The sequence below is a fragment of the Physeter macrocephalus genome, chromosome 14 (genome assembly GCF_002837175.3).
Source record: "Physeter macrocephalus isolate SW-GA chromosome 14, ASM283717v5, whole genome shotgun sequence".
In the NCBI taxonomy this organism is placed as follows: Eukaryota; Metazoa; Chordata; class Mammalia; order Artiodactyla; family Physeteridae; genus Physeter; species Physeter macrocephalus.
In genome coordinates, this window is record NC_041227.1 from 17,927,137 (window position 1) to 17,998,464 (window position 71,328).

The 71,328-nt window shown below is 50.0% G+C and overlaps 1 protein-coding gene and 1 long non-coding RNA gene across 2 annotated transcripts; one reads left to right on the plus strand and one right to left on the minus strand.

Moving 5' to 3' along the window:
• Positions 1-33,742: 33,742 nt before the first annotated feature.
• LOC114487675 (uncharacterized) lies at positions 33,743-39,813 on the minus strand. The gene is made up of 3 exons (XR_003682935.2): positions 38,860-39,813; positions 37,122-37,419; positions 33,743-34,130 (listed from the first exon to the last, which is right to left on the minus strand). It is a non-coding gene; the product is annotated as an uncharacterized lncRNA (long non-coding RNA).
• Positions 39,814-40,948: 1,135 nt separating this feature from the next.
• Positions 40,949-43,867, plus strand: MAFB (MAF bZIP transcription factor B). The gene has a single exon (XM_028499732.2). The coding sequence runs from the start codon at positions 40,953-40,955 to the stop codon at positions 41,922-41,924; it is 972 nt and encodes a 323-aa protein (XP_028355533.1). The 5' UTR covers positions 40,949-40,952; the 3' UTR covers positions 41,925-43,867.
• Positions 43,868-71,328: the final 27,461 nt, after the last annotated feature.

A 71,328-nucleotide genomic window follows, 5' to 3' on the forward strand; every position in this document is an offset into this window, starting at 1 on the left:
AAACATACAATTTTATTGAATAAGATGTTCTTGGATCCACCTCTAGAGTGATCTTGTGAAACTGAAAATGTGTTACCATTTGCTTAACATTGCCAGTGGTTTTCCATTGCCTTCAAGATAGAGGCCTAAGTCTGTAACATGCCCACTTTGGCCCTTGCTGATCCTTGCAGAAGTTTGTTCCTGCTCACTCCCTGGGCTCCAAGAGGACCCAGGATATTTGAATGCAGGGTCACATGCCATCCACCTCTGCTCTTCTTCAGCCTGTACACCCTCAGAACTTTCATCTTATACAGCATAGTTTTCAGCCCCTTGGCCACGCACATCACTTTTCTTTGTATACATTCCATTAGCTAAACAGAGTCTCTCTTTAAAGTGTGGATCTAGAACTGAATGGAATAACCTGAGTGTGGTCTGATCAGAGTAAAATATTGTCCCCTCCCTTGTCTTAATATTTCACTCATCTATTCATTAATATTTCTAGAATGGATATGGAAATGTATTTAATTCCTGGCTCTACCATTTATTAGCAAGACACATAACCTCTTTGAGCCTCACTGTCCCCTTCAACAAGATGGGGATAACAGTGTCTCCTCCCAGTGCTGTGATGTTAGTACATAGCACTTATTGTTTTTCCCTTCCTATTTTCCCGTTAGTCATGTCCCAGTCTCCTCCATCCTTTCCCCTTCATCATTGTCATTCTGTCCATACCAACATGATGACTTTGCTAGGCTTTTGTTGAAGCTGACTGGTTGGACCCGCTGCCTCTATTTGCACCCCCTTAAGTCCTCTTTGCAGAGCAATCTTCGTAAAACACAGGTTGTATATGACTCTTCTTCCAGTATCTTTGATGTCTCTCCACTGCCTCCCCAAAGTTAAAATGTTTTATCTGTAACTGGGCTGTGTCTACCTTTCTAGCTTCATCGCTCACTCCCTCCCTCTGGGCACCCCACACACCAGTCTGGCTCAGAAAGTCCTTGGCTTGCCAAGTCGTGGCCTGAGAGAGGAGATATTTCACACGGGCCTTCCTGCTTCAAATTCCCTCCTCTAGAAAGATTCTCAACCCAGAGAGAAAAGATTATAACAGAATAATGTGGCGCGAAAGACAAAACTGCTTCTTACCAGAGTAAGAACCAAGGTCGGGGTGGGGGTCTGGCTGGGAGCCATGAAGTTTCCAGGAGGATTCCTCTCCCGGAGCCAGAGAACAAGCCCTGGGGCTCCGGAGGCCCCGTTTCTGAGCACAACATCTTCCCCAGCCCAACACCTCATTGGTCACGGACACTCTTCCATTTCATGGTCAATTGGCCATAATTTCAATTGTGTAGGAAGCTTTTATTTTACATGCAAATTCCAAAACAACTTAGAAATCTGTGGAGAAGCCTAGGTATAAAGGAGCAGGAGTTTAAGCCTGAGAGGTGAGAATACCCCCATATTCTACATAACTACCCCTACTAGCCCTAGCACACTCAAGAGGGTGTTGTGAACAATGATTATTGAGAGAATTTGGGACGATGGGAGGTAAAGTGTCTGGAACATAGCAGATACTAAATATAATTTAGTCTAATGGTCTTTTTCTTTTTCTTTAGCAAAGTCTGTTTGCTAAATGTATGTCTAAGACGTCATGTTTCTATCTTACAACACCTTGTATATCCATACAGTTACACACAAAAAAGTTTCTATTGTTAGGTTAAGATACATAAGGTTTTCTTTTTTTTTGGATTTGTAAAAAAATTTTTTGTTGGAGTAGACTTGATTTAAAATGTTGTGTTCGTTTCTGCTGTAGAGCAAAGTGGATCAGTTATACATACACGTATATCCACTCTTTTCTTTTAAGATTCTTTTCCCATATAGGCTGTTACTGAGTACTGAGTAGAGTTCCCTGTGCTAAACAGTAGGTTCTTATTAGTTATCTATTTTATATATAGTAGTGTGTATATGTCAATCCCAATCTCCCAGCTTATCCCTTGGTAACCATAAGTTTGTTTTCTACATCTGTGACTCCACTTCTGTTTTGTAAATAAGTTCATCTGTACCCTTTTTTTTAGATTCCATATATAAGCAATATCATATAATATTTGTCTTTCTGTGTCTGACTTATTTCACTTGAGTTTTGATTTGGAAATCCAGATCCCAATTCAAGAGAGAGGGTTTTAGCCCCGGATGGGATGACCTTCCTCCTCCTGCCCTCTGTCTTGACTTGAGCTGACAAAGCAGACACCAGACGGACTAGTGGCAACACCCATGAGGCATTTAATGAATGGCAGGGAAACCCTATGGACGAGAGATTCTCAACCTTGTTTGCCCATTAGGATCACCTGGGCAGCTTTTAAAAGCCCTGATTCCCAGGCCACCACCCAGGCCAAGTGAATCAAAGCCTCTCAGGGGTGGGGTCCAGGTTTCAGGGACTCCAATGTTTAGCTGAGGTTGAGAACCGTCATCCTTCTCTCCCCTGAGGATTCTACTATCACAGCTCTGATGCTATCTGCAAGGATCAAGAAGGGACCTTACATAAGCTGAGTGCTTGCTATGCATCAGACCTGTGCTGGGAATTTTCCTTATATGTCATCTTCATAACAATGCCGAGAGGTACATATGATCACCTTCGCTTCCAGGAGAGAGATCTGCAGCTCGTTATCTATTTTATATATAGTAGTGTGTATATGTCAATCCCAATCTCCCAGCTTATCCCTTGGTAACCATAAGTTTGTTTTCTACATCTGTGACTCCACTTCTGTTTTGTAAATAAGTTCATCTGTACCCTTTTTTTTAGATTCCATATATAAGCAATATCATATAATATTTGTCTTTCTGTGTCTGACTTATTTCACTTGAGTTTTGATTTGGAAATCCAGATCCCAATTCAAGAGAGAGGGTTTTAGCCCCGGATGGGATGACCTTCCTCCTCCTGCCCTCTGTCTTGACTTGAGCTGACAAAGCAGACACCAGACGGACTAGTGGCAACACCCATGAGGCATTTAATGAATGGCAGGGAAACCCTATGGACGAGAGATTCTCAACCTTGTTTGCCCATTAGGATCACCTGGGCAGCTTTTAAAAGCCCTGATTCCCAGGCCACCACCCAGGCCAAGTGAATCAAAGCCTCTCAGGGGTGGGGTCCAGGTTTCAGGGACTCCAATGTTTAGCTGAGGTTGAGAACCGTCATCCTTCTCTCCCCTGAGGATTCTACTATCACAGCTCTGATGCTATCTGCAAGGATCAAGAAGGGACCTTACATAAGCTGAGTGCTTGCTATGCATCAGACCTGTGCTGGGAATTTTCCTTATATGTCATCTTCATAACAATGCCGAGAGGTACATATGATCACCTTCGCTTCCAGGAGAGAGATCTGCAGCTCAGAGGGGCAAAGTGACTTGCTCAGGGTCACTTAAACCCAAGTAAGTGATGGGGTTGGGAGGTGAAGCAGGTTTTTCTGGTTCCAAATCCTATGATCTTTCAGTTTCATCAAGGTGCATGCACTAGGAGAATGCACCCAAACTTGCCGTGCCCAGGGTGGGTTTTAGCTATCACCTCCTTGTCCTAAACTGATTTGAACAGTGTTTATGCTCTCCCTTGTCCCCAGAGGGAGAAGCATGAGACAAAACAAGGACTGAGATGCAGGAAATGACCCTTATTCCTGATCTTACTGCATCTCCTGCAATAACTTCAGGACCTCTGCCTTGTATGTAATTCAAGCCATCTGCATTATATGCCATCCAGCTTGTACATTCACATACACAAACACTTTCATTCACACACAAACACAGACATATACACATCTGAACCCATACATTAAACAAATACAATGGGGAACCTACTATATGTCAGGCACTGAGCGTGTGTATATTACACCTGATTATATCCGAAGGTGGTTCATTGAAGGGAAGGTTAAATGCATAAGCTCTGCAGATAGATAACCTGAATTTTGAGCCCAGTTTTCCAGCTGTATAAACTTAGCCAAGTTAGTTGAGTTGAATTTTTTTCTTTTTCTGCCATTATTGTTCTATGCAAGAATTATACACACATCTTCCTGGGTGTGGAGCTAAAATAAAAGAGGGAGCTGGGGGGACAGCTCACAGGCCAGTGTCCTCAGAGTCTCTCCCTGAAGTCGGCTGAGGCTCCCGTGGCGGCAGCTGTGTCTGTCCTGATCCCTCTCAAGCTGAGGTGTCAGCTTCCAGGGGGATCAGGTATCAAGCCAGGACCAGCCAAGGCCAGCCAGAGGAGACCTGGAGGCTGGGGGTGTTTGTGCTGAGCATAGGACGGTGCGACTATAAGATTGAGCTGCCCCAACCTTGACTCTTCCCGATGCTTTGAGCAGTGAGGGTAGGTGTGGGCATACTTTCTCCCTCCTGGAATTTGCCTGGCTGCTCCGAGGGCTCAGAGAGACAGACAGATGGACATCCCTTGGGAGACAGCCCTGTGCTGTGGTTAAGAGCATAGGTTCTGGCCTTGGACCCATCTGGGTGACTCTCAGCCTCCCTCTATGCTTAGCTCATGGCCTGGTGCACAATTATAGATCTCTGCTGTTGTGTGATAAGCTTGAACCTACTCCCCTTGTTTTAATTCTTAGGCTTAGTCAATTTTCCTGGCTTTAGTCCTTAAAAGAAAGAAAAAGCCCCTGATTTAGAGAACGTTTGGGCCTAACAGAAAGTCAGTTCTTCCTTGCTGCAACTTAGCAGAGTCCTGCAGAGCCACAGTGAAGACAAAGTTTGCCAAGTTGGACAGATGGACACAGGCCCTTTGCCCAGAATCCTTGGAGACCCTTTGGAAACCATTTTGGCAAAACAGCTGCACAACAAGGGCAGGGGAGTCAGTGGACCTGGATGTGAATCTGCATTCTGTTACTGTGCAGCCCTGGGTAAGTTACTTAACCAATCTGAGTCTTAGCACCCTCTTCTCTGCATTGAGTAACGGCCTCAGATAAAGTGTGTTGTAATCCATTGATTTTAACTTGACTACTTCTCTCTGACGCCTGAAGCAAGGTCAAAGTCCCCTGTTAGACATGTTCACAACATAATGACCCCTCCTCGCAGAGGCCTCATCCCTGCGTCATTGGATATTTACCTGGGGGATGATTTGATTGCTAACTACGCCAGTCAAATATGAGCTCTGTGAAACAGGCACCTTGTCTAACTTGCTCATTGCTGTACCTCCAGGCTAGCCCAGAGCCTGGCACATAGTAGAAGCTCAGCAAATATTTGTTGAATGGTGAACTCAGGAGTGGCCAAGCTCATGCAGTCAGATTCACTGATTTACAAAGCGGCCCGTGCCAAGAGTTCCTGGGAGCTTGATGTCAATGATGTCCCAGTAGATTGACCCATTTCACAGATTAGGTAACAGGCCTCCTGCCTCTGACTGAGCTGCCTCAAACAAAGGAAGAGAGTGCTGAGGGAATCAGGCTTCCTTCCACCCTGAATGCCCATTCACATGGGGCTTGGAAGGGAGGTTGGAGAATCAGGGCTTGGTGAGGCTGTGTGTGGTCTCCTGTCTCCCCAGCAAGGACATTAGGCAGATAGGGAGCTGCCCAAACAGCAGTGTATCCAGGGACAGAGCCTGAGCCTGGGAGTCAGGAAGCAGGGGCCTGCAGATGTAGCTGTAAGACCCAAAGTGAAAATATGGGCATCTCTGATAATATCACCCAATTGTCACGAGGATCAAAAGAGATCATGCAATTCAAGCATCGAATAATGATGGCAATGGATTATAACACATTGAATAAAAGAAGAATCTCTGGGTCCATATAGTCAGAAATCAAAAAATGAATTCATAAATAGATGGAAGGAGGGAGAGCTCTTTTTACATTATTCTTACAGTAGAATGCCAAGTGGGAAATGGAAAAAAGATGTTGGATTTAGAAAAATCCATCATTTTGCAACCATCACAGTAATCATTGATTCAGGCAAGAATCATCAATAGAGACTAAAATGAATGAGTACAAGGAAATTTACATATGTCAAAGCATTGCCCCACAAATTACCTATGGATAACAAAGGGAAAATAATATCTTTAGCGTGGAGAAATCTGGGATCACCACATTACCCAAGTGATTGAGGTCAAGATCACCAAGAATGGGACAGCTACGATGCACTGAGAAGGACACATCACTCCTGTGTTGTTTCAGCCCCGAATTCATAACCTGAATCTAATCAAGAAGCAGCAGGGCTTCCCTGGTGGCGCAGTGGTTGAGAATCCGCCTGCCGATGCAGGGGACACGGGTTCGTGCCCCGGTCCGGGAAGATCCCACATGCCGCGGAGCGGCTGGGCCCGTGAGCCACGGCCGCTGAGCCTGCGCGTCCGGAGCCTGTGCTCCGCAACGGGAGAGGCCGCAACAGTGAGAGGCCCGTGTACCACAAAAAAAAAGAAAAAAAAAAAAAAGCAGCAGCAAACTGAGGGACCTTCTACAACATAACTGTTCGAAACTCTTCAAAAAATTTCAAGGTCATGAAAGACAAAGAGAAGGGAACTGTCCGAAATGGAAGGAATCTGAAGAGACACGACCAGTAAATGTAACACGTGCTCCTGAACCAGACCCTGAGACAGGAAAATAAACGGCTATAAAGAGCATTAATGGGAGGGTTGGCAACATTTGAATATGGACCATGAACTAAATAATAGTATGGTATCTCTGTAAATTTCCTCATCTTGACTATTATATTGTGATTATGTAAGAGAATGTCCTTGTTCTTAGGAAATACACCCTGAAGTCTTTAGGATTTAAGAGGGGAAGTGAGACAATGCATTGGAGGCCTTGGCTAGATACAGAGACTGTATACAAGGCTACTTTCTTGGGTGTTGCCAGGAAATATGCTCCTAGCTGGAGGAACTCAGCCATTTGGTTGGTGCTGCCATGTCCTGCACACAGATACAGGCTACCTAAAATGCACCCTCAGAGCTAGGTTTCCACCCCGTCATGGCTGGGGAGTGTGGCTTCTGGTCCTTTACAATCTCTAGATCTTCCCTCCCCCATGCCATCAGCTCCCTGTTACTCAGAAAAAGAGCCAAAGACATAATGTTCTTCTGTTTATGTACTATCTATGCTCCCAGTCAAAACCCACTAGAAAATACATCGAAACAAAATTAACTTGACAGGGAAATGGATATTTGAATGAAGCTTCTGCTTAAAACAATTTATCATGTTCCATCATACGTCTCTACAAAACCAGGATCACAGGTGATTTAGCTGAAATGAGGGAATTCATTACTCCCCGAAACATCTCGGGGAGTCATTTCACAGGGGTTGGGGATTGTGGGGAATGAGGGAGGGAACAGACATTGACCAAGCTCCCCAAACCTGTAGGATACTGTTAAGCTCTTTTTATTCACAGCCCCACTAAACCCTCACAGTTAGCCTGGAGATAATGATCAGGGCCAATTTCAACAGTGAGGACACTGGGACTGTTTAGAGTCTGACGGCCAAGCCCGAGGTCACCCAGCTAGGAAGTGATGGGCCCGTTTTTCAAGGTGGGGAGAATCACCGTTACTCTTGTCAAGGCTGGAATGGGCTGTCTCATCCCCTGCATAGCTTCATGACCTCTTAGGAGAGCCAGGCTTGTTTCTGTGGGTGTGGGAAGCCACAAACCCTGTCTTGAAGTTAAGAGCCTTCAGCCTCGTCCCAGGACACATACTCCTGCTGGGCGCTCCTACAGATGTCTGGCAGATGCTGGGTAACCTAGACAAAGTGTAGTGGCGTGAGGAGTCCCAGTTAGAGGACTCACATCATTTACTCCGTCAGTTACGCACTCATTCATTCATTCTGCCAACAGAAATTACGTCCCTACTATGTACTGGACCCTGGGGATCCAGAGAGATTAACATGGAGCTTAGAGTCTAGTGTCTCAAAATCTGGTCCCTGAATCAGCACTATTACCTGGGAACTTGTTAGAAATGCAAACTCTCAGGCTCCACCCCATACCTACTGAGTCAGAAGCTCAGGGAGGGGGTCCAGCAGCCTGTGTCTTAGCAAAGTCCCCCCCCACCCCGGTGATTCTGATGTGTACTACGGTGTGAGAACTATACTCAAGGACATGTAAAATAATGACAGGCTGTGATAATAACAGCTAGGAACAGAAGTACTTGAGAACTTTGGGGCTCTGATCATTATAAACAGAGCCCAGGACTGCATGGAGATGTCCTTTCCACTTCCATCCTGTCTGGAAGTCTGATCTCTCCTCGCCCCAGACTGAGCAGCTTTATGGAATATATCCAGCAGGTGACCCATGGCCTAGCCCAGCCTGGGCACACTGGTCCTTCTGGGAGCCCAGGGATGCCCTGAGGGACCTAGGATGGGAGTCAGCTGGGCCTGAAGCCAGAGAGCACTTTTTAGGTTGTGTCTCTCCTGCACAAAATGGGTCGTATCAGTGAGTCAACCAAAATTTGCAGGAAACAATGATTCAATCTGATGTCATCAAAAACTGAGCAGGGAGTTCGGGAAGTATTTGGGGCAACAGTTCACAAATCGTAGCAGGCAAAAGAAATCATACAGGGAGTTTATCAAACGTTCAGACTGCCAGGCCATACCTCCAGATGATTCTACCGCAGGTTTGGGGGAGGCCCAGAATTGGCAACTCTTACAAGCCCCAGCAAAAGAGTTTGAGGGACACCCTTTGAGAAACACTGTCTTGTGAGATGCGTTCACTGGGGCAGGCTCACAGCTCCAGCCACACGCCCAGGCTTATAACCTGACCACCCCTGGCTCCTGGGCGCCCGGAGACAGGTCTGTGGTTTGGGGCAGGTTTCTCGGAAAAGAATGAATAACTACTCTCATCTGATGGGTGATAACAGGGATGAGAAGGGCCTTTACCTTGGCTGGGGAGTGGTTAATGGCTCTATAAGCAACAGAGAAATAATGAAGCCTTTCTCATTTTATAAAAGTTGCTTTGAAATCTAATTGAAATATGAAAGTTGAGATCTCAGGCTATTTTTAAACAAAGTATGAGTTCAGCAGGAATAATCAATATGAGAGCTGTGAGCCGCCCGTCAGCCTTCACTGGGACGAGTCATACGCTTCCTTTAGGAAGAGTCCTCGAGGATGGGACAAGTGGATGGAGGAGAAAGGGACCAGACTTAGAAACAGACCGGGCTCTAGGATGTGGACAACAGTTAGGGGAAGAGATGGGGGAGGTCATGAAATCTCCAGACCCTCTCAAACATCCCATCGGGCACCTCAAGGGAAAGAGTGGGTGGCTGCCATGTGGATGGTGTGTGACCTCCTCTGTTAGAGTAGAGGAAGCAAATACACTATATTTCGGCTTCCCGGAGAGAGAGCTATGGAGGTGGTTTAGTGAAAAGGAGCATGAATCTTTGGAGCCAGAACCTAAATTGAAGCTCAGCCCTGCTCATTTACTCACTGTGTGACTTGACACATCTTGCAGCCTTTCTAAGCCTCAATTTCCCCACCTGTAAAATGGTGACAGTAATACTGACCTTGAGAGTGATGAAATGAAATTATAACAGCAATCACAGCTAACCTGTGTGCACTTAATGTGCATACGTTATTTCAGTTGGTCTTTACAACAACAGTATGAAGTTCAGGGAAGTGGAGGGCTTTGCCTTGCTAAATGCAAATAAAGCGTTCAGGATAGTGTCTGGTACAGAGTAGGTGCTCGATTAATATTTGTTTCCTTCTTGGGGCAGGGGGTGGGGGCTGTAGGGAGGCTCATTTCTGAGAACTGAGGCCTCCCATCAGCTGCACTTCCCCAGTGGGAAGTGATGACTTAAGTCTCCTGAGCCAGAGCAAGGCTTCCAGAACCAGTGGTGGGGTATTTCTGATCTTGCTGACACTGGCCGAGCAGGCAGATTTGGTAGCGCCTGCGTGAGCCAGGGTGCACAGAACCCGGAGACACTCACGTGACCCCAGTGGGGCCGCTTCACAGGAACGTCCCACCCAGATTTGCCTTCCTTAAAGAAAAGGAAAGCAAAAGGCCATTTTTCACTTTTAAATAGCTTTCATTCTATGTCTTAATAAATGCACGTTTGTTGATTTGTGTAAGCATGATGTGGGAAGTCTGCAAATGGATGTAATCTGCACCGAGGGCACATGTAAGCACCAGTGAGCACTTTTGAATAATGAATCCCTCCCGTAAAAGACGGACGCTATTCATAATAATTCCTTGCTTTTCTCATTTTGCTGCGTACAGTAGCGATTAATCAATTTGCAATGTTATGTCACCCGCAACAAATTGCTAGCACCAAGACAAATTTATTGCTTTATGATAAAAGAACTTGTTTAGGTAGAAATAAATTAAATTTGGGGGGCTGTCCTTTGGGTTTGATGTTCACATAGGTGACCCATAGAGAGTGGGCTGCCGGGGGGCGAGGGCTGAGAGGTCTAGATGATTGCTTCAACGACCGGGCATCCCAGGGAGGAGTATAAAAGCAAGAGGGCGTTTGCTCAGTTACTGACCCTGAGACAGGGCAGCTCTGGCAGGAGACAGTAATGTCAAGAGCTCCCAGAGGTTCTCGGGAATGCGTGCTGGGCTCCCGGTGTCAGGAAGTGTAATTTAGAGCTCTGTGCAGAGAGGTTTGGACTATCACCAAGGCTCCAGGGAAACACACCCTCTTCCCCTTCTATATTTCACTCGAATTATAATATCCTGATTTACCTCAAATTGGCAGACGGGAACCTCTCTTCTAGAAACTTGAGAGTGAAGGAAACCTTCGTTATAGGAACTGGGAATGGGGTTCAGAGATCAGAGTGTGTCAGAGGCCCTGATGCTTTCGTTTATCAAGGCTGCTGATGTATTAAAATACTGGGGGAGAAAAGGCTGAAATGATGTTACCAAAATTGTGGTGTAGTAAATGTTACATTCGGCAAATGAACGCTTTTCATACACGCGAAATTTAATACTGCATAATGGGGCTATGAACGCAGACACTGTCAAAAGCTTCCATTTGAAGGTCTTCATAGTGTAAAGGCTGGGCTGGCTGCGTTGCCACCGTGGCAAGGGTGAGCTGGGGACCTGCAGTCCTGTTCTCCTTATCACATTTGTAGAAAAGACTCTGGAGGCCGGGAAGCATTTTGCCCGAGGACAGAGTGAGGGGGTGTGGAGAAGCATCTCACTCCCAGGACAGCACACACTTTTGTCATTAATTTATACTCCATTAATTTGGAATCTGCAGTGGAATCAGGGGCGGAAGCATTAATTCTGACCTTTCCTCCAACACACACACACACACACACACACACACACATTCGGGACAGCGTTTTTCTTAAGCAATCTGATAGTCTAACATGATTTGTGAAGAGCAGTTTTCAATTAGGAAATACCTCAGTCAGTTTCACCGCCCATGTAAGGGGGTGTCTCTGCCCCAGCTCATCAAAATCCATTCCTTTCTGCTCTTAAAGCAGGCACTGGGACCTCCTCCTGGAATATCATTACTCTCGGTCCACCTGCCAGGGAAAGCACCCCAGTGACTTTCTTGGGCCATGGTCTCTGCCATCCTCATCTCATTTTAGCCTTGGCGGAGGAGGGGGGGCTCACGGAGGCCTGCCTCCAGAAGCTTCTGCAGCCTTTCTGCAGTATCTGAGCAGCCTCTTGGCTAGCCCCCAACCCCGATGCCCCCATCCAGAGCCCTATGAACAATGGCCAGCACAGAACTCAAACCCTTCGCTGGGACCCTTTCTACCACCTTGTGGCTGAAGGGGCCTGAGAGGGTGCACGGCAGCCCCAGGAGGAGCCGGACTCACCTGGCGCTGGCTTCTTTGTCTTCCACCGTGCCTGCTCGCTGGGCTCCAGTCGGCCCAGGTCCTGGCGAGGGCAGCCAACATCCCTCCTGTGCGCCTGGCCAGGCCTGCCCACTCCCTGGGCGCCTCCTGAGCCAGGGGTCCTGCAGGGGCTCCCAGCCCTCGGTGGGGCTCCATCACCCCTGCTCCTGCTACCTGCCCGCTGGCTAATTCTGATTATTTCTCTTTCTCCTTGTTCTCTTGGGCGCCTTTATTCCTGACCGTGCATTTTCTCTGGGCTCAGGATTAAAAAAAAAAAAACCCACACTGCTAATATCCTTGTCAGCCTTTTCCTGAATCATTGCCGCGCGGCTCCGGGGAGCTATGGGCCAGTGCCTTCTGGCCAGCAGACTGCATCCCTGGGCGTTCCTGTCCTTGGGGTCCTGCAGGCCCCTGTCTGGGTCTCTTTACCTCCTGAAGACAACACTCAGAGGCCCAGATCCTCAGAGAAATGTCCAGGCAGTAGAGGCAGATGGGGCTGAGAACGGAGAATCCGGCTGAGGTTTTCCATCTCACAGGTGACTTCTCGCAAATGCTATAGAAAAAATTTTTGTAAAGTGTTTTCCTCTACATTATCTCATTTGCTGTTATTATCCCTGTTTTACAGATGAGGATCCTAAACTCAGAGGACTTAGTGATGTGCTTGAAGTCGCACAACTGCTAAGGGTCGGGACTCCAGTCGCTACGTGCGTAACTCAGGTATGGGAGGAATAATCATCCTCATTTGGCAGATGAGGAAACTGAGGGTCACGTTGCTGAAAGGGCTGGTCTCAAATCCTGTGGCCGTAAGAGGTGGCGCTGGAAGTGGGATTCAGTCACCACAGGGTCCAGGCCAGTGCCCAGTGCTGGGCAGGGGTCTTTCCTTCTGTGTTGTACGTGAAAAGCCAGGTCAAGCCAGGCTAGGAAACACCTAAGACAATACCTGAAAACCCCAAGTCCAAGAGTCTGAGGTGACCGGCAGGCTGTCCTGTGTACACCTGTCTCCTCGCACATACACACAGAGCCTGCTGGGGAGCACACATTTATATTTCCAGGGAGAAGCCTGGTTAACTGTTTTAGCTCATCATGTTGTGTGGCCTGGGTGATGTCCTCATTTCTGTGCTGGGGACAATAGACTAAATATGCCTCTGGTTGGTAATAGAGGTTTTCAAAATTCTGGTTCAGACCTATCCCATCAGAGACTCAGGAAGAAGGTTCTGTTTAGCAAACGCCGCCTCATCCAGGCAGGCCTCCCTAACTCCCTTTAGGGAGGATCCTTTCCCTAAAGGATCCTTTCCCTCCTTGGTCTTGCAGCCCATACTTCTCTGAATGGTCACCTTTCTATTGAATGGGCCAACCGTTCCCCCACCGTCCCTCACCTCTGCTGAGCTGCAGCCATTAAACTTCTCAGGGAGACATAACACCTACGTAGATGCACAGACAGTCCCGTGGACATCCGTGCACCCAGCTACAGTCACTTACACACATGCCCACCGACCTCATCCCCTCCTGGAGACACAATTATACACAGAAACACTGTCCCACACATCACACTCAGTCACGTGCCTGCACACTCACACATACACACACAGCCCTGCAGACAAATACAGGCCCGCTTAGAGTCTATCCACGTCTGTACAGGCCACTTGGTGCAGGACACCCACCTCCCCTATCCTGGTATTCTGTGCGTCCTCTTAGAACAGTGGCTGCAGCTGATTCTCTGGTCTATGGGGAATGGGAATTCGACCTGCTCAGGCCCAAAGCTTATAGGGCACCGAACTCTAACATTGGGAACTTTCTGGACAAATAGCCCATTCCACCTGGGGCCTGTCTTTGTCCTCTTTGCCAGATAGACCAGCCTCAACTATCTCCAGGGAGCATCTGCCCGCATCACATTCACCATCAGATAAGCTCCCTCCCTAAGGGCCCCCGGGGCCCTGTCACCACCTTGCCTTGCCACCTCGGCACTTTCTCAATGACTCACCAAGGTCAACTGTTGCTCACTCAGTCATTTTTTTCCCCATCACGTCTGAAGCTTCACTTTTCCTTGGGACAAACAGCCTGTCCCTGGGCTAGTGGCTTAATGGAATAGTAAGCAAGAAAGGGAAAGAAAAGCCAGGGTCTCTGCTTAACTCTGGTTTGTCCCCTGCCCCAAAGATACTGCAAGTCCTAAGGGGGGGCACAGCGACAGACCACGGATCGTGGAGTCTGACAGGCATAGGCTTAAACCGCAGCTCTGCCCCTTCCCAGCTGTGTCACTGTGGACAGGCCCTGGGCCTCTGTAAGCCTCAGTTTCTGTGTCTGTAAAGTGGGCATAATCATTTGAAATTTACAGGGTTGTTGGGAGAATTAGATGAGGTTAAATGCTTGTAAAAAGCACTTGATAAATGACAGAGGGCTCTAAAAATGTCAGTGACTAAGACCATTGTTTTATCAATGACCTTACCGTCTGAGACTCAGGGAGGATCTGAGTGGCAATTCAAAGAAGGCTCAGCCTCTAGCCTCCAGCAGGTGAGGGAGGTAAGAGTCTGGGCAAGGGTCTGTGTCTCTTTTACAAAGCAGGAGAGAGCTAGGTAGGTAAGCAGTTCTGTTCACTGGTGTGAGCTGTCCCCAGCTACCAGTCATCGATCAGTTATTGCCTATAAGGCTCAGGAAATTACCATTTTCCTATGAAACTGGGAGGGAGGGAGCTTATGGATAAGGAGCTCTACATGGATAAGGGCCACACCCATGCCGGTCATTTTAAAACATATTATCCCATTTCATCTCAGAGCAATTGGCAGGGAAAGGATTATTTCAAATGAGGACACTGAGGCTCAGACAGATAACGTAGCCCCTAAGTGGCTGAGCTTGGAAATGAACCCCTGATTTCTGACTCCATGTGATGGGCTGCTCCCCATCCTCCTGGCCACCTATGGACCATGAACGGCAGAAAGAGTGAACTGAATTGCAACAACGAAACCAGCTTCCTTGTCCTCAGAGGCAAGACGCTGAACAAATCCATATTGTAAGCAGTACTTACAGTGAATCTTACTCCACAGGACAATTCAGACAAAGACCTAGTTTATGCAGCTGAATATGAAATATGGCTTGTGTCTTAGGCCATTTGTATAAAAAGACTATTTCTTTACTGTCACAGCCTCAAAGCCACCTCTTACCAGAGGCTGATCTGGAAGGTGGGAGACTGGGGAGATTTTTCCATGAACTTCCTGGGGAACCTCGGGGCAATTTTATTCTCTCTGTGGGTCTCTGTTTTTCCATCTATAAAAGAATGTGGTTTTCTGGGGTGATTTCTCTGGGTTGCTTTTAATTCCCTCAAACCATAGCTATACACTCCAATGTAGAGCTCATGTTAGATCAACAAAGTATGTTTTTCCAACTTGTAAATTCATTTGCTAGAAAATCCTTACAAGAGTGGACTACGTCAATGGTGTCTGGTTAATGCATTTAGAAAAATCAAGAAAAATTCACGGCGCGTATAGAAACTCAGGTAGAAATGGCTGCCCCTGTCTGACTCTATCATGTTCAGAAGAGAAGAATTTTTGGCCTCTGAAGCCTGTGTCTGTGGTCACTGCTTTGAGTAGTGGTTCTCCCTCCTTTAAAGGAAGCAGGCAGATTCCTGGTCCCAGGTGAACTGCCCACCTTCATCCCTTTCTGAGGTGACAGAAAACCTTTGCAGGACCATTCCTTCTTCCAGAAACACGAGTACTGCTCTGGGCAGCTGTGATAGCCTCCTGGCTGTGGCGGGGGTCGGGGCGGGGTGGTCTGCTGAGGAAGATGCAGCCCTGGAAGTGCATGCTTCTGGCACTTTCTTTTGGGGAGGGGTGGGGTGGAGGAAGGGCATCAGCATCCGCTCATGCTACCAACAAATCAATCTGTTGACAGAGCTGCTCTCCTTGCGTGTCCATTGAAACACCGATCCCCGTGTGGGATTCAGGCTGGCCGACTCGTTTGCCAAATGCAAATGCATTAACCTTACAATTGGGTAATCTAATAAAAAGGATCAATGGTCTGATACAGTGCTTATGGAGTCATTTACTGCAAGCGAGAGCAATTTAGCCAGGACCCAGACAAGTGGCTGGGGGATGCGATGAGGGAGGAAGCCTCAAGCCTGCCGGTGGTCCTCTCTGGCTTCCCCAGGCGGTAGCCCCCCCGCCCCCGCCCCGCCCCACCCCGGCTGTCCAGAGTTGCTGGGCTGAGTGGGCGAGGGAACGAGCCGGGTGTGCGCCATTCATTCCTGCCAGTGTAATCACTTAGAAGTTCAATTAACTATAAATCATTAGTGGTATTTCAAGTTACTTTATCCAGGCCCCCCGCGTAACACACTTGACTGGCGGTGGGGAGCTGCTGTGACTAGATTTAGCGAGCGAGCGAACAAGGCAGTCATATGGGTTTTTCTGCTATGAAATTGATAAATGAAGCGGGCATTGGAGGTGCAGCAGTAATTTCTGTGGTGCAGCCAAGTGCTCGCTCCCTGTCTCCTCCAGCGATGAGGGCATGGGCCCCTTTAATGCGGCAGCTTTTCCCTGGGGGCCCCAAAGCTAGGCTGGGCTGCTGGCCTTGGGTTTATTTCCTTCCAGAGAACTTCCCTGAGCAAACCCTGGTTCATTAAGGGGAACCAGGGGAGAAAAAAAAAAAAGAGAAACGAGAGAAAAAAAGGGTGGCCTCACCCTCGTTCATTCTGATGAATGCTGATTTTTTCATCATTTCTTTGGAGTAGCAAGTGAGCAGCGCAAAGAGGACAAAATCGGGCTGTCTCGGCAGCTGGATCCCCTCTTCTCATGGATGCAGTTGTCCCTGGTGGCTGGCATCCCTGTCTGGAAAGCATATTTTCTCCTAATCGGTTTTACAGCTCTTTTAAAGTAATATGTCAGATCATTTTCCCCATATACATAGTTAATGAAAGTAACCCTACAAATTCATTTTAAATAGATGGAAGTTGTTATAACCCTGATCCAGAATTTATTACGTTCATTACAATCTTGCTGAAGTAGGTAATGTAATGGACTATTACTTTTATTATCTTTTTAATCCCTCAAAATTATTAGGAACTGACTAATATTTGGCATCACCCTGTTAATGTTTAAACAGAAACTGATACTTTAATTCTTCTAATAAATGATGGGGCACTTTGAGTGGAAACAAAAGCCTGATGGGGTTTATCTTGATCAGACCCAAAGACTTTTAAGTGGGACTCAGGGGTTTGAATGCAATTATTTCCAGGCAGGGTATCTTCATCAAGTACTCAGGAAGGACAGAAGAGCGGAGATGGAGATAGTGACAGAGAGACCCAGACGGACAGTGACGAAAACAAGGCAGAAAAGTGAGAGGGAGAATTCCACTTACATATCAGAGTTCTAATTCTGATTCATAAAAAGCTCCTATTTGGGCTGATAACCACGCTAGTGAGCTCTATGTCTTTTCCTCTTTCTTTCATCCTCCCCTCCCCTCCTTCCCAGATTAAAAAGACTTTTCTTTCCAACCATCCTCCCTGTGTTAGTAATCAGCTTTATGGCTAAGAATTCTCAAGTGCTCTAGAATCCATGCGTTGCCAAGACAAATGATTGGGTCACATTCTCCTAGAGAGGAGGAGAGACTCTGCTTCCTCCTTGGAAAATAATGATGGCTGCTCAATTTGCAAATTACCAAATCTCACAGTGAAATGGGAGGGGGCGGGAGGGGCATCCTGTTGTATCTCTTCCAGAAGTGGCTGGGCAATGCGTGTACTCTCCAGAGCTCCCCTGGACCGTTTTCTGCCAGGAGGGTGACAGGTAGGATTTAGGAGAAATGGATCATTTGCACTTTCTAGTTTTTACAAGGCACAATGCAATGCTAGACACTTAAATTAAAAAAAAAAATCTGTTAGTTCTAACAGGGCGAGAGGAACAAAGTACTTCCCTTTTTGGCTTGATAATAAAAGATGAAGGGAGATACATTTGGGAGAGGAAAAGCTGGCATTCTGCGTCACTTCAAGGCAAGGGTGTGTTTTCTAACAAAGAAAGCTTCCCGTTAGCAAAGTCACCAATTAGCACAGAGGAGCTCATTAGAATTTAAAGCTGCTTTGCTGTGTATCATGGCATTACTCTCTCTCAGCGCCCCGAGTTTCCAGAGCAAGAAAGGTATTGATGAAATTGACTCAGCATGAAATGTGTCTGGTTGGTGCCAACCCATAAAGAGGTGGCTTCCCAGCTCTCCTGGCAGCAGAGCTTACCAGGTGTCCCACGAGCTGGGCCCAGGCAGGTGGGCTGGGGACAGCGTCCTGCCCACCTGTCTGCTGTAGCTGAGTCCAAGGGACTGGCTGCTTATCATTGGGCTAAACCCTGTTTTAATCAGTGGAGGGGAAACTGGCCTTTAACTAAGTTTTGCTCCTGACACCTTATAAATCGTGCAGGTTGCTTTCGTCAACGCTGAGTCGACAAGGGCTACACGTCGTTTGGGGCTTGATAAAGAGACTAAAAGACAGCTTCTCAGCATGTTTATTTTTAATAGACATAAAAAATGAAAACAGAGGCTTTCTTACTCTTCTAAACCCTCATTGACAGAAAAATACTGTGTGCGTGGAAGTACGGATGGAAATCTTGGAGTAAGAGGGTTTTTTGTTTGTTTGTTTGTTTTGTTTTGTTTTGTTTAATAACTGAAATATTCTTGTGAACACAAGGACAGCTTCAGAACTAAGAAAGGCTGGACTCCAGAAAGCTCCATTGTTTCCTTCCCCGACATGAAGTGCCAGTTGCCGTGTTTAGGCATCAAGACGTCAGAGCTGTAGCAACATTCTCTGGGCACGCAGCTCGGGCTCTGTCTCGTGGGTACAATAAATCCCACCTATTCCTACCTCATCTCTTAGAGATGCAGCATTGAGAATTGAAGTTATGTCTTCTGAGGTACATTGCTGGAAATCAACCCCTATTCTTATTTCTAAACCTTTATTTAATAGAAATAACTCATCCTTGATGCTTTACTAGATATGGGTGTCACTAAGATCATTTTGTGACCATCAAAGCAGAAAAAATACACCTTTAAAAGCCAATTTTAAAAGTCACAATAAATGTGACAAAGAGCTGATGTGCTTCATATAAAAAGAGCTCTTTCAAACTGATAAGACATCAAGATGCTAGGAGGAAAAGTGTTTGAAAAAGAATTTACAAAAGAAGAAATTCAAGTAACTATGATTTATTGAACATTTACTAGGTGTAATTTACAAGGAATCTCTCATTCATTCTTTACAAAGACCCTATGAATTAGGTGTTATTGTTCTCATCCCTATTAAAAAATGAAGAACAATAAAGCTTTGAAAAGTTAAATAGCCAGGATTCAAGATCAGGCAGCTTGATCTAGCCCAGGCTCTTAACTGCTCTGCTATAATCCCACAAATTCACAGACATAATCATGTAATAAGGTTGAAAAAAAGTTCATGTTTACCAGTAAACAAAATGTTAATTTAAAACAGAGAAAAATTTCATTTGTCAAATTAACAGAGAATTTTAAAATGTTAATATTCAGTGCTGGCAAGGATGGGTTGAAACAGACATTTAAAAATATGAACTGCAATTTGACAATCTCTATCAAAAGTCTCAAAAATTTACAAGTTCATCTGACCCAGCAAAGCCATTGTAAGTAATTTATCCCAAGGAAATAAAAATGTAAGCAAAGTTTTATACACATAAGTCTGCATTAGAGCATTGGAAATTGGCTAACTGTCCCACATTAGGGGAATGGGTAAGTAGATTATGGTCCATTCATTCAATAAAATACTGAAAACAACAAAGAAGATGTTGCGAAAGAGTTTCTAAAAACATGGGGAAATGGTTATGCCAAGTGAAAAAAAAGCAGGGTATAAAATTGTAGGTATAATGTCAGTCGTGTAAAATATGTGAACCAAGGGGTGTTCTCTGTGTAATTGGATTTTGTATGATCATACCTTTTCTGTTATGAAATATTTTCCAAATTTTCTAAAGTAAACATGTTTTACCTGTCATCAGGCGTGGGGGCACCCTTTATCACTTTAAAAGGGGACACGGGTTCGTGCCCCGGTATGGGAAGATCCCACATGCCGTGGAGCGGCTAGGCCCGTGAGCCATGACCGCTGAGCCTGCGCGTCCGGATCCTGTGCTCCGCAATGGGAGAGGCCACAACAGTGAGAGGCCCGCGTACCGCAAAAAACAAAAACACACACACAAAAAATCAACTTCACTTAAATCGCAGAGCTAATGAATTGCTGAGCCCCAGCACCATGTTAACCTAAGATGCTGAGTGTACTGCTCCCTGCATAGATCTGGGACAGCTGAAAGCAACCCTGTGTGTTGTTCAGCTCTCTGGGTCTCCCTGTCACCTATAACATACTTGCTCATGGGGTTGCTATGAAGATAAAATATGCATAAAGGCCTTAGAACAGTGTTGGCACAGTGTGGACTCTCAGTAAATGTAAATAGTAATAATGATAGTAATATATTAATGATGTGGCTCTTGTTTTGTTAGTAGGAAGGACGGGCCGAGCATCTACAGGCACCTAGAGGTGTGTATAGACTGGCTTGTCCGGGGATATGGCTAAAAGCATCTTTTACCGGTGCCCATCATTCTAGTCCTACATCTGGGCTTCTGGTGCAGCAAGCCTTTCGTCAGCTGCTGCAAATGCTAAGGGAGTGCTCTTTGGATGTCCCATGGACCTGTATGCAGACCCTCATTCACCCCCCACTTCCTGGTCTTCTTCTTGGGACCAGGCACTGTGCTGAACCTTTTCACATAAAGGTTTTCTCCCCTACGACTTGGAGAAGCAGGTTTCATCAGCAGCTCTGCCTTATGGCTCAAACACGAGAAGTCACTCTTCTGGGTCAAGAAGCCAATAAGTGGACAAAGCTGGAATTTGAACCCATGTTGGTCTGGCTCCAGGGATGGCCGAGATGTGCAGCAGTCATGGCTGAGAACATAGGCTTTGGAATCAGGAAGATCTGGGGGTTTGACTTTCTATGTGGCTTCCAGCAAGTAATAAAGGTGCCTAAACCTCGGTTTGCTCATCTGTAAGATGGGACAATACTGTATTTCCCTTAGTTCAAGTAGCCAGTGATTGTATGTTACACCATTATTTAATATCACGCCTGGAAAAACAGAATCATTTCTAATTAAACTATGATATAATAAGAACCCGTGTCCCCTGCATCGGCAGGCGGACTCTCAACCACTGCGCCACCAGGGAAGCCCTAGAATTTTAATTTTATATTTATGGAAAGAGCTCTCGGGTTTATTTAGACATAGGTTTTTATAAATTTATTTATTTATTTTTTTATTTTTGGCTGTGTTGGGTCTTCGTTTCTGTGCGAGGGCTTTCTCTAGCTGTGGCAAGCGGGGGCCGCTCTTCATCGCGGTGCGCGGGCCTCTCGCTATCGCGGCCTCTCTTGTTGCGGAGCACAGGCTCCAGACGCGCAGGCTCAGGAGTTGTGGCTCACGGGCCCAGTTGCTCCGCGGCACGTGGGATCCTCCCAGCCCAGGGTTCGAACCCGTGTCCCCTGCATTGGCAGGCGGACTCTCAACCTCTGCGCCGCCAGGGAAGCCCAAGGTTTTTATCATAAGGCCATTGTACGTACGTAAAAAGGAAAATACAAGTGAAATAGTTTGTTTAAGGTATTCCTAAAGCTTCTTCATATTCCGAAATTGACTCAGAATTGTCGTGGTCCATGTTTTTCTACACAGTAGCATCTTCTGTAACATCACAAACATCACTAGTAGCATTTCTTTAAGAACCACTCCTCTATTTTCCTCAGAATTTTAAGCCACGGAAACCCATTCTGCAAGTTTTGATGTGTTCCCAGACGTGGCAATGACATTAAGACTGCTGCCAGGCTGACAGTGATTGTAAAATCATCTCAGTTTCAGAGATGTTAAAACGAGGAAAAGAAAGTGTCCATCTTAGAACTGATGAAATGCGGTAGCTACCTTATAGGGTCATTAGGAGAATTAAATGAGGCTGTGTTTGTAAAGAACTTAAACCAAAGACTGGACACACAGTGAGTGCTCAATATCATCATCATCATCGCTATTGTATTCGATTCTGTTCTCTGAGAAGTATTGCATATACACTCGGCTCTGTAGACTCTTCCTCCAGACTCTGAGCCAGTGTGCAGTGCTGATGAACTACGCTGTGCTTGGGTAGAGCCTGCCTCATATCCCTTTCTGTCTCTTTCCCCGCCTACCTGCTTTCTGAACCTTCTCCTTCTGCCTCCTGCCTCTCCTGCCTCTCTCTTTTCCTCTCTCCCTCCTTTCCTCTCTGGCTCTCCTCTCCACCCCTCCTCAGCTCTTCTGCAAATAAATGGTTCTGCCACTCCATCTCTCTTGTAGGTTTAGAGTGAATGGAAGTGTCTTTATGAAGAGCTTGTTCTGACATCCCTGACCGGCCCAGCAGCAGGGTCCTGTGCTCCCCTCCCTTCTGCCAGAAGATCTGCTCCTGCGGTTAACGATTTCCAGAATTGCCCTGGGCCTCGAGCACTCCACTCACAGAAGAGGCAGCCGGGCTATGCCCTCCAGAGGAGGCTGCTGGCCGTCCTGGAGGCTGCGTCGGTCCTGCCTCTGGTGACCGTGGGAAGCAGGCACAGGGTCTGCCTAAAAAGAAACCATTTATTCTCATGTATGATTCTTTAAAACAGAAGTTCACAGCTTTTATGATGAGCCTTATACATGCATTTAATGACATTACAGTATATGATTCTGTGCCTTAAGAAGAGGTCTGAGAGCTCTCTGGTGTCCTTAGCTTTAAGTGTATTTTAACTGCCTACAGTGAAAGGAACAAGACAAAAAACGGGCTGTGGCCGCATCTTCATAAATTCTGAGCTGTGACTGACACATCGTTGCTGACACCAGGGATGGTCCAGGCAGGTGGATACAAGGAAGAGGAACAGTGGAGTTTCTATTTTCTCATGGGTCTGGGTCCAAAGGAAAGCAAGATCAGCCATCTCTGTGATAGTTTCTAGCCAGCATCCAAGACAGGAATGAGCATGGGCTGGGACTAACAACACCTTGGACCCAGCACAGCGCTAGGCTTGTGACACGTATCACTGTGTTTGGTCGCAGCAGATAGGTGTTATTAGCCCCATTTTCCAGATGACGAAACGGAGCCTTAGCCAAGTAAGGTGACTTGCTCCAAGTCTGCAAATATCTGAGCCATTATCTGAAAACAAATCTTCCTGATTCTAAGTCTTTGAACGGCCGCTGGGTGTAGAGCTTAGAATGGCTGTCATCTGGAGAATAGTTAATGGAGAAAGAGGAAGGAGAAGGTGCCAAGGCCAAAGAGGCAGAGGCCTTCAGGGAGAAGCTTCTTTCTCCCGCCCATGGAGGCACGCGTCGCGATGGAAACAGAATCAGGACAGAAAAAGCCACTTGAAATGAACTGCGCCCAGACAGGCCGCCATGGTGGCGTGATTGATACTGGAGCATGTAGGTGTAATGAAACTGATGCCGGCTCCTCTGCACCTGTGATTTATTGAGGACAAATTTAAGATGAGAAAGGGCCCCATACCAGGAGCTGCATCTTCCCCTCTAAGGGAGGGTGGTCATCCATCACCAGCCATTACAAGGGCCCATTGCTAGCGGCTCATCAGATGAGCCAATAGTCTCTTTGTTGGGGTTCCTAACAAGTGTTGGATCAGCAAAAGTCTATTTATGCTGGTGGACCTTTCAGGACCAATTTGTAGTGGGTCACTGATTCTGCTGGGGTATTATCTTCTTTACTACTCGGGCCAGTTGGGGAACGCGGCAAAGATTAATGGTTTTGGCTGCTGTCTTGCCGCCACAATCTACTGCTTCTGGACCAAAGATTAAGTTTTTTTGTGTTTTACCAGAAAGGGCCCACCTTGTGTGCTTTGATTTACTGACTTGCTTCTGGGGAAAGGAGTCGTGGAAATGTACTTGATTGTGGTGAGGTTTGGCAGATGGCTGTGAGAGCTGGCATCCACATGCCCAACCCCGAGGCCCTGGGCAGAGAACAGGCAGCTCCTGGTGCCATGGTTTGGGTTCTGCAGGCACAGGGGAGTTCTCCTTGAGCTCATAGGATATCAGACCCTTGTCTGGCACCCAGCAGCTGGCTCTGGGTTCAGAGCGGCAGGCAGTGTCCTAAACTTTATTATTTAGAACTATGGTACTAAAAAAAATTAGTTACAGCTTGTCCTTATTATTTGGAAAATTGCACATGTTCCTTTAATACATTTAGGAAAAAAATTAAAGAAACAAATAAAACCATGCCTGAACCAAATGCACACTGGTATGACTATTAATATTTTGGTTTGCATTTTCATCCAGGACTTTTGCTGTATGCATATACATGCACGTTATTTTACACGATTAAAATCGTACTGGATTTATGTGGGCTTTAAAAAAAAATTATATGGCTTTGTATTCTTTTTATAATGAACGTTATACCATAAGTACTTCCCCATTTCTTCATTTTAATATGCACTATGTTTTTTCTTTCTCAAGTTGGGTTTGTTGCAGTGTCTCCAGTGCCAAAGGTCCATTCTTTGATTCAGTGAACATTTGCTGTGGGCTTTCTCCGGGCCAGATTCTGTTGTGCTGGGATCACATCGCTGATCAGATACAGTGCTCCTGAAGCAGAGGTGCTGGGGTCAGCTCACAGGGATATGCTTGTGCCCTGCGGGGGACTGTATCACCCATATCTCCCACGTTGGCCCAAAACACTGCAGATGGTTTGGAGGCAGGGGACACCTACTCATGACTCCTCCAAGGTCCCTGTAGAATCAGAGTTCCAAAAAAGAGAAAGTGAGCACTGCTTCTGCAGGAGAGAAGGCTGCTGTTGGCTTTGGATACCCTAGCTTGGTTGTTTTAGGGTGAATTGGGAGCTGGGAGCCAAAACCTCTTGCCTGAGTAATAGCAGCCCAATCTTGGAAAACTGGAGAAAAAGCCCTGTAGCCCCCAAGGGACCGTAAACCCCAGGCAGCTGCAGAAACTGCCAGGGAGGCAGTAAGAAATGACAAAAAAGAGTGTGGCCTTCGATGGAACTCAAAGGACCTGAATTTGAATCTCCTAGCTGGAGACCTTGAGCAAGTCATCTTTCCCAGCATCATCTTCCTCATCTAAAAAATGGGGCTTATGTCCCTCATCTCTCAGGCTTTTGTGCCTGCTCACCGCGTAGAAAGTTATGGGTGAAGAGCTGGAGCTCAGCCCATGCCATCCCTGCCCCAGGCCCATTTTCCAGATACTGTGCTGACTCAGATGGATGGGCTCTAATTGTTCCAACAACATGTCTGAGGTTCACAGGGCCTTTCCTCGGGACCCTTTGTCTCAGGACTATAAATCACTGGGCAACTGTCCCCACGGTTGGCTTGGCTGGGACTTCCTTCCCCTGGTGGGGTGGCTGAAGGAGGGAGGGGCTGGAGGTTGGCTTGGCTGAGACTTCCTTCCCCTGGTGGGGTGGCTGAAGGAAGGAGGGGCTGGAGCGAGGCACCGGCCACCTCTTCACAGCTGGTTTTTCAATCTCTAATTGGGAGTCTTACTTACTCAGCGATTCCAATGTTCCCTTTGTAGCAGCCTCTTCTCTGCCCCAGGGCAGGCTCCCTCCCTTCCTCCTCACCCTGCTTCCAGATTAACATTCTTAAGTAGAGTATTTTCGATGGAAGACACACAAACTTTCCCAGTGCTTGTCTAGATAACTTGCAAGGAGCCTTTGTCCGCTGACCCAAAGCTTATGTCTCGACAGGACGTGTTCAGTTTCCGGGGGAGAAGTTTGTTTTGGTTCAAGAGCAGCAGCGGTGAACACCCCAGACATTCCCCAGCCTACAGGCTCTCCTCTGGTACAAGCTCCTTGTTCTGGCCTTCTGCCCCAGCCACCCTCCTGGACCTCACATTCCTGACCATCCCTCCTGCCCCAGGACATTTGCTCTTGCTGTTCTTGTGGCCTGAATGTCTTTCCCCTTCTTGGACTCTTCCCATGGCCATCTCCTTCTTATCCTTCAAGTCTCAGCTGAAATGTTACAGAGGGTCCTTCCCTGACCATCCCTCACCCCAGACCACGTCATGTCCCACCATGTTAAACTCCCTGAAGGCACACAATTCAATTTGTTCCTCAGACTCTTCATGGTTTGTGAAGATATATTTGTGTGACGGCAGATTTAACAAGTTGAATCCCTTCGCTGCTTTCCACTGTCAGCTCTACAAGGACAAAGATGACCACCTTTGTTTCAGTGTCTATTTCAGAGTCTGGCACATTATAGGCTCTCAATAAATAGGGGTGATGACTGAACCAATGAATGAATTGATAGATGGAGGGATGAATTGGACAGTGAACGAAAGTGTGAGCCAATGAATGAATGAGTGAACTGTGTTGTGAATGAGGTAGTGAATGAATGAGCAAGTGAGCGAATGAATGAATGAATTCCAGGGTGACATGCAAAGGTTCATCTTAAGGGACATGCCACTTCTTTGAAGTCCAAGGGACTGGGGAGTCTGCCCTGTCCCACCCGTCTTTATGGGGCCAAACCTCACTCAAAACCAGAATTTCTGAAACCTGTACTTGTAACTCTTCCTATACAGTGATCTGTCTTCATCCTTTGCCATTCTTTTTCTTTTTCTTTTTTGCTGTACGTGGGCCTCTCACTCTGTTGCAGCCTCTCCCGTTGCGGAGCACAGGCTCCGGACGCGCAGGCTCAGCAGCCATGGCTCACGGGCCCAGCCGCTCCATGGCATGTGGGATCCTCCCGGACCGGGGCACGAACCTGTATCCCCTGCATCGGCAGGCGGACTCTCAACCACCGCGCCACCAGGGAAGCTCCCATTCTTTTTCTTTTAAACGTTTCATTATGAAAGTTTCCAAACAGACACAAAAGTAGAGAGAATTATAGTAAACCCTCGTGTACTCCTTACCCTATCCCTCACTGGAGCATTTAAAATAAATCCAGTTATCATCTCATTTCATGCATAAAGATTTTAGGGGACATTGCTAATAGACATGAACTTTAAATTTAAAAAGTAACCATAATACTATTATCACACCTAACAAAAATTTTTTTAAATTAATTTATTTAATTTATTTTTGGCTGCGTTGGGTCTTCGTTGAGGTGTGCGGGCTTCTCATTGCGGTGGCTTCTCTTGTTGTGGGGCATGGGCTCTAGGTGCGCGGGCTTCAGTAGTTGTGGCATGCAGGCTCAGTAGTTGTGGCACACGGGCTCTAGAGCAAAGGCTCAGTAGTTGTGGCGCACGGGCTTAGTTGCTCTGCAGCACATGGGATCTTCCCAGACCAGGGATCGAACCTGTGTCCCTTGCATTGGCAGGTGGATTCTTAACCACTGCGCCACCAGGAAAGTCCCCCCAATTTTTTTTTTTTTAAAACACCCAGTTCCTTTAATATCTAATATTTGGTCAATGTTCAGATATTCCCGATTGTCTCAAAATGTCTTTTTACATTTAGGTTGCTCAAATTAGGCCGCAAACATTGCTTTTGGTTGCTACGTCTCTTAAATTTCTTTTCATCTGTAATCGTCCCCCTGTTCTCCTCACATTAAAAAATGTCATTTATTTCTCTTTTTAAAATGCCATTTGTTTTTTGATGAACCCAGGTCACTTATCCTGCATTCTGTTTCATGTTCTGGCTGATTGCCTCTCGGTGGTGTGATCTAACGTGTTCCTCTGTCCCCTGTGTTTCCCAGAAACTCAGATCCAGAGGCCTGATCAGAGTTGCATTTGATTTTTGGCCAGAAACCTTCGTGGATGGTGTTGTGCAACCCCTGGTGTATCACATCCTAATGTCTAGTCGTCTCTCCTTTAAAGATGTTAAGATTGATCAGTGGCTCAGCCTGTCCTTCTTAAGGAACTCCCTACTCCCATCTCTATTTCCATGGCTATAAGAACTTGTTTTGCAAAACAAGCTAGTTGAGAACATTGATCATATCAAGCAGATGTGGGCGCAGCAATTCTTGTGACAAATGCACTGATTTAGAGCAGCAGACCCAGAGAAGAGGTTGAATTTCTCTGCGTCTCAGTTTCCCTGGCTGTAAAATGGGGCTAAGAGTAGCAGCTTTGAGAACTAACTGATGGGGGAAATGTTGGTAGATAACGTCAACACACAACATTAAATGCTTACTGTGGATTAACCCGCTTAATCTTCTCAACAGTTCTTTGAGGTATATGTGCTCTTAGTTCCATTATATGTACAGAGGAGAGGAGACACAGAGTGGTTAGCTAACTTGTCCAAGGACACCACAGCTAGTAAGTGGCAGAACTGGGATTTGAACCCAGGCAGTTGGGCTCCAGAGCCTGCGCTTCCATGCTGGATGCTTGCTGAGTCGTTGCAGAGAATGGGTGGCTGTTAGTTCCTACACTACAGGGTGTGCTGGGGTGGAGTAAGGCAGCCCTCCGTGGCCAAAGGGGGTTTGCTCTTTGAGTTTTACAAAGTCATTATTTCTGTCCCCCACTGCTTTGACGTGGGCCAGAACCAGCTTGACAAAGTCACATGCTGGAGAGGGGACTGGAGGTATAAAGTCCTACCCTCATTTGGGTGGGATTTGACTTTCCTAGAAAAACTCTTCTGAAGCCCAGAGAGGTTAGGTGACTTGCCCAAAATCACACAGCAAGTTTGGCCCTGAGCTAGGATTAGAATCTCAGACTCTTTCAAGCCTTGGGCCACTGTATCTGGATCCCCAGGTCCTTCCATGCCCATGTAGAGGGGGCTGTCTCTCCACTCCCCACTGATACCCCATGAGTCATATTCATTTGGGGCAGAACTCCTGTGGGGAGGAAAATGGACAAACATGCTTGCCAAAGTCACTGTAGCCATTTAGGGCTTTCTTGGCACATCACAGACCTTCCTGTCTTGGTCACTATCGTAGATGTCCAGGCCTGCTAACCTCATCCTCCCCAAAGCATTCTGGAAACCGAACTTTCCTCTCCCTTGGCCTCAGTCTTGAAGCCAAAGCAAATAAAAGCCCTGAGCCCAGTTCTTCTGGCTCCTAGCTCAGGGGGGCCAGAAGTGATGCCAGCACATCTGCCATGACTACAGCCCAAATAAAAGCCCTGAGCCCAGTTCTTCTGGCTCCTAGCTCAGGAGGGCCAGAAGTGATGCCAGCACATCTGCCATGACTACAGCCCTATCTTCCAGATAAGGGAAGTGAGGCTCAGAGAGGGGTGGTAACCCAATGAGCTCGCATAGCGTCGCCTACAGTGTGGGCGGCAGCACGGCTGGACTGTTCCTCCTGCAGCCCGGGAGGTCCTCAGAGTGGTCTCCTGTTGGGCCGATAACAAAGACCAAGACAATAATGGAAGGTGTCTTCGGGTTCCTTGAGCAGGATCCGGCGCCAGCGCCCGGTGGCTCCACTGGTGCCTTGAGACCTGGGCGCTCACTAATGGACTGTGGCTGATCCCGGGACTGATTGGCAACCAGCCCCGAGATCCTCAGGGGAAACCTGGAAATAGTGACCTCCAGCCCGGAGACACTGTCCCTTCTGGGAGCCACGGGGAGTGGGGAGAGGAGGGGTTCTGGTTGTTCCAAGGCAGGAGTGCCTCTGAGCCCACGGGGTGAGGGGAGATGAACTGTGTCCCCTCCACCCCGCAGCCACTGAGCTGGAACACTAGATGAGCCTTCCAGACTGTGCAGAAAACTGTCAAAATGCCAACTCCTCATTTCCCTTCTCTGCTGCCTCCCTGCCCTGTGCTCCTGGCTGGCTAGCATGATACTCTGCACACCTGCCAGGGTGGTAGTGGGACCAATAAGAGGGCTCAAAGGTGTCCTCAAATGCCACACTGTGATTCCAAGGTGAGCCAGGCCACCATCACTCCCAAGACAGAGGAGACATCTCTGAAAGCAGTCCTGAGCACAGCACAGGCAAGGAACAGAGTCACAAGCACTCGGGGAGCAGCGCAGGGGAAAGGAACGTAGAGCATTAGGGCGGTGAGGCTAGAAGGGCAGACCTTGAAAGCGAGGCAAAAATCTAGACTGTACCTGATTGGCAATAAGGATCCACTGAAGTCCTCAAAGGGAGGGCAGAAGAGAGAAACCTGAGGACCGCCCAGAGTCATGGATCTCTCTCAAGCACATCAGGCCGGGTGAAAGGCAAATACAAAACGGAAGCATCTGACCTTTTTCTAGGACACCCAATATTTATGCGCTTTGCTCATCACCCAAATTTTATTCATTTACCCAAAGAGTGCGAAAAAGACACTTTAGGAAACTGCTATAAATCCAGTGCAAGTCACCATGGTAACCTGATTAGCAGCTAAATTAAGTTCATGGTTAAGAAGAAATAAATAAAAATAACTCTTCTCCTTGGCTGGGGCTACCCACTGGGCCAGTGGCGGCTGAGCAGATGCTGAGGTCTTGGAGGGCCAGGGCCTGGTCCCTGTGGAGATGCTGGCGCCGCAGCGGGAGGGATGGATTTGCTGCAGGGATGCAAGAAGCCCGGGGGTTAATACTGCCTGGGGGTTGATGAGGCTCCTGGCGGCCAAGCTGGGGAGTGCAGGCTGTACCCCTCAAGGACAAAGCTATGTACTCAGGAAAAGGGGCCCATATCCTCCAAGAGAGTCTTCTCGAAGCCCTGGACCAGCCTTCGTTTATCAGAGCATCCTTTCCATGTATTGCCACCCCTCTAGTTCCAGGTCCCCATGTGCTGGGTGCTAGGGACCACAACATGACTTAGACCCGGTTTGGGTCCTGCAGGAGCCCAGTTTAGTGGTAGAAACAGATAAAATAGACACTCTGGACACTGTGTGATAAATGCACGGATGGAGGTCAGGATAAGGTGCTATGGAAACATGGGTCAGTCAGGGAGGCTTCCTGGAGGAGGTGATGCTCGAGAAAAAGACATATGTGGCTGCTGGAGAGTGCCTACTTCAGGTGAGCATTCTGGGTTTTCTGTTTGGAGCTGACTGGCAGGATGTTTGTTCTCCAGTGCTAACCTGGAATGGGCGGGCATTGGCCCTGATGAGACCTGAGGGGTTTTTCTTGGGGCCTGTGTGGTTAGCACATCATAGGGATCAGCAGCAAGAGAGATGGGTGCAAAGAGAGAAATGAGCCTCCCGTTTACCCTTTCCAAGCCTCCTCCTGGCCGAAGCAGTCTAGTGCAGTGGTTAGAGTCAAACCAACTTTGAATGTTCTTTCTGCCACTTGCTAGCTATGGCCCCTGGGAAGTGATTTCGTTTATTTGAGCTTCAGCCTCTTTGCCTATAAAATGGGGGCGGGGGATAATGATAACAGTTTCTATCTCATAAGATTACATTGGGTTACTGAGATGTTGTAAGCTAGATGTGGCATGGACCCTCACAGGTAGCAAACACTCAACAAGATGCTTGCTGGTGTTAACTTCACTCCCTGGGGCCGTCTGCCCTGACTGGGTGGAAAAAGGAGGGTGTGGTGGCCATGGAAATGCCCGGCTTTAGTCTCTTTCAGTAGAAATCGCTGCAGGGAGCAGAGGTGACTGACAGTCCCAGCCACCACCCCTCGGGATCCCCTAGTGTGCTCGAGCTGAGGCTACATTTCCTCTCCGTTGCTCTCAGCCAGTGATGGAGCACAGGGTCGTGATGCCGGGGCTGGCCCTTTCCTACAAGATGCGTGACACTGGCCCAGGGATGCCCCACCAGCCTGGCTGAAACGTTTTTTTTTTTGTTTTTTTTTTTTTTGCGGTACGCGGGCCTCTCACCGCCGCGGCCTCTCCCGTCGCGGAGCACAGGCTCCGCGGCCATGGCTCACGGGCCCAGCCGCTCCGCGGCATGCGGGACCCCCCTGGACCGGGGCACGAACCTGCGCCCCCCGCATCGGCAGGCGGGCTCCCAACCACTGCGCCACCAGGGAAGCCCCCATGGCTGAAACTTTTCTAGAACACTAATGTGTCTTCGACTCTTCCCTCCTGCCCTCCTTCCTTGCCCCTCCCCTCTCCCAGATGTCAGGCCCACCTCCATGACCGAAGGCTCTCCCTGCCTCCTCTTGCTCCCTCATCCTTCATCCTTCACAGGCGTGTCCCCAGTAAACCCCTTGCATGTCTAATCTTGTCCTGGCATTTGTTCCTCAGGACACCCCGAAGGACACAGAGGGTCAGGGGAAGCGTCCCAGAGGCGAATGGCAGAGAGATAAATATGCGACCAACAGCAGGTCACACGGGTGCCTATAGGTGGGAGGTCAGGGCCTGCAAAGACCCCAGTCTCTTCTCATGTCCTGTCCTCAAGCATGTGTGTGTGTGTGCGTGCGTGTGTGTGTGCGTGCACTCCCCTGTGCAGCATGCTTCCATCACTGCATTGACCATAGTCAATTAGTTGGAAAATTAGTTTCCACCTGAAGAAGATGAGCTCCTCAGGTTGTCCCCGACATTTAGCCCTGCAGCAGACCTCGTGTATGGTAAATGCTCAGTCAAAATAACCTGAGTGCCCCTGGGAGCTGTATCTATCTTAAATTTTTCTTTGAACCAATGTTGTTTTTATGTTCAGGTATTTTGAATTGCATTACGTTAGCTTATTTGAGCTTTTTAGTCCTTTGTTTTTGTGACAGAGACATAAATGTATAGACATGTGTAAATCTGTACGCTCACACAGAAGGGTGACAGCAGCCTTGCTTCATGGTGGCCGCAACTGTCAGCAGACACTTTAACCCACCCTCTGTCTCTGCTGAGCCCTCCACCATCCCCCTTTCTAGAAAGGAGCTTGGAGTCTCTTAGCTCAGCTGCACGGGATGAATCTTCTCTGGGTCTTCTCCTTTCCTCCCACCTCCGGCCCCCAGCCTCAGCCCCCATCTGTCCCTCCCTGCTCAGCAAGATCAGGGAAGCTGCAAACCCAACCCTTACATCAAAAGGGAACTTGAAAAATACTTGGAGCAAAAACTGCTAACTGTGCATCCTTGCTCCGTGCTGCCTCTGATATTAAATCAGGAAATGGCACTGAACAGTCGCTCCAAACACAGAAACAGGGGTTGTCAACACAGAAACCAAAAGCAATCTCTAATGGGCAGAGGTGAAAGGGACCTGGCACAGGGCCGGGATGGGGGGCTGAGACCGAGGAACGGATTCCTGAGCTGGGCTTGTCTGTGCCGTTTCTCCAGCGTGCAGAATGGAGCCAGACTCACAGACCCGGGCCCTGAGGGCACCTTGTCTCCATGAGAGATGAAAGAGAAATTAAGCACATTGCTTAAATACCTTTGGGATGCTCCTTTTCATTTCTACAGATATTTATTGAGTGCCTACTATGTGCCCAGCAGTGAAACAAGCAAAGAAAAATGCCTGCCCAAGTGGAGGTGATCTTCTAGTCAAGGATGGGGTCTGACTCTGGTACGGCATTCAAGGCCCTTCAAGTGTTGGCTCCTGCAGCTCTAAATCTAGCCTCTTTGAAATAGCCTCCCAAGTGCCTGAGATGGTACCTCTGTTCTGTGTGTTTGTTTGGGCTGGGCCTACCCCTGCGTCTCCCTGTACTTCTCTGATACATATCTGCTCAGCCTTCAAAGCCTTAGTTAAGTGCAGCCTTATCAGCCAACCCCTCCTCTAACCCCCTCCAACAGAACCAAGGGCTCCTTTGCTGGGGATCTGCCAGCATCACCACACTGCCTCTCCAGCTGCAACGGCAAGGTTTGCAATTCTCTGGAGGGGAGGAAAGATGCCATGCCCACCCCTGTGCCTCATCTCCCAGTACTGGTCACAGAATGGACATAAATAGAATTGACACGAAAAAATGAAAAACCTTGTTAAAATCCATTGTTGGTGTGGCCGTGGGGAAACAGGTTACTTTCATATATTTCCCGTGGAAATTTCAAGAGGTCCATTCTTCTTAGAGGCTAATTTGACAGTGTTAACGTTACAAATGTGTTCATCTTTCCTTCAGTTGGGCCATTTCATTCCTTACTCTCTGTTGCAGAGACATACTTGTACACACGCAAGAAGGAGCATGTAAAAAGTGATTTGTTGTAGCATTGTTTGCAATCGTGAAAGATGGGAAAGCATTTAAATGTCCATAAATACAAGAGTGGATAAAAAACTACAGAGCATCCGTTGGACGAACTGTCGCGCATGAGTTAGAAAGCAAAAAGTAGATCTCGACGTATGGACGCAGAAGTTGCTGAATAAAAATAAAAAGCAAAGCTGTAGCTCTAGACATATCTGTTAAAACTACATTGTTGCATTTCGTTACAATGAGAAAGTAGGCTTGTCTATCTTGTATAATTCATTTTTAAAAGAAGAAAGGGAAGAAAGAGATCGAGTAACCATAGAAATTCCTGGCTGAAATGAGCCTGGGCTCAGATGCAGTCAAACATTATTCCCTCCATCAGGCCTGGACCGCAGTTTCCAGCAGTGGGATGGTGCCACCCACTTCCCCTGTTCTCAGAAGCTTGCTCCCCAAGCTGTGATGAGGATGTGGTGGGAAGCTGGACCCCTGGGCCCCTGAAGAACATCCAGAGAGAGGAGAAGGGAAGAGGGGAGACCGGTGGGATGGAATCACTCAGATCATCCAGATTTCTCCTGAGTTGGTCCTTGGTCTAAAGAGGAAGGGTAAGGATTGGTTTAGGAATGATTGTTCATTAAGGGAGAGGAGAGGGCTGAAGGGTATTCAGGAAAGGCCTGCGGGTTCTGAGATATCATACAGCAAGGCAGCATCCGTGTTTGTCTAGTTGTTAATGTCATTCATTCATTCATTCATTCACTATTCCACAACTGTCATCTTGTTCCTCCTGGTATGAGACACAGAGATAACTGTCAACTTCTAGATAATTTCCTAAAGTGTGTTTCTTGGACCCCAAACATCAGAATTACCTAGGGAACTTATGAAAATGCAAATTCCTAGGCTCCATCTAGATCTATAAAGCCAGACTGCGGCTCAGGAATCTGTATTTGCAACATGTTTTCTCAAGCAGAAAACATTTGGACTCGTTGACCAAAGCCTTTCTCTGACCTCCTCCTATTATCTCCTAAGGCCTCTCCCAAATCTGAGGTCTACGCTGATCCAGCTTGGAGAGGGAAGGGAAGGAGGGGAGCCCTGCCGCATGACTCTCGTGTGTGTGATTTCCCCAGAGTGACCAGGACCTTACCCTGGCTCCTGGGCTCTTCTCCCCACCTCCATTCCCAGCTCCACCCCAAGTCTCTCTGAGGCCTGGGAAGAGCCACAGACCACTTCTTCTGTCTCAGGTCTTCAGAACCAAGGGACTGACTCAGTCTAGGCAGGGGGATGGCATGTGCAAATGCCTGGTGGAAGACAGAGCTTGGGCTGTGGAAGGGCTTACAGAAGGCAGTGAGCTTGGAGCAGTGTGTGTGTGTGTGTGTGTGTGTGTGTGTGTGTGTGTAGGGGGGGTACAGTGAGAGATGAGGTGGGAGAAGCTGGCAGGAGCAGATAGATCATTCAGGGCCTGAAGGCCATGCTAAGGAATTCAGTTCTTTGTCCAAGTATTGAAGGAATCCGTAGTTAAGCCCAGGAGTAGGGGGTGAAGGTAGAATGAACAGATTCATATAACATGAAAACTGGCTCTGCTGTCCTGGGGAGAAGAAGAAAGTCTGAACCAAGGCCTCTGTAGTCATCCAAGCAAAAGATGAGGATGGCTTGGATGAGGGTGAAGGCATTGGATGGAGAAACCGAGGTCTTAAGTGACGGTTGAGCTGTGGGGGGATGAGGGCCTCAGTCCCGGGGAGCAATGATGAGGCTTCAGAGTCTCTAATGCTGCCCTTGGGGTCATAGGGAGGGAGTGGGGGGAGGGAGCCCTGCTGGTCATCCCTCACCGTCCTTGAGTGACAGCGAACTTCTCATCAGCATTGAGCCATCTTCTCCCCCCACCTCACCATATGGATGGATGGGGGCTGAAGGTCAAACAGGCTGAAGTTCCAACTCAGGCCAGAGGCAGGACCAAGGATCAAGACCAAGATTAGGGGTCAGGCTGAGGCCAAGGGTAAAGGACAGGACCTTGGAGAGGACTCTGCAAACTTTCTCTCTTTTGGCTTGCATCCCGCCTTGGTTTCTAACTCCCGCCCTCCAGCCCCACACAGTCAGGGAAGAAGGAAGAGAACAAGAGTCAGCCCAAGGATGTTTGAATGCCATCGACCAGAGGACGGACACGTTCATCACTGCCTTGATAATTGAGCCCTCGGCAGAGACTTGGCAAAGGCTAGAGGCTCAACTGTGACCTGAAAGGAACCACTAAATCTGCGGAGAGCTGGAGATCCTGACCCAGAGAGCAGGTGAAGTGCTGTGCTGACACCTGGGTCCCTGGGATGCCACCCAGCCGAGATCAAGACCACGTGCTTCATAGTATTCAGAGTACTGGACTTAGGGCCAGAAGCTCCAGCTTGTCACCACTGTGTCACTAAAGAAATTACTTAACCTCTCAGAGCTTCTTTCTTTGTGTAAGATGGGGATAATCCTCCCTACCTCCAAGGGCAGCTGTGGGACTGAATGAGTTGATAAAACTCTTAGGACACCGCAATGCATCTGTATTTACCTACCTGCCTACCTGCCTACATATCTCTGTAAAATAAAGATAGTAAGAGTCACTACCTTATAGAGTTGTGAGAATTGAAAGAAAAAGTGAATGATAAAGGCTTTGAAAATCTCCGTACAGTTGGGACTGGAAATTATTATTAAATATCCCATCTGTGTTGGAAGCTATAATGCCCAGTGGTTGTCTAACACAGCACTGTCCAATAGGAATAGAATATAAGCCACATATGTAATTCAAAAATTTCTAGAATTCACATTAAACAAAGCAAAAAGAAGCGGGTAAAATAGCTTAAATAATAAATTCCCATTCCCAGTGTGAGTGTGCGTGGGTGGGGGGGCCTTGGGTGTCCCTGGCCTTCAAGGGAGGGAGCTGGGAAAAGGCTCTGCAGAGTTGGGGTAACTCTGGCTCCCTACTGGGACCTGCTGTATCCTTTGGGTGCTTAAGGCGACCAGGATCCAGAAGCCCAAGATTACCTATTAAGAAGCATTGGGTTAGAATCTGATGGCCACTGTGTGAAGCAGGGAACATTGCAAGTGACAGTTGCCTTTGGGAAAGAGGAAGAAGAAGGGAGAACTATCTTCTGCCTCTTCTTGGAAGCCAAAGGCCTTGGGAAGCTCCGAGGGAGCGGGAGCGAAAGAATCCCTTCCTCCCAAGGGCCTCGGGAAACGTAGCCGAGATTTCAGGGCTCCTTGGAGGAGACAGGCGATCTGACATCTGGGTGATGCAAACGCAGAAGGCAGGCTCTTGGGGGTCCCCTAACTCAGGTTCCTCCCTGGCAAAACTCACCCTGGGGCCCTTGGGACCACCGGCTTCCGTTTGGCGACCCGGGATAGTACGATCCTGCAACGCACTTGGCGCAGAGGCCGGGAGTTGCTGGCTCTGCGATTCGAAGCGTTCCGCGTGCCGTGCTTCCCTAACACCCTCCACCCATACCGCCCCTCACACCTCCCGCACTGCCTCCCACGGCACCCATGCACGCACAGAGACGCCCACTCGCACGCCAGACACCTGCAGCCCTCTGGAAACGACGGGTGTACGGTGTACCTCGGGGCTGAACGCGGCTGCTGGGAGCGCCGCTCTAGACTTGGAGGCGCACGGGAGAGCGCGCCGCTCTCGGGTTAGCGGGCGGGCGGGCTGGGCAGGGGCTGCCGGGAGCGGCGCGGCGAACCTCGAAGCCGGCGAATGGCAGTGGACCCTTCGTTCCCTTAGGGAGTTAACTTTTTCACCCACTCCCACACGGGGTGCCCCGAGGCTCCGCTGTGGCTCGGACATCTCTTTGATCACCATCGGTAGCTGAAGAATCCCAAGGTGGTGAGCTCAGACGCATCGCCTCTGCCTCAACCTGGGGTGGGTAGGGAGAAGGGGTGAAAATTTCAAATTAGAGTTTGGGGGGTTAGAGACAACAAACTGTTCAGAAGAGGTCTCTGGCCGCCACCAGTCCCCCTTAGCTTCCCTTCAGAAGAGGCTTGGGGCACTCTACTCCTATGTCTCCTGGCCTCCTTCCTTTCCACTTCTCTTCCTCGACTCTCCACTTCTCCCACCAGCCCTTCTCTTTTCTTCCCCCCACCCATTACCCCACTAGTCTTTCAGGGATGGGTACACAGCCTCCGGGTACGCGTCGACCGGGAGCCCGGCACGCTGACCTTTACAGCCCCCAGGCTCGGAGAGGAGGCGCCGGCGCCGGCAGGCGGGAGAGGGATGCCAAGGGGTTTGGGAGGCCGCGACCGCGCGGCGCAGCGCTGCAGGAGCCAGAAGGCGAGGCCGGGCCCCACCGTGAGCCGCTCTGCAGCGGCTTTCACTCCGGAGCAACCTGAGCGTCTGCTTCACTTTTACCCAGTTTCCAACAGTTTTTGTTGGAGGTGGTTGGGGGTAGGGTGGGTAGAAGAGGGACTGGCTAGGCTGGGGGGGCGGCAAAGAAACGGGTTATTGGGGAAGGTGGACCTAAGGATGCACAGATATCTCAGTCAGAGCCCAGGGGAAGGGAGTAACCGAAACCCGAGACAGAGGCACAGGGACAAAGAGGAACGCGGCAGCCCAGACAAAGCCCGGGTGCTAGTGACTCTGAGACCGCGGCAGGATGCCCGCAGGGGAGCAGGAGGGTAGAACCCTCAGAGCTGGGGCTGAAGGAACCCTAGGGCCTCGATGGGCCACACTCCCGAGACTCAAGTTTGGTTCTCGACATCAAGGGTCAGACAGACCAGAGGGGACACAATGAGGGCACAGACCGGCCCGGCCGCCTTACTGCACTCGCAGAAGGCCACAGTGTACGCGGGAAGAAGGGCGCTGCCGGCTGGGGTTCAGCGGCACCGGGAGAGGCCAGTGCGTTTGTCCGGACCTGGCCGCCTTGTAGCCTCAGCCATAGTCTGCATAGAACCGAGACGGCCGACCCAGCGTAGCCTCGGAACGTTCCCCTGCTGAGCCGCGATCCGAGTGCGCTCTGGCTGCGTGAGAACGCGGCAGGGACAGGCAGGGTGCTGGTCCGCAGCGCCCAGCTCCGAGCAGGGGCGGGGCGGCGGCATGGCCCGCCCGGGAAGCTCTCCCTGGAGACAGCCTGATCCTTTCTGCGGAGAGCACGCGTCTCGCAGAGGGTTGAAGACGGGCTCTTCCAGCACTACAGTTGCTGATCCAAACCTTTCAGTCCAAGTTTTAGTTCAAATATATTCATTTTATTAAAAATAGGCGGCCCAATATCATACCTCACTCGAGCCTTACCGAGGGCGCAAGAGAATACAGTTTTCAAAATTAGTTTTCAAAATTAGTTCAAAATATAAAAATATTTTACCTTCTAACACTTGAAAAAAAATCTGGCTGCGTCCGCATTAGTGGGCCCGCCTGACCCCTACGCGCTGCGTCAGTCGTGCTGGTCCCGCACAAGCAGCGGCTGGACACACTCACCCGGTGCGCGCTTCTCCTGCTTTTCGCTGCTCGCGCCCAAAGCCGAAGAGCGGAAGGCGACGCGGGAGGCGGGTCGGGTCTCCGGCTACAGCGAATTTGCGATCTATCCGGTTTCTGCGCCCGGGCCGGGGTCTAGGGAGCTCTTATTTAGGGCCATCCTGTACCCGATACGGAAGGTGCGCAGCTCCCAAGCACTGTCTGGATGCCGTAGTGCGGTGCGCTCAGGGGTCCCCGTCTGCGCTCGGGGGAGGTTTCTCATCTGACAGCCCTGGGGCCCCTCGCTGTGGCGTTTCCGCTTTCGGCCATCCGCCTAACTCGGCCTAGGATCTTCTCGAGCAGGGAGCCGCCGCCGAGCACCCCTCCCCGCCCCTCCGCCCCCCGATCCCCGGAGCCGGGGCGCGGAGTTTCATGGGGGCAGATCAGCGTGGAACTCGCGGCTGAGTCCGAGGACCGACCCGAGAACCTGTACGTGGCTCTAGGGCAATCTGTCTTGGGCTCCGGTGCACACACAGCCTGCGTTCCGGGCCAGCTTGGGTTGGGCGGGTTGGGAAGACCCAGCTGGGTCCGAGTCGTCGGCCGAGACTTCCAGTTGCGGGCCCCGCGATTCGGTGCGCCTTTGCGCACAGTGGCCACTTGGGGTCGCACTTTATGCCTGTTTGAGCCTCTCCTCGGCTGGCTGACGCCGGGATCTGCTTAATCGTTACAAAACGTTCAAACAAAAACAGGGCTGGTTTCCCAGCAGCCAAGAGCCACCCGGAGCACCGTCCTGGGCTGGCCTCAGTCCCCAACCTCGGAGAACTCAGGGTTCACTGCGTTTGGCTAGGGAGAGGGCTTCAGAGCCTTTGGGCCGATTCCGTCCCCACTCTCTTCATCTTTTGCATTTGTGGGTGGGGTGTGCGAGGAGCGGCGGGGCCCGCCGAGTCCTGTCTCGGGGCTCGGCCACCACACCCGCCAGGAGGGGGACGGCTCCCGCTTGGCCCGAGGAGTGTCCTCTGAGGCTGAGTTGGATTTGAACACAACTCTTCGAGCTCCCAACCCTGCCCCCCAACACACAAACATGCTCAGCCCTGCAAACACACAGCCACGCACTGCACACACACGGCCCGCGGCCGCGCTGCACACGGAGCGTCCCCCACTGGGCGGGGGACGCTTGGGAACAATGGACCCGAGAGGTGTCGTCCCGGCGCTCATTCTGAGCCTCCTGGGGGTGACACGGACTGGGGTTGGGGGATCCAAGGGTAAAGAGGGAGGAGAGCGCGCGAAGGGGTGGACGAAGCGGCCCAGCCTATGGTGGTGGAGGCGGGGGGGCTGGCACCGAAGGCGAGCGGGCGGGGGCCGGGACACCGAGGGGGTGGGGGGCTGGGCCCGGGCCGGCGGTCCCTCTCTGCTCCAGCCCTCCGCCAGGCCTCGGCGGCTCTCCGGCTGCTCGCGCCGCCAGTCAGCTGACACGGGGGGCGGAGGAGCTGTCAGGCGCGCCCCGCCCTGCGCCGCCGGTCTGCGGGGCCCGTACAGCCATTGGCCAGCGCGCCGGGCTGCCCGGGCCCCCGCGCCCCGGTGACATCAGGGAGGCGATAAAAGGCAGCGGCTGCGCCGGATCCCGCACAGCTGCACCGCCGGGCTGCGAGCGGCTGAGATCGAGAGAGCCCAAGAGCAAGAGAGCTAGAGAGCGAGCGGCGGGCGCTCGCCCGGCGCCACCCCTCGACCCGGCCGCGCGCCCCGCTCGCTTCTCCGCCCCTCCCGGCTCGGCCCGGCCCCAGCTCGGCCACAGCCCCGAGCTCTGGGGCGGCGCAGGCAGCCTCGGGACTCTCCCGCGCGCCGCCGCGTCCCCAGACAAAGGCTTGGCCGGCGGCCCCGGCCCGCTGCGCCCTCCGCTCCCCACCTCCCGGGCTCGCCGCTCTTCGCCCCCGCTCCCGGCTCGGCGCGCCCCGGCCGGCTGCAAAGTTTCCCGGGCGGCGGCGGCGGCGGCGCCTCGCGTGAGCGATGGCCGCGGAGCTGAGCATGGGGCCCGAGTTGCCCACCAGCCCGCTGGCCATGGAGTACGTCAACGACTTCGACCTGCTCAAGTTCGACGTAAAGAAGGAGCCGCTGGGGCGCGCGGACCGCCCGGGCCGGCCCTGCACGCGCCTGCAGCCAGCCGGCTCGGTGTCGTCCACACCGCTCAGCACGCCGTGCAGCTCGGTGCCCTCGTCGCCCAGCTTCAGCCCAACCGAACAGAAGACCCACCTCGAGGACCTGTACTGGATGGCGAGCAACTACCAGCAAATGAACCCCGAGGCGCTCAACCTGACGCCCGAGGACGCAGTGGAGGCGCTCATAGGCTCGCACCCAGTGCCACAGCCGTTGCAGAGCTTCGACGGCTTCCGCGGCGCGCACCACCACCATCACCACCACCACCCACACCCGCACCACGCGTACCCGGGCGCCGGCGTGGCGCACGACGAGCTGGGCCCACACGCGCACCCGCACCATCACCATCATCACCAAGCGTCGCCGCCGCCGTCCAACGCGGCCAGCCCCGCGCAGCAGCTGCCCACCAGCCACCCCGGGCCTGGGCCGCACGCAGCGGCCGCGGCGACAGCGGCTGGTGGTAGCAGCAGCGTGGAGGACCGCTTCTCCGACGACCAGCTCGTGTCCATGTCCGTGCGCGAGCTGAACCGCCACCTGCGGGGCTTCACCAAGGACGAGGTGATCCGCCTGAAGCAGAAGCGGCGGACCCTGAAGAACCGGGGCTACGCCCAGTCGTGCAGGTATAAACGCGTCCAGCAGAAACACCACCTGGAGAATGAGAAGACGCAGCTCATTCAGCAGGTGGAGCAGCTTAAGCAGGAGGTGTCCCGGCTGGCCCGCGAAAGAGACGCCTACAAGGTCAAGTGCGAGAAACTCGCCAACTCCGGCTTCAGGGAGGCGGGCTCCACCAGCGACAGCCCCTCCTCTCCCGAGTTCTTTCTGTGAGTCGTGGCCGCTCCCGGCCCCCGCCCTTCCCCCGGCCCGGGCTCCCCGTCCCGTGTCCCCAGCCCCGGACTCCCCCGGACCCTGTCCCTGCCACGGCCCCAGCCATGACCTGTTTGACTTGAGGGAGAGGGCGGAAGGGCGCGCGGGACGCGGGCGACGGGAGGGCGCGCGGGCAGGCAGGGGACCTTGGCCAAGGCGAGAGCGGTGAGCGCCAGCGGCGCCTCCTAGACTCGAGCAGAGCCAGAGGGAGGCGAGGGGGTGGGAAGTCCCAGAGCAACTTTTCTCCAGGCTGGAGGGCGGCAAGGCATAGTCGCGAGGAGTCGCCAAGGCCGTCTGGAGACTCCTGGCTTCCTGAACTTTGCGCGTTAAGCCGGGGCCGCTTCCTCGCGGCCCGGAGCGTAATCCAGCCCAGCAAGAGAGCAGCGAGGAGAGGAAAGGAGAGGGACACTGGCGTCCCGGCAGGCGCGAGGCGAGGCTGAGCGAAGGAAGGAAGGACAGACGGACCTGTCTGTCCAGGGTCCGGAGAACACTGGCTCTCAGCCCCGAGACGCGGGCCTCAGTTAGGACGTTCTGCGCGGAAATCTCATCAGTTTTATTGCCTGCTCGATTATATAGAAAAAAATACGAAAATCTGCATTAAAAATATTAATCCTGCATGCTGGACATGTATGGTAATAATTTCTATTTTGTACCATTTTCTTGTTTAACTTTAGCATGTTGTTGATCATGGATCATAACCCCCTTGTTTCTTTGGGTGAGAAGGGATCGCAGTTCGGAAACTCCGGCGGCTGCTTGTCGGGTTTCAGTCTATGGGCTGTAGGCTTGTAAATACCCGCCCCGCCAAACCGCTTAAGAGAACCTGGCAGCAAGCTGAGTGTCTTTGTTTGGGTTTATTATTATGGCATTTTTTTGTAAGTAAAAAAAAAAAAAAAAAAAAAAAAAAAAAACTTCTGGGCATTTGCATCAGAAAACAACTTTGTCTTGGGGCACCCTTGGAAATTGCATGTTTTCTCCCCCTCCCCTGCCCCCTTTCGGTCCTCTTTTCCTCCCGTTCTAGTTTTCAATTTTGTTTTTGTTGGGAGAAAGAGGACTGGGGTCCCAGCTCCCTAGTACCAGGGCAGGGCAGCTGCAGAGTTTCACACCCTGGAGGCCGGGGAGTGTCCTCACATCACCTGGTTTTAGGGCTACGTTGACACCCCTAACAAGAAAGGAAAGGAAAACAGATCTTGTTTGCTTTTTATAGCAACCAGAATCACCCCAGGGCCCCCACGAAACTCTCCAGGCCCGCACTAATTGCTGGGGCCGAAATGCTCCTCAGGTGACCGGCTTCGCCAGCCCAGACTGCCCAACGGTGACCTGAACTTATGTTGAACCAATCACCACACTCAGAAAGTACCAGAAACCCAAACATTGGCAAGTAATTTTGCAACTTTCAAGCGCGTTCTTTAGACCAATATGTTATGTGTGTTTCTTTCCCTGCTTTTGAGATAGCGGGAGAGTTATTGGTGGTGTTACCCCCGCCCCCTTCAGTTGTATAGTAGTTATAGGGAAGATCTGGGTGTTTTTTCTTTATTATTACTTTTTTTCCCCTGCAGGTCAGTAAGAGGATTTAAGTTGCACTGACAAAAATACCAAAATGAAAGCGTATTTTTTAGTTCTCATTTGAAATTGCTGGCGCTGCTGGCCGGATGCAGTTTTGAGTTTGTATTAGTTGATAAATTAACAGTAATAACAAGATTGTATGAACCGCATGGTGCTTGCAGTTTTAAATATTGTGGATATTTGTCCTGCATCAGAAACGAGCTTCGGTTTTTACGGATTCAACTGTGTTGAAATCAAATTTGCCTCAACAGAAATTGTTTTTATTTCATGTACAATAAGGGATCAATTTCAAACCCTGCTTATGATATGAAAATATTAAAACCTAGTCTATTGTAGTTTTATTCAGACTGGTTTCTGTTTTTTGGTTATTAAAATGGTTTCCTATTTTGCTTATTAAAACCATGGAAATGGTGTTTATTTACAGGACTCCGCGTTCGCCTGTCTTTTCTTCTCTTGCCTCTTCAAGTATCGCCCCAGTTTGGGCGGCACTCTCATCCTTCCCCCGGCCAGTGGGGAAACAGACAAATCTGGGCAAAGCTCTCCCTTGAGTGTGTGAGTGTGTGTGTGTGTACCTGAGCCTCAAACGTGTCTTTTGCTTCTCACTCTAGGTACGGACACCGGTCAGGAGCCGGTTGATGAGCGGAGAGGGGGCACGCGCCACTTTGGCGGAGCTTTCAGGCTTGGGCAGCAGGACTGGTCTGCTAGCCTGCTGGCTCTGAGGTTGGCTGAACCCAGGAAGCCGAGAGCTGCCACCCTGATGGGGAAGCAGGGTGTTTCTGGCAATCAGGCTCGTGGGCCCTGCCATTCTGGCCCTCCTGCTTGGAACATCTGCTGGGAGCAACCAGAATTGCTCTAGAATGCCGGCTCTGAGTGGAGGCCTAGCCCCCTCTCCCCCAGGGCTTGTGAAAGCAGGTGGAATCCAGCACGAGGTCTTGGGGTGTAAGACCCTGCAGACAGGAAGCCCATCCGTGCAAACCGTTTGCTGCCACTCAGGCCTGGAGCCCTCAGCCCCAAGGAAGGGCACTGCACCATCGGACCAGGATCTCAATGACTCCACAAATCGGGGGTCGTAGGGGGTTGGGGCATTGTTCTGGTGCGGCAGCTCTGCCCATATGTCCTCGACAGGGATGTGGTCCCAGAACCTTTCCTTTCCCAGACTCTTAGAGGAGGCGAGGTCGTCTATCTAGGTTTCTCCAAACCCCTCTCAGCCTTCTCGCAATCCCATCTTTAACTCTGGGTAGGAACCTCCCCCTCCCACCACCTCTGGAAGAATTCTCTGCTTCTTTGGCAATGGCAGGTTCCAAGGGGTTTCTGATCTACCCAGTATCTGCAGTCCGGGAGACTCAGCTTTCCAGCCCTCGGGCTCCCTGGCCCGGAATTCCTAACGTGGAATTTCAGGACCTGAATGGGGAGATGCAGGAAACCCAAGCAGTAGAACCCCAGCCAGGAACTAGAGCTGGAAAGAGCCAAGGAGAAGAAAGGGGACGGTGAAACGAACAGGCAATAGATTTTGGCCTAGGTCCCTGGAGGCCTGGGATTGGTGGTCAGGGTATGGCAAAGAGGGGGGAAAATCCTGACAGTAAGGATACAAATAATACCAGGGTAATGTACATTTAGCAGAACTTTGGTGTTGTCCGGGAGGAGAGAAGTCAGAGGTTCTAGCTTGAATTAAATTCCAAGGCCCAGTTCATTTCACCATCCAGAAGAGGTACCTGGCAGGGAGGGCTTTGGCTGTGATCTGGGAGCAGGATGGAAGCTGAGTCTGGCTGTGGGTTGACTCTACCGGTGCACGCACGGCAGGAGGAGCAAGGGGGTATGATAGCTGGGTAACTGCGTGTGCACGTGCACACGCACAGAAGGGGTAAATGCGTGCCCACATGAACGGGGTATCCCCTTTGGGGCAAAAAAAGGCCTGGCAGGTGGAGCTCTGGAAGAAATCCGGATGCGTGGCTCGGGGGACCAAGGGAGATCACCAGGACTCCATGCGGTGGAGACTTGACTCCCTTTGGCATCCTCCCAAGCCGACTGGCATCCTCCACCTCTAGAGTCACCTGGACTCCGCCAGAAAAGCCTCTGGGCTGGGAAGGGTCGCCAACTCCAAAGCGTTGTTCCTCCTTCCCCAGAGCACAGAGACACACACACACAGTCCAGTGACCGACATCATCACGCTGCATCCAGAACGACACTGTGGCTCAGGCCGGTTTAGAGTGACCATTTGCATCTCTGAGAAGCTGACAATCCCACGACACAGTCCTAGAGACACACTGACACACAGGTACACAGACATCCACATCCTGCATCCACACTGATGCCCTCTCGGGCACTGTTAGTCCCTGCGCAACCCACCATTGGAGCACCAACCGGCCCGGGCGCACGCGGACGAGAGCAGGGCGTCGGAGGAGGCCGGGACCTCCAGCAAGCAAGTTCCGGCCACGTCCCTGCCCGCCGCCTCGCCGCAGACCCGGCGCCCAGAAGCTCCGGAAAGCGACCGGGGGCCCGAGGTCCTTGGGTTCGTCCCATCCCGGCGGCGCCTTGCAGGCCGGAGGCTCCTTTCGGTTCCCACCACTCCCCGCCACCCACAGGCTCCTCGCGACCCTCCGTGAGCCGGGGGAAAAAATCGTCCCCACGTCGGGTGTGCTCCACGCCAGCACGGGTCCCACGCAGACAGGCTGGCGCCTGCCCTTGGGAGCGCATGCCGAGACAGACACCGGGCCCCGAGACGGTGGCTCCGCTGCGGCCCGCGCCCCGGGCCGGGGAGGACCCGGGCCGGTCGAGAGCGCAGGCCCCCGCTTGCGACCCCGGAATCTCATGGGCGCGCGGGAGGCCGTGCTGGCTGGACCGGTCGGGGAAGGCGCCATCAGCTCCACTCTCCTGTCTGCTCGCGTCCTGACTTTCTTTGCCATTTCCCTTTCCTCAGCTCTTCCTTTGGGAAACTCATCATTTCAGAAAACTTTCTCCCTCCGGTTCCCATCCCCGCCCCTTTTTTCCTTTCTCTTCTGCCTTTTATTCCGGCGCTGACTGGCTGAGAGGGCTTTGAGAGCGGGCTCTGAGGTGCCGGGTAAGTGTGGGGAGGAGTGGAGAGATGGAGATGAGAGCCTGGCGCCCCCAGAGCCACCGCGCAGGGCCGGAGCCCTGGCCAGCTGTTCTGGGCTCCCGCCGGCCCGATTCCGCTATCCTCCCTTTCCCCTCCTCATCCTTCCCCCAGCGGCAGGGCTGGTTGGGGACGGACCCGGAGCAAGGTCCTCGCTGGTGCGAGAGGGGACCGGTCGGTCTCCACTCTCCGTGAAAGGGGTCCCTGGGGAGCTGGGGCTGGGTCCGACACCCAGACCCTTCTTTCCGCACAGCCAGGCTTCCTTCAGTCCAGGGTCTCTGGGCATTTCTGTGGCAGGACAACCCCCTCCCCTGTCAGAGGTGCCCACCTGACCCCTGCCCACTCCAGCTGTGCCCACCTAGGGGCCTCACAGTGGGAGCTGCCAGTAACCACTCCAGGTAACCCAAGATGGTCGTTTCACTTTTTCTGTGACCTAGAGATGCAGCTTCTGCCACAGCCGGCAAAACCCTCAGCCACCCATCCCCACTCCTCAAGTTCTTTCTCTCCAGGCCTGGGAAGCAGCTGGGTTTAGAGACTAGTTCCCTTGCAGGCTTTCAGACGCAAAACCCGCTTCTGAGCCCTTCTGTTTTCAGAAAGGAAAACCCAGCACTGGCGTCTTGCGTAACCCTTCCCTCTACAGCCCTCTGTCCGCCCGCCTGGCCTCACAACCCTGAGATAGCAGTGTTTGGATTTGTTATGTAAGGACGGGAGGATTAGAGGTTTGCTCTGCCCCTCCTCCCCCCACCAAAATAAAAGTCCTCACATGGCGTATCCTGTAGACAGTGTCTTCTGCAGCAGCAGCTCTCCTGAAAGAATTCAGTCAGGGTAGAAGAGCTGCTCCGGAGCTTGTGCCCAGCACAATACTTGGGGGAGACTTGCCAGCTTGCCATGAAGGGAGAGTCCCAAGTGCAGGGTGTACCTGGTTTGAGGAAGCAGCCACCATGAACCGTCCCAGGCTGGTACTTACCAGGCTCAGAGGACTAGCCTCCTCTTGGGGAAGGCAGATGCTTCTGCTGCTGGAATTTCATCATTTCTGCACTTCTTGCCCCTGGAGCAAGGTGTCCAGACCCTGGAGAGCACCCCTTTCACCTGGGGAGCCCACTTTCTCTGTGCCTTGTGTGTCTTCACCATGTGCTACATGCATTTCCCGTGCCTTACACGTGTTCTTAATATCTTGTACCCTTCTCCCTTGTCCTGCACATATTGTCTTAAGAGATGCATTTAGATAAGAACATCAGAGCTAACTGTTCTCAGCCGGAGGAAATTAAATATATCAGAGAAGTTGCTGCTCCAGTTTGGAAAACAACCTACCTTATTAATAACGATTTGTTCCAAAGCAAATCTTGGTTTTAGCTGCGTCTCTGCATTCTTTGCATGTGAAAGTTCTTTCATGTAAAATAGCCACTCATTACAGACTCCTTTTTATTGGCATCAACAAAAAGATGATGTCCTCTAGGCTGGAGGGACCGCCACAGAGGCAGCGCGAGGAGGCCTGCAGCTTTTGGAAGAAGCCCGTTGCAGCGTGAGAAGAGACCCGAAGCCCACAAATCCAATGTTTATATTGTTGTGTTTTCCTTTTTGGAGCTTGGGGGCTTTTACCAGGACTTGCACTTCGTCCAGTAAATAGACGGGGTGGGAAGCTAGAGGGTGTCCATTTCGGAGCCGGGGATGGTGAGGTGGACATTGAGCCTGGCCTGTGACTCCATCAGAAGTCAGGAAACGAGGCTGTCCTGAGCTTACTCTCAAGTCCCTTTGTTTCTTCTGATCTGTCACTTTCACTGCCCTGACCCTGCCAGGGTTACTTCCATCTGTGTCCTACTGAGGAGAGCCCATGGGCCTGGGCTGGTCTGGGGACAGCAAAGGGCTGCACTTCCCAGTGCAGGACTCGGCATCTGCCCTCCTTTGTGTCCTGGGAATCCGAGCCTAGTACATGTCCATGGCCATGGACCGGGGCAAGCAGATCTCAGTGCATACAAGGTCTGATCAGATCATGAGGTTAATCCCATTATGACATTTCACTTAACTCTCTGAGAGCGGGCTGCTAGTACCCATGCCGGTCAGGGATGCACAAGTAGTCCTAGAGTGGTCATCTCTTACCCAGGGCCACCCAGTGCAGGGTCTAGGACTTGAATCCTCCCCTAGCTGATGCCAAAATTTGTATTTTTGCCACCAAGCCCCATAAGTCCACTCTCCCTTATCTGAAACACTTGGGAGGGGGGTAGAGCTTGGGGAAAAGTATGGACCGGTGGGAAATAGCCCTTTTGGGGGACAGTTTCCTTTTTAATTCCCTTTGCAGAGTGCAGTCACTTTCTTGGGGGCATATGTAATGCGCTCCAGCCACGGGGCTCCCTGCCCCGGCACGGAGATGGGGAATGGGGCCTTGGAGATGCAGCAGGACAAACACCACACATGGGTCAGAGGGACACTGCAGGTCCGTTGCTCATTTCAGACTCTCGTGGAGGAGCCAGCAAGGTGGTTATGTGTGTGTGTGTGTGTGTGTGTGTGTGTGTGTGTGTGTGTGTGTGTGTGTTGGGGGGAGGCCCACCTGGGCATTGTTAGGCTTGGGACATTGGTGCTGTCTGTAATCAATCAGAGTCCTTTCACCTTTTATCTGTTCTCAACTGAACTTTCCAAAAAATGTATCGTAATGATCAGAGCAAGTGTTTATAGAAGAAGTAGCCTCTAGGTGAGGCAATTTTAATGGAATTACTCATAGATGAACCAAAGCTGTTTCCAGTATGATATTGGAGCTTTGGACCTGCACAGAGATGTGCTTGCACTCTTAAGCAGGCACCTGCAGAAACACGTGTGTAACTCATGTTTACATACACAGAGAAAGGCACATAGGTGCACACACACTTAAACGCAGAATCCACGTGTGCTTATTTGCCATACATGCACTCTCAGCGTCACGTGAACACACACATGCATGTACATTGCACATGGATCCACAGGTGTGTATCCATGCCCGTGGGCATGCATGTCCAAATGCTCATACACAGCCATTTACACGGTGCGCATGGAGTGTGCAAAATTATGCACATGCCCATTTGGATTTATACTCACACTGAAATACAATTGACTGCATACGTATATACACTCTCACGAAATGCACGTGGGTCACATACACAAACACACACGTTGTACGTTGAACACTGGCCTTCATATTCATTCACACACAAGCACCATGTCACAAGTGAAATGTGGCACTGGTGGGGTTAATGGAGGCTCAGACTCCCATAAATATTTATACGAAGCACTCAAGCTCTCAAAGTGGGAGACGAAACCTCTCCCTGCAAGCCGCTGTAAATCATGCAGCTGCTGTGTGGTACCTGTCAGATCCAGGGCTGTGTGATTCTGGACTTGTTCCATGAGGGCAGCCATATACGTGCTGGAGCACACGGCCCTCTCCCCGCCTCACAGGCATCCCAGCAGATGTGCCAAGGTCGGTCCCCACTCCGAGGATTCTTCTGTGAGCAGCAAAAGGAAGCATTGGAACACTGCTGCTACCGCAAGTGCAGGGTTGGGGTCGGGGGAGGTAAGGGCGAGGCTTTTTGTGAATATCTGAGCCTTGTCCACTCCACTGAAGAGAGACGTTATCCCGGAGGGCCTTGGAGAGCAGGTGGGTGCAAGAGAGGGCTGGGGGTCCTGGGCTGATCCAGGTTCACTGCAGCAGGGACTCCAGCTTCTGGGGTTGAGCTCACCTACTAAATTTTGGGTCCCAGGAGCCTGCTGAATGACAGTGTGCCGTAGCCGCTATCACCCTGAGTTCAGTGAATATTCTGCCTCCAATTCTGCCACCTCAAAGCATTCATTCAATCATCGAGCAAATATTTGTTGTGTCTTCCCGATGCCAGGCACTGTGCTAGGTGTTGGCAATACAACAATGGGCAAAACCAGAGACAATCTCAGCAAACAAATCCTCATGCGGTTTACAGTCTAGCAGGAGAGAAAGAGAGAGAGAGAGAGAGAGAGAGAGAGATGCAGTTAGATGTTACACTAACCAGGGTATAATTTGAAAAGGAGATAACTGTTATGGAGGAAAGAAACCGAGCCCTCTGAGAGCCTATGTACAACAAAGAAGCTGACACAGACTGGGAAAAGAGTGGTCAGGGAGGGCTTCCTGGAGGAAGTGATGTTTGAGTGAAGATCCGAAGCCTGGATAGGAGTTATCCAAGTCAAGTGGGTAGGCGAAGAACATTCTATGTCTAAATTTCTTTTAGTCTTAATTTAAAAATAAGTGATCAGGCTCTCTGTCTCCTCCCTGATTTTCTCTTCTACTTTCTCACCTTGCTCACTATTCCTGCCACACTGACTGCCTGGTGTTTCTGGAACTTGCTGGTTACCCTCCTTGCTTAGAGCATTTGCTTGAGCTCTTCCCTCAGCCTGAACCACTCTTCCCCCAGATAAAACTGTGGTAAACTCCCTCACCTCCTTTAAGTCCTTGCTCCCATTTCACCTCCTTGATCAAGTTTATCCTGACCTCCCTACTTGATCTGGCAACCGGCTCCCTTCCTCCTGCCTGGGCACTCCTGACCTGCCTTATTCTGCTCTACTGTTTCTTTTTTTGTTTTTGCCCCATAGCACTAATCACCTTAGGACACTGGATTACCTCTTCATTTATTGCTTATTTTCTGGCAAATAAGCTCTGTGAGGTCACTGTCTGATGGCTGTTTTGTTCACTGATGCTCTTAAGCAAGATGAGTGGTGCCTGGCACTGTAGGACCTCAATAACCCAATAATGGGCTGAATGAATATGTGTTGAGTAAAATGTATTTAAAGAGGAAAGGGGCAATAGCTGTGAAAGCATGGGTTTGAGGTCCTGGCTATCTGTATTTACCTGTCTAGCTATCTATCTATCAATCAATCAATCTATCTATCTATCTATCTATCTATCTATCTATCTATCTATCCAGCCAATCTGTATATCTGTTCATTTATCAATCATCTATCTATCCATCCAATCTATGTATCTATTCATCTATCAATCATCTATGTGCCTATCAATTATCTATCTGTTTATCTATCCATCCAATCTATGAATCTATTCACCTATCAATCATCTACCTACCAGTTATATATGTATCCATCCAATCTATGTATTTATTCATCTATCAATCATCTGTCTATCAGTTATCTATCTATCTGTCTCTCATGTATCTAGTTTTTTGATACTCCTTAAAATACATACTGCTAAAAAAATTTTTTTTAAAGGTTGTGTATTCATGCTCCAAAATCTTGTATAAGTCAGTGGTGCACTTTGGGACACATTTTGGTATCCGTGAGGAGAAAGGCTGACATCTGATAGGAGAGGCAGGTCGGGGAGCGCTGGGGTGGGACAGCAGGGGAGGGGGAGTTGGGGAGGGGGCCAGAGCAGAGCTTAATCTCATTGTTTCCCCCTAGATTCTTGGTGGGTCTTTGAAGAGAAAAAGGCAGGGTGGGGGGATCAGAGAAGGTTCTTGTCAGGATGCTGAGGGCAGGGAGCTAGCCAGTTTGCCACCCGTTGCTGACTGCCCTCCCTCCCCCAGTTTATCCTGTCCCTCGCTCTAATCTCATGCAGAAAAAAAGGCTCCTCCTCCCAGTTGCTTTCTGAGCCGAGAAGAAAGCCTCCTAAATACTTTGTCCCCTTGACAAGTTATTTTTAAAAAGAAATAATGTCTCTGAATCCAACATTTGTGATGATTTTTTTTTTTTTTTTAAGAGAAAACACTCCACAAATCAACAGCTCTCTTGTTTTAAGCGATTGCTAGGGTTTGGAGAGCAGACTGCTTGGTAAACACACTTTGTAAACATCCAGAAAAGATTGCATTCAGTGTCCTCCAGTCAAAATCAACCTTCCCCAAGCTCCTGCTTTGTGTTTCATTGACGCAGGAAGGGGATCTCTAAAAGCAGACCAAAGACGAGGATGCTGCAGTTCCCGGAGGACATTTCTTCTGGATAATCCGGTCTGGGAAATCTAGGCACATCTGTGAGCAGCCCCCCACCCGACTCCCTAGCCGTTTGGCTCTTTACCTCACACTGGAAGGGATCAGCTATTCTGCCCATCTCACAGCTGGGTAAATAGAGTCAGAGGCATCTTGTCTCCAAGCAGAGCTGGGAGAGAATGTGTCTCTGGGTGCCTGTTAATCTCACGTGGCCAGTGAACTCTTCCAACTTATTGTTTTAGTTCTTGAAAAATAAGGTGATTTCTTGGGGCCAAATCTGCATTTATATCCCCCGTTTCTGGCTTTTTCCACCACCACACCTTAGTCTGGAATGTCCCCGCTTCTTTTTTGGTTAATTCCTAGAGTCTTAATAAACTCGTCTTCCAGGCCCCACCCTACTCCTCCAAGACTGCCTGAGCCCTCTTTCAAAACTTACCTGTGAACATGTCACTGTCTTGTTGGCAAAATCAACAAGTCATTGGTTTGTCTTTGCCCTGGAAGAGAGCAACTTTCCAAATTGCAGTTCCATCTAAACAGTGGCTTTGGCAGTACAAGATGCTGAGCCCAGATTCTGAGGCAATTTGGGGAAGGTCAAAGGTCAGAAGCCAAGTGCAGTGGCCCCTGGGAAGAGTCTGTCCTGGCCTTCAGATGACCTCTAAAGGGAACCCATATTTGCCTGCCCGTCGGCCAGTCCAGCTTCTGTCTCCTTCAAGGTCAACAGAGAGTGAACTTTCTCTGGGTTTTAGACTTTTATATAGTAGGAAAGTTATATATGAATTGGATTATAGGCATCTTGTATCTAGAAAACCTTTCTCTTGCTTGAGATCTCTAAAAAGAATGACTCTGTTGTGTTCTCTTGGGTGGCACCTTCCTCTCTCTGTTGGCATGATGGAGAAGAGTGACCAGAAGACCAGGAAGGGCCCTGAAGTCCTGCTCTCGAAAAGTAGAAGCATTAGGTTGAAACTTATGAAATTATTGATATGTGATAGATTCATTCTGCAGAACCTGTGAGCCTAAAGTTGGTTCTTGGGAATCTTCCAGGGCATGTTATTCAAAGGATGGCTTGTAGGTAGCAAAGGAATTGGTGATTATTAGGGTCCAGAATGGGATCACTAAGAACACACCATGTCAGACTCATCCTATTTTTATCTTTGATGGTCAGGGGCTGTGGCCTTGAAGAACCTTATTTGACAGACACTTTCCATGTGCCTGGCACTGTTAAGTGTTTTACAACTGTTAACTCACATAGCCCTCACAACAACCTTATGAGACAGGGGAATAATATTATCTCCATCTTCTGGATGAGGAAACGGAATCAGAGAGGTTAAGTAACTTGCTCAAAGATGCACAGCTAGTAAGTGGCAGTGCTGGGATTCAAACCCAGGCTGTCTGAATTCAGAGTCGTTATTTTCATCTATTATACTCTTCTGAGACTGAGGATTGGATGATAGGTGAGGTAAAATTTGGGACTGGTTGAAAAATGCTTCTGGGATTATATCCAGTGGAGACTTGACTCTGGGAAGAGTATGCCTGCCACCCCCAGACCACCCTGCACCCTCTCTTGAGCTATTTGTGCTCCACTGGGGACATTGCTTTAAAATTTTTTTTGAGATATAATTGACATAGAACTTTATATTAGTTTTAGGTATACAACATAATGATTTGACATTTATGTATATTGTGAAATGGTCACCACAGTAAGTCTAGTTAACATCCATAACCATCCCTGGTTACAAAATTTTTTTTTTTTCTTGTGATGAGGAGGGATCTTACCTTTATTTTTTTAATAAAAAAAAAAAATTTTTTTTGTAATCCAATTTTTAAAATTATTTATTCATTTTAAAATGAATTCTTATTGGAGTATAATTGATTTACAATGTTGTGCTAGTTTCTGCTGTACAGCAAAGTGAATCATTTATACATATATGTATATCCACTTTTTTAGATTCTATTCCCATATAACTCATTACAGAGTATTGAGTAGAGTTCCCTGTGCTATACAGTAGGTTCTTATTAGTTACCTACTTTATATATAGTAATGTATATATGTCATTGCCTGTAAATTCATTTTTCTGAGATATTGGCAACTAGTCAACTAGTCAAGAAACCATTGATGGCTCCCCTTCGCCTCCTGGGCACGTTCCAAATTCTTTAGCCTGGCCTTCAGGGCCCAGCGCTGGGAGCCCTTGTTCCTCACTCGGCATCCTGTGCTCGGGCCAAATTGACCCCAAAACTGGCCCTGGGTTCTCCAGCCTCCACACCTTGGAGGTGTGTTTCCCCATGAAGTTCTTTGTCACCCACAGTCCTCCCCTCTTTAGATCACCTCCTTCTTCAATTGCTTCTAGGTCACAGATAGGTTAAGCAACTTGTTCAAGGATGCACGGCTAGTAAGTGGCAGTGCTGGGATATTTTTTCTGACATCCTTACTGGAGCTGGAGTGGGAGCCTAGATGGAATTCAGCTTGTCGAGTCAGGTAGACCCGGCTGTAAACCCAGCCCCTCCTCTTACTGGCTGTGGGGACTTAGGTTCTGACTTCACCTCTCTGAGCCTCAGCTGCCTCTTGGTAAAACGGGGACCATCTTGCCCACTTCTTCTGGATTCAGGGGAGATCTGATGTGATATGGCCTGTCAGTGATGGCTGGTGGGTGGTGTGATTTCCGGGAGGGCGTGGCTGGGCTGCTCAGAGTCTCCCTCGGATGATGGAAGTTCTGGAGAGAGGGCTGGATCTGAGCCATCTCTGGCCCCCAGCAGTGTCTTTCTGAAAGGGTCCGGCCTTTCAGGTAGGAGTCAGGAGCTCGGGAAACACTCCTAGAAATAACCTGGAAGGATTAGATTTAGCCGCAAGCCAGACTCCCACATTGCAGCTGGGAGACTGTCAAGCAGGTCTAACCGGTCCCATCCTCTGGCCAGGATCTCGGGGGCGGGGGGGGGGGGTGTCAATTTGCATGGAAATTGATTGGCAAGGACGGCACTGGAAGGCAGTGTGCAAACCCCAGCAGGAGCTCCTGGGAAGAGTGGGATTTACAGCCTTCTACCCGGTCCCACCCCCTGCGCGGGGCCGCGGGGGGGGGGGGGGGGGGGGTGTCAATTTGCATGGAAATTGATTGGCAAGGACGGCACTGGAAGGCAGTGTGCAAACCCCAGCAGGAGCTCCTGGGAAGAGTGGGATTTACAGCCTTGAACGTACTGTGGGAAATAAGCTGGAGTTTCAGCCCTGAGTGCGAATAGTCTCGCCCCCACCAGCTTTTTTCCAGATGCTCAGAGCCCAGGGAGCCTTGACTCACAGGGCTAGCCAGCATTTTTCTGGCATGGTCGCAACGCATGCTTGCCTTCCGCCTTGGGAACCACTTTTTGGAGAGAACATCTTGAGTCTTTAGGCTGAGGGCTTGGGTCCCTCACTTGGTGACAACGCAGCCGCCGGTTTTTGGTAGTCGTATTTTATGTGAGTCTGTGTGGTGAGTGTGTCTTGGTACGCATGCGTGCGTGGGCACAAGGGCCCGTGGAAGAGTGTGTGTGCACGTGTGTACACAACCACAGAAAAACTGTGCCTTTGTGGTTAAGATGGGGGACCCAGAGTCAGGCTGCCTGGCTTTGATGGTCACCTCTGCACTTGCTGGCCCCGTGATATCAAGGGATTACTTCCACGGCAAGGTTTCAGATTTTATATCAGCTGAACGGAACTATAATAATGTCGAGGAGCTAAAGCTCTCATGAGAATTAAGCTAGATGTGCATGTAAGGTGCTTAACATGGTCCCTCATGCATAGCTGCTCAGTAAAGAGGGATCACTATTTTCATTGTATTATACGTCTCACGTGGGTAATATTGAAGGCAGGAGTGTAGACTCTGTCTTCAAACCGGAATGTCAGTTCCAACACGTTCTAGCCCTGTGGTTTTGGACAAGTTACTTAACTGCTCCCTTAGTTTCTTCATCTGTAAAACTGAGGATGATAATATTTGTACCTGTCTCACAGGGTTGCTGTGTCATAAGGTGCTTAGAACAGTCAGTGCCTGGTGGATACGCGGAGCTCTGTGTGTTAGGTGCTGTTATGATCACCGTCGTGATCTCCATGGTGACCATCACCGTCTTCATCTCCAACTCCATCTTCGCCATGGTGATCATTACCTTTTAGCCACTGTTGGTACCCACTTACTCTTCTAGAGGAAAGTCTGTTGGTGAGGGGAGCTCTAAGGCAGTTAGTCCATGCTCAGACCATAGAGAAGGCCTGATGAAGTCTCCAGGCATCATCTAGGATAGCAGGTGGCCCCAAGTTCAAGTCTTGCCCCGCTGCCTTGGTCCCTCTGTTCACAAAGCGCTGTCAGCTACAGCCTGTCCCTCACAAGGCACTCTGGGTGGTGGGTGAGGAGCTAGCCCCCCACACCCCAGTCGGCTTCCTAATAATGACACCTGGCTCCTCCCCAGCCAGGAGGGGTGCAGGAGCCTGGCTGGCCCAGCCTCCCGGGCCCTGAACAGCTGACTGTTGTCCACATTTGCCTCCTTATAAAGGGCCTCCGATTCAGCCCTCAGGAGAGCAAGGGCCAGCCTTCTTCCTCCAACCCAGGCAGGGGCTTCTCCCGGCCACATTGTCAAGACCCCAGCTTCTGCAGAGCCCCAGTGCTGACCCGAAACTCTGGCTCCACCACACTGGGTGGCCTGGGGAGGCCAGGTGATCTTTCTGAGCCTCACGTCCCTCATTTGCAACATGGCTATAGTCATATTAATCTGGCGGGGCAGTAAAGGAGGCATGAGGAGTGAATGAGAAAATGCACATAAAGCAGTAAGTGCAGAGACCTGCACGGGGCAGGTTCTCACCAGAAAATATGGTCCTTTCTGCCTTCCCCTCCAGCCCCCTCCCAGTCCTGGGGGATCCCAGGGGACAGGAGATGGTCATAACAGATGGACCAAAGGGCTCAGAACTGCTCCCCAACAGGGCCTTCTGGAAGCAGGGACAGGGTGCGTTCCCCCTTGGGGGAGACAACAAGGATGGGTGGTCCCTGAGCCCAAGGTCGGTTGAGACCCACCCCTCTGCATGTGCTGTGTGTGTGAGCTCACCACCTCTACCTCCTGGACACAGGCTCCAGAGCCAGAGGTCAGGGGCTGCTCATCTTGCCCTTCCTGGTGTCCCTGGGAACTGAGAGAGTCAGGAGAAGGTACAGGGGCCACTGCCCGGCACTTGGGAGTGGAGTGTGTGGGGGTAAGTGACTGAAAGCCTGCTGATCTTCAGGCATTAATCCCCCTCACTCACTCAACGAACACTCTGTGCTCAGCACTTCGGCACCCCCGACCTCTCTGACTCCCGTGTCATCCTACAGTAACTCTGAGTGGTTGTGAGTCTGTGCTCCCAGGTGGCAGCTTGTGAAGGACTGGGGTTTGTGCCCAAGTCCTCCTTCTAGGTGGCTGAGCTAGGGTTTGAACTGGGGTCTGTACGCAGGTCCTAAGGGGCTTGAATTCCAGGATGAGGAGTTTGGGGATGACCCTGCAGTGATGGAATCCTGCCTCTACATCGCTGCTGTGTCATGGAGCCCAGGGACACGGCTGCTTGAACTAAGAGTGGACATTTGATCCCAGCCGGCCCAAGAAGCATCAGTTTCCCAGAAATTAGAGTTTGGATTCTGGGGTGCTGGTTAGAGTGTGGTGGGAGCTGGGGAGGGGGAAAGGGTGGGGAAGGAGACTCGGGGCGGCTTCAGCTGGTCCTTGTGCCTGAGGAGCTGGAGAAGGGCTCTCTGCAGAGAGGGAAGGATGAAGTTGGCATATAGAGAAAGCTGAAGAGGATTAGGATGGCTTCGTGAAGCTGGGTATAATAGAGCGAGCCGAACTACCACGACGCAGTGGAAAAGAGGAGGCAGAACATAAAAGCAGGGTGAAAGAGTGAGAGTGAACCAGAAGTGACATTATGGTTCACATGTGGCATAAAGTCCATGTTGAGATGGGCCACAGAGTTGCCTCTGGACTACCTGGTGGCCAATGGGAAGAGGCAAAAAAGACCACCTTTAAGACCCATGGTGCTTCTCAAGGAAACATAAGCATTGTTGGCCCTGGGGCTGGAGAGAAATTTCTCTGGTGGATGGTCAAATACCCAGACAGATTTTTGGTCGGGGAGAGATGAGTAGAAGTAGCAGAGTCTGCTCTGGGAGTCAGGAGACCGCATTCTGGTCCTAACTCAACGTGTGAACTTGGATGGTTGCTTAGCCTGTCTGAGACTTAGTTTCCTACTGTGACATGGGGCACCTTGCCTTCAAGGGCTCTGAAAATGGACTGACATACGTGATGGAATTAAGAGACCCATAGTTCCTGGCAGTAAGGCTAGGTTCCCTCCCTACCTCTGTCTGAAAGCTGTTTCCCTTTCATTAAGCTTCTTATTGCTCTCCTGACCTCTTCCTGCCATGGGCTAGCTCCTCCCAAGGTACACTCGCTACTATTGTGACCAAGGCACAGCTGGGTGGCTGCTGGCATGTTGTCTCCTGCAATGAGCAAGGGCCCTCAGCTCCCCGCTGAGACTGTGCCCATAGCTAACAGAATGCAAACCAGGCTCCACCAGCCCGCATTCTGCCAGGGCCTCCTCTGTGCCTGGCCCTGCATGGGACGGACAACTCTGCCCCTGAGCCCTGCTCAGCCTCCATCGTGTGCCCCTCAGCCCCCTGTACATCTTCCAGCACAAATCCTAGGAGTGGATAAATACTTGTCTGTGTGATAAGTTGTTTTAACATCCATCCCCCAGCTAGGACACATGGGTCATAGGCATGGTGTATTTTGTCCTCCGCTGTTATGTTGGTCCATACATAGTAAGGTGCTTGCTACATAGCAGGTGTTTGAAATATATTGACTGAGTGAATGGATGAATGGATGAACTGAATGCAACCTTGTAATGGTGGGTCCTGGGGAGTCAGGATCACTATCTCCATTTTACAGTTAAACTGTGTTTTCATCTCATTTTCCACCTCCTTAGCAGGCCAATTTCTACTCATTCTTCAGGTTTCAGCCAAAACGTTAGTCCTTTAGGACGGCCACACTAAAGCTCTCGACTGGATCAGGCACCCCACCACTATCGCCAGCCCCCAACTCTCCAAGGTGTGCCCAGGTTCCCTTCCCCCACATCCATCTACTGGGAACTGTTTATTTGGGTTCGTGACCCTCTTAATTCCATCAGTTTCATAATTTTCAGGGTCCAGTGCAAAATGAAGGTATAGGGCCTTTTGTTTAAAAATTATGGAGAAGTTTAAGATGGCAATAGAGCATTAAAGCAAGCATGGCCCTTTCTAGCTGTGGGGTCCTGTGTGACTACAGGGGTCACATGCCTGTGAAGCTGGTTCTGATTCTGTGACAACACAGACATTGCAGGTCTGGGTTTACTGCTGCCTCCTCCTGCCCTGAGCCTCACACAGTGGCTGGTCCTCATTAGCATCTCATTTAAACATCAAATGACTAAATGAATGAAAGCAGATGTGTGGATAGAAGTTACATAGCCTCTCTGAGCCTTATTTTTCCCATCTGCAAAATGGGAATATCTTGCTTCTCCACCCGCAGAGGCAGGCAGTGAGGACCTCCTGAGCCTTGGGGCTGTGGGATCATGTAGCACGTGTCCTGGAGCTAGTCAGTTGCAGGTGATCAGAGGACAGAGGCTGCTCTGTGTGGGGCAGAGTGAGGGTGGGCCTTATCAGGTCAGTGGACTCTGCTCTCTTCGGGCGGCCAGCCTGCTTCTGATGACATACTCCTACCTGGTTGGAGCCCAGGGATGAGGGACAGACTCTGAGCCTCTCTCCCTTAGCAACCTGGTTTATTAAATAACTACCACGTATCAGGCAATCTGCAAGCATCATCTTTTATCCTGTTTGGCAGATGGAGGCATCAAAGTTCAGAGAGTGAAAATGGCACGTCCAAGGCTACTCGGCTGGCAAGGGGCAGAGTCAGCTGTGGAAGCCAGATCTGTCATCTCTTAGACTGGTGCCCACTGAGAACGAAAAGTACACACCGTGAGAGATCGGTCCGCAGAACCCTGCATGAGTGTGTATGTGTGTGTGTGCGCTTGTTCCAGTGTACAGGACATCCCGTGTCTCGGCTCGAGACCCTGCTGATCTTCCCTGAAGCCCATCCAAGCAGGCCTGCTCACCCCTGGCTCTGGAGGCCGCATGGATTCCAGGCCGCCTTTGGTCGGTGTCATCATCACACGTAGCCAGCAGTGTTAGAGTCCATGGGACAAACATTGCTGATTTTCCTGGGGTGCCATTTTTACACACATGCTTTATTATATACTGACCTCTTGGCCTCTATGTTTTATAATTAGGGAAATCCTAGTTTTTAAGCTTAAAACTGTACTAAGACTTTTGGGATACCTGTAGAAGCTTGCTTTAAAAAAAATTAAGAAAAGGCACAATGTAAACAGAAAAAAAGGAAAGAAATCCTTCTGTCTCACTACAGAGCCATCATGAATTTATAAACCTCCCCCCACACACCATATACACAGACACCATACACACACACACACACACACACACACACACACACACACACACACGCCCTTTCAAAGGCTCCAGAGGCCAAAGTCTGACTACCCACTTTGAAAACTGGAATTTGAATGTTTTTACAGGAGTGTGACACAAGCCTAACTTCTCCCTAGAGTTTTACATCCCCCCCACTTCCCGTCTTGTGCCTCAAAAGCATTGTGTTTCTGAAACTTGGCAAGATGGCCACTTTGTTTTAAAAAAAAATGGGTCCAACCTACAACCAGTGTTATGAAACTTTTTTCTTTTGCTTAACAACATGTTTTGGACATCTTGTCTGTACAGAGTCTGACCTCACACTTTTAAACAGTTGCACCATGTTCCAAAGATCTGTAGCTTGAAACATTGTTCTTTATAAGAAAGCAGCAGTGGACAGCCTCTGGAACAGAATGTGTCAAAAAGGAGACTTCAAAGAAATGTCCTGCTTGGGGAAGTTCATTGTGGTCAGGCTCCCAGAACCGTGGGGTCTGCGGATGCAATGGCTTTGGCCTTCGGAGGAACCTGGGTTGGAGGTGCCCGGCCTGTGGGAAAGGGCACGGGACTCAGTTCTTCGTGCAAGGGAAGCGCTCTCTTACCCACTGATTCCCACCTTCATGCTCATATATTAACACACTTGCCCACGTTCCTACACACACACACACACACACACACACACCCTGCCACACACTGTAACTGCTGTTGTAAATGTGAACCTGACTGCCATGTCCCAAGGATGTGGAATGGGCATATTAAAACACCAATTGAGCCCTTACTGGATGCCCAGCTGTGTCATAGGAACTTCATGGGTCACTCGAGTGTGGTTCTCAGAATCAGATGTCCTCCACCAGATGAGGAAACTTTGAGGCTCAGCCAGGAAGCGATGTCCCCACAGACACACAGAAGGTCAGTGGCCGAGTCTGATCAGCACCTCTCTGCCCCTTTCAGATCTGGGGGGAGCTACCCAAACCTGGCCAGGTGGGACCTGGGAATTTAAGCTGGAATGCTCTTGAACTTGGAGACTGTAGCTTGTCCATTGCCAGTCTGGCCACCTCCAGCCTCTTCCAGTGTCCTGAGCTCCAGGACAGATGCCGAAGAGAGATGCTTACTGATGGATTCGACTGCCACACATGTAGAGCTAGGAAGGCCTTTTCCCATTTGTGGAGGCAGAATAATGGCCTCCCAGAGATGTCCCTGTCCTAATCCCCGGAACATGTGAATGTGTTATCTTACCGTGGCAAAACGAACTTTGCCTTTATGATTAGAGTTTGTGACCTTGAGATGGAGAGGTTACCCTAGATTCTCCGGGTGGGGCAAATGTCATCACAATGTTCTTAAAGGTGGAGAACCTTTCCCACTTGTGCGCAGAGAGAGATGTGGTGTGAAGCAGGGTTGGAGAGACACAGCACGGCTGGCTTGGAAGAAGGAGGCGGGAGCTGTGAACCAAGGAGTGTAGGCAGCCTCTCCAAGCCAGAAAAGGCAAGGAAACCAATCCTCTCCGAGAGCCTACTGCAGACACCTTGATTTTAACCCAATGCAACCATGTCAAACTTCCAACCTATAGAACTGTAATTAAAACTATAATATAGAACCACCATTTATCCAGGAAAATCCACTTACTCATCCACAGGGCCCTTCCTTGGTTGTATCACACACATGCACACACACAGTCAATGCTACTTGGATTGAGTATGGTTTATGACTCCAGGCATGGTGCTAAGTAATCAGAATAGTAATGATAATACTATTAATGCTGATACTGATGGTAGTAACAATAGCAAACACTGAAATCAACCCGCCGTGAGCACTGGCTAAGTGCTTATATTTATGAATTCTTATAGTTCTCATGACACCCCCAGAAGGCAAGTAACTCTTAGTCCATTTTACAGATAGAGACATCGAGACGCAGAGAGGTTAAATAATTCTCCCAGGGTCACTCAGCTAAGAGGTGGAGCGGGGATTTAAAGTCTGGCCGTCTGACTCATGTTTATCTGCTCACCACATACATCCCCTCACATTTTCACAGAAAATCACACAAGCACTTCATGTGGCTCTGACCAGCCTCATTGGCCCCAGGGTGCATGAGAGGACTGGGTGGAGAAAGCTGAGTTCAGAAACCCTGGCTCCAAAAGAAGATTTTCACGGACAGTTCCTGTCAAAGCTTCGAACAATGTGTTCATAAGAAAAAAAAGTTGCTAATTCCGCCCCCCCCCCGCTTAATTTCACATCTCTTTTTGTGAAACTTCACTCGTTTCAACCAGATGATGGGTTCCATGTGTAATTAAACGTGAGTCAGTGTGTCTGGCTCGGCAGGATTCTTCAGACCTGTCAGCTCTCAGTAGAGGCTGCATCCTTCGTGGGAGTGATCCTAGACTTTGGGGTCTGGAAATGCAGTCTCTCGAACCCAGGGCATCCTCCCCTGCCCCCCCCCCCACCTCCCCACAGCCCCCCAGGGCCACCAAGCCAGGCTGGCTGGGGACCACGGAGATAATTGGTATTTTCAGGCAGCCAGCAGCTGGGGGTTCACAGCTCCACCTCCTTACCTGACTCTGGGGCTGGGCTGGGTCCCATGGAACCTGTCGGGCTGGTTTGGAGGTTGTTATTACTGTGGCTCTGGGATGGGATGGAGACCTGGAGGAGGGTGGGAATGGGGGAAGGGGGGCTTGGGGGGATGGGAGAGAGCGGGGAAGAGGTGGGATTGGGCCTGGGATGGAGAGGAAGAGGGTGTGAGTGAGGGGGGCATGGAGATAGAACGGGTCTGGGAATGAGGGGATGGGAGGTGAGAGGAGAGGGGTGAGGCTCCGTCTCTGCTCACTCCTCACTTAGCCAGCAGATTTCCTCCTTTCCTGCCCCTCACTCCCCACTCCAAGTACTAGAAGAAGGACCAAATCTGATTCTCTATCTAGTTCAAGGTCTGGTATTTAATGAGGATGGAAAACCACTTTGAGAATCTCCCCCCAAATAGACGGAAGCCCACCAGGTGAGGGTCCAGCCTGTCTCTGCTTCCTTTTGGACCTACTCAGGCCAGTGAGGGGTGTTGGGGGCTCTAATTCAGTCTGAGGTGCTTACAGGGAGGGTGTAGGTGGGGTTTGGGGTCCACTACATGGGCACCCTGAGAATGGATGGGGCCGTCTACACAGCCAGGTTACTGGGTAATCTGACAAAGCAGATGCCCCTCTTTCTGCTCTCAGCCACTTTGGACCTAATTACTAAGACAACTAAGATCTAAGTTATTCCTCATTATTAACCTCCAATCCCATTATCAATCTCCAGCCGCTTTCTTCTTGCCCATTTAATTCTGCCTCTTCCCTCCTTCTCTCCTTCCAACAACACAGTCAACCTTGTGTTTTGGGTCAGGGTACAGAGGCGACCCCGACCCTCCCAGAGCTCGCAGCCCAGGGGGCAGCACTCTGCCTGCTTGTCTGAGGAACTCCCGGAGGGCATCTCAGAGGAGGTGATGTTTGAGCTGAGGTTTGAAGGATGAACAAATGGGGGTAGGTAATGATGGTGGAGGCCAGAGGAGAGAATACCCACTGAATTCCCACCCTGTCCCTGTCTCTCCTCCTGTCCTTTCTCAGTGAATTCTCATGAAGAGTACAAGATAGGCTTTATGGCTCCAATGTTATGATTGAGGAAATCAGTGTGTTCAGAGAGATACAGTGACTTGCCCAAGTTCACACAGTTGGACCCAGGGGCGCGGAGGTAGGACTCAGACCCAGGTCAGAGTGTCAAAACTTCACGTTCAATCCACTAGAGAAATTCTTCCATCGAGAATGTTCCAAGCTGAGAGCATGAGAGGATGAAATAGGTGGGAATTTGAAGAATCATCAGTGGTTCTGGATGGCTGGAATGTGCCTGATGCCATGTGGGGCAGTGGTGGCGGCGGGGTGGGTGTTTCAGGCGTTTGGCAAAGGCTAGGTGAGGAGAGTCTTAAGAATCAGGCTCGGGAATTGGGAACTGGAAGGCATGGAAGAATTATTTTTGAGAAGCAGCAGGGGCCTGGTGCTTGGAGCAAGCAGACTCTGGAGCCAGCCAGGCAGGTTTGAATCCTGACCTGGCCATTTACTTCCATGTGACCCTGAGCTAGTCTCTTAACCAGTATTGCTCCTGAACCAGGCAAAGATAGTATCTACTCCGTGGAGTTGTTATAAGCATTGAATAGTTACAGTGTTTAGTGCAGAGCCTGGCACACAAAACAGCTGAAAATTATTCCTGTTTTCTTTCAGAAATCTAGCGTCTGGGGCTGGTATGGGGGATTCTCAGGAAGCCTAGGAAGGGTGGTTTTGATTTCTACCTAAGACATACTGAGGCTGCAGGAGGATGAGGTGGGGTATCCAGGAGCCCAGCATGAGAGGAGGGGGACGGGCAGGCTCAGGGAGACTAGACTGGGTGCAGGTCCCACCACCCCACCTGCCTGTGCACTCTGCCCTTTTCCAGCAGTTCCTGAGTGATGAGGGTGGGGAGACGGAGATCAGAGATGCCAAAGGTCACCCATGGGGCCCCAGCTCCTCCCAGGGAGGTAGCTCTGGGAAGCCCAGGGTGAGGGCAAAGGTCAGAGGGCAGCCCAAGCATCTCCCTCCTCCGGAGCTGAGGACAGGCAGGGCTGGGGCTGGACCTGGGGCAGCCTGGATTTTCCTACTGTTTCTCTGTGTGCACAAAATTGGCCTGAGTCCTGGGGCAACTGGGCCTTTCTCTCCTCTGACTGTGTAGCTGAAGAGGCGAAAATGCTTCCAGGAGGAGAGTCACCGCCCAGGGGCATGACCTGGAGGGGTCTGGCATGTGCCATGGGATATACCCTCTGACCCACTGGGCTCCACCCTAAAGAGTGGCTTCGGTTAGTTTGAAAGGGGACCCACAGACAGCATGCCCAGGGCCTACTTCTCTGACTTTTCCTGCAGGCACAATGGGACCTCCTCAGGATACTTTTAGGGGCCCATGGAAATATTTTCATTTCTTTAAAGTGAGAAGAAAAAGAGTGGATATCGTTCAGCCTGGATTATATTTTTCTTTATACCAACACAGTCATGCATTACAATTTTAAATATATTTTTGTGGAGGTCGGAGCCCATGAAAGCGACAGTTCCTAGGTCCCATGAAAGTCATGATGCAGCCCCGTCTTTGCACTTCCTTCTCTGCAGGACAAAGTCCCAAGAGACAAAGGACTTAGGTGTGGACCCACAGGGAACTGGGTTCAAGCCCTGATTCTAGCACTTGCCTGCTTTGTGACCCTGGCTAAGCCACTAGCCCCTCTGAGCCCCAGATTCCTCATCTATGAAATGAGATAATGAAAGAAGGATGGAAGGAAGGAAGGAAGGAAGGAAGGATGGAAGGTAGGAAGGAAGGAGAGGCCTTTAGCAAGGTTACCTCTGAGCACATAAAAAGCATCCAACCTATCAAAGTTATCAAAAAAAAAAATTAAAGCAATCAGCCTGGTATTCAAGACTATGCACTTAATAGACATTTGCTGAGTGCCTGTCATGACTCAGGCTCTGTACTGGGCACCCTAATCATTCAGCCCCTACCTGTTCCTCAGCCTCTGCAGATTGTGGTCCCTACCCCACCCATGTCTGTATCCCCATCACTTGACTCCCTACTCCTGGCTTACAGAGACCCTTACGGTTCCTGCCAAAGCACTCCTTCACTTCTACTTCCTTATTTGCCACTGGATCTTTGGAATTCTCCTCCTGAGCCGGCCAGGTAGTACCACCTGGACGCGGCAGAAGTCAGTTGTCATCACCTCAATTTTTGTTCATTTCAGGAGGAGCTGCCCCACCCTTTGCTCCACCCACATCCCCATATGCCCCAGTGGGTCCCACTGGGACCCAAGATCCCCATTGCTCCCCCCTCCTCCCCAGAGCCACATCCAAATTCAACCCTGGAGTTGTCTACTTTAACTTTTCCCCAACAATCTGCAGAAAAGGGGTCAGGCAACCTCTCATTTGAAATGTTGGCAACCTCAGCTTCCTAATAAAATAGAAGCCTGTTTTCTATCTTATCCCTGCCAGAGACATCACGAATGACTGATTGATTTAAAGAAATTAAAACATGTCACATATTTTATAAGCAACTTAACCATCTGTGCTGGAGCCTGGGTACCTGACATAAAGATTTCAGTTTTAAACATGGAAATAAATATTTTTCAATTACCAAAATCCATATAAAATATGAAAAGATGAATAATAAGGAAACATAATTTCCTTTGTCTTAAATGTCACTAAAAACCTCTGAAGTCCCAGATTTTCCACGGTAGTATTCATGGCTTAAAGTAGGAAAAAAACACCGTGTGTGTGTGTGTGTGTGTGTGTGTGTGTGTGTGTATACATACATATATATATATACACACACATACATATATATAGTGAACCCCTTCTTCTGCATCCGCAAGATATACCTCTTTGCTCCTACCTGTGTGCTGTTCCCTCTGTCTGAGATGCCCTCTTCCTCTGATCCTGTTGAATGTATATAAAGTCTCACAGGGCAGAAATCTTAAATCCTTCATTGATGGATCCCAAGTTCCTAAAAGAATGCCAAGCCCATAAATAGGTGCTTATTAAATATTTTGGGGGAATGAATGGTCAGTCTAGAAAACTCCTATTTACACTTCAAAACCTCAATCAAATGTCCTAGCTCTTTGTGCCACCCCATCCCCCCGGCGGTGTCTGACATTGTATTTCCCACACTGCTTTGCGTGTGGACTATATATAGTCGTGTGGATGACTATATTTCTGCAAATCAAGGAGAATCCGGGTCTCTGGAGGAGGCAGACCTGGGTTCTAATCTTGCCTCTGATATTTCACTCATTCACTCACTCAACAAAGATTTACTGGGCATCTGCCTCTTATGTGCCACCCACTTAAATGGTGAGCAATAGCAGATCAGTGCTGGCCGCCTGTGGAACCCTGTACATGTGCCCATTATCCTTCCCAAGCCTCGGTTTCCTCAGCTGCAATGTGGGTAACACCCCCTTCCTCAGTGTTGGGTAGATTAAACTGGAAGGCACAGCAGGCACTGGGGCTTGGCAGGAGCTCATTCGTAGGTTTCCCCAGGTTCCTGCTTCCTTGCTGGACTCTGAGCTCCTTTTCAGGGTGGGGGATGGTTCCCATTTACTTTCTCTTCCCTCAGGCACAGAGGAGGTGCCAACAAATGTTGGCTGGTACTGAGCATGGCGGAGCTGGTCTTCGTGCCCATCTCTGTGGTGCTCTCTCCCTCTCTCTCACACACACAGACACACACACACACACAGACACACACACACAGACACACAGACACACACCGTCAAATGGAAATGCTAGAAATGAAAAACAATATTAGAGGTGAATAATTTCCTCAGTTAGCTTACAACTAGACTGAACACAGCACAGCAAAACAAATCAGTCAACTTGAAAATGGTTATAGGAATTTTAACAACTATAACACACACACGCGCACACACACAGACACACACACACACACACACACACACACACACACACACACACACACACGGTCAGATCTGGCCTGGCCTGACATGCCCAACCTCTGACCCCAAGTGGCCGAGGCCCAAGACGTGGTACACTTTCACCCAGTTTCTCGGAATCTCTGAGGGTAGTGATGCAGGGCAGATTACAGAATCATCCCCTATCCCACCCCCCGCTCCTGTGCCTCTGTCTGGTCATTCACACTCCAATAACCGACATGTGACCGGATGGCCATCGCCCGCCCCCTTGAGCAAACACAGTGCATGCAAACAGCGTTTGGCCTCAGGTCTGGACAAGGCCAGCCGGTGACTCGGGATACCCACCCCCATTCCACAGAGGAGGAAGAGCACAGGAGACCTGGGCACCTGGGTTCTCACTCCCACCCCAGCCTCAGGGCATGATCTGGTGCCCATCCCTTCTTGTCTCTGTTTCCCTGTTTGTACCAGGATTTGGCTGGCTCACAGGAGAAGCAAGCCTTGGAACCCTTTTAGTCCCTTTATGTTGCTATCAAATTCTTGGCTTTGGGGCCAGAGAAGAACCTTTGAGCTTTTCACATTTAGATTCTGCACACATTTCTTATGTACCCACCATGTTGCCTTAGCAATTTCTGGAATCACCTCCAAACTCATTTTATCTTGAGTTGCAAACTCCCCAACCTGCCAACTTTCTCAAGTCCCTCTAGGACTTCTCATGCTCTTGGGGGTCCTCCCAGATTATGTGTCCCTTGTCCCAAAGAAATAGAGTCCAAAGAGTTGAGAGGGAGGGAGAACACCCACTCCAAAACAGACCGGTGAGTCTCACATCTGGGAGATAGGTGTCACCACATCCGGAGGGGCAGATGGAGGGGCAAGATGGAATTCAGAACGTGCATATTATATAATTTTATTTGAAATTATGACATAATTTCCTATTGGCAAAATTATTTTAAAACTACGAACCACAGAAAATAATGAGTGTTAAGACTTGCTTTGCTGAGTGGGGACCTTGCAGAAGGTATCTTGAAAGGGGTGATGGCTTAACATTAAGCTGAACCATTGAAGTTGCTGGGTTTTTTTAAAAGTCAAACACAGTCGAATATTGCCCTTTCATATGGTGCATCTTAAAATTTGGAGGTTATCAGAAAAGTGTGTGGGCAGCTGAGAACTACTGATGTTTTGAGAGGAGGAAGGCTCACATTGCGGCGATGAGGGGAGAATGAGGAGCTGGGTACAGAAATGGAGAAGGGACTGTCAGAGGGTAGCTCAGTCAAGGAGATCCAAGAAGGAGGGTGGGTCATGGTCCAGCAGTTTGGTGATTCTGCCAGTCAGCCCCTGCAGCCCTGTCCAGCATCTCCTTCACCATCTGCCCCAGGACCTTTGCTCCTGCCACTGGCCCTCTGTTGTGTGTGCCCCTGAAATGCCCCAAGTGCTCTCAACCCTGGCCTCCCCATGGGCTGTTATCTTTGCCTGTAGTTTGCTCTCCTTCTTCCCTTTGGATGGACAATGAACTGTTGATCAGCCCTTAGATGATCACATTTTTAGGTCTTCCCTGCTTCCATTGCCAGACATGGTTAGATGTCCCTAACGTTATACATCTCCATTTCTAGCTTAAAATTGCTTTCTGACATCAGTCTCCCTCACTGGACTGTGAGCTCCTGAGGGCAGAGCCTGCATCCATTTTTTTTTTTTGGTCACTGTATCCCTATCCCTGGCACAGGGCCAGGCACAATCTGCCATGCAATAGCGACTATGAAAGGATGGGCCCCCAAATCCTCAGGATGCTGAAGTCCAGGTCTCCAGCAAGCCTGGCCTCTGACTCAGCCCAAACACCCAGGCCAGACATGACTTTCCACAGGGTCTACTTGGAGCTTCTGACTTTGAAAATGATGTGCCTTTCCACTGACAAGTTCAGAGCACTGAGAAAGGCGGGCCCATTGTCAGATGGTGTTCTGATTATCTATTGCCTCAGAAGAAGCCATCACAAACCTGCTGGTGTGAAACAGCAACCCTTTCTGTCTGCTCGCAGCTTCTGTGGGTCAGGAATTCTGGAAGGGCAGAGTGGGAACAGCTCTTCTCTGCTCCAAGGTGTCTGGGGCCTCAGCTGGGATGATTCCAATGGCCAGGGCTGGGGATCCACTTCCAAGATGGCACCTTCCCTCCCATGTCTGGTGCCTGGGCTGGGTTGGCTGCAGGCTGGGCTCAGGTAGGACTGTCGCCTGGAGTGATTAAATAAAGCGGAAGTTGCATGGTGTGTTATGACATAGCCTAAGAAGTCACAAAGCATCATAAGTCATGCCTGTCCACTCCTGCCATATTGTATTGGTCAAAGCTGTCACAAATCCCCCCGGTTCAAAGGGAGGGAGTATAGACCCCACATCTCAATGGGAGTAGCATCAGAGAACTTATGGCCGTGTTTTAAAACCACAATGGGTGGTTTATGCCATTGTAGACTTTTGGGGTCAGGCTCATGGGCAGATGGTGAGCTGGATTAACAAATAAATCTCCCACACAACTGTTAGCGTTGGGAAAGCATTTTAAAACCTGCCAGGTAGAGGAGGAAAGAGGCTTGTAGCTGCATAGGCCTGAGTTCAGATTCTGGTGCCGGCACTTGGTATCTCTGGGGTCTTGAGCAAGTCACTTAACTTACCTGAGCCTTGGTCTCCCTGAGTTTTCAGTTACCTGAACAATGGATGTAATAGTACCCCATCAGGCCAGGGCTGTAGTGAGGATTTAGGGAGTAAAAGGGAAGGGTCCGATGCATGGTGCTACCTTTTGTTACCACTAATGCTCTCACGTGTACAATGAGAGTAAGGATAATACCTCATGACCTGTCTTCCCCGCTTTCAGCCATCCATGAATAGGGGTGAATTCAACTTAT

Coding starts and splice junctions, on each gene's coding strand:
- MAFB (XM_028499732.2), top strand. CDS start 40,953: ATGGCCGCGGAGCTGAGCATGGGGCCCGAGTTGCCCACCAGCCCGCTG.